Genomic DNA, 65,736 nt, shown 5'->3' with positions numbered 1-65,736 from the left:
ATTGAATCAGAAGATTTTTTAGATTAGTTAATTATCACAATACAGCTGTATCCATCACTTGATCCCTGATGATTCGGCGCTGAAAAAACTAAATTGAACTGTTCACGAAAAGCAAAGGCGTTTCGCCGAATCATAAAATAGAATTGGCAGTAATAAAGCTCTTGTCACATATGGGAGTTTATCATCGATAAATAAATCATCATTTCATGTAAATCCACCTAGTTTTGCCAGATTAAACGACAAACTGAATGGCATAAATTGGTATACATGAAAATCCCTGACTAAAAGCTCTGTGTAAAAAAATCCCAACTGTTAAAGCGCTTGCATTATGCAGCAATTATTATACATGTTCAAATTACCGAGAACAAAATTTTCCATCATTAGCTTGCTCATTACAGTGATGTTGCATATTTAATAAACCTCTATCATGAAATGGAGATATTATTGCATGAACAGTTTAAAGCTCAGGTGAATTTTTCGCTTTTCCGTTGAATTGTGTTATGCCGATAGCCTATTTAGATGGGGAAACAGATTTTTTCTTATTTGCTACTGATTCACTAATAAAGACTGTTCCAGAAATCATGAACGCACTTTGATTTCGCTGTAAATAATTTACAAGTGTTAGATATTTAAATTTTATTTGATATACTGATAATATTAGATCACAACAACAGAATATTATTCTCAACATTTGCTACTTAGCCATTGTAGACTATCTGGCGCCAGGCCCGTACCCAGGATTTCATTTCGGGAGGGGCCCAAGGTAAAAAAAATCATGTTACTGAAGACTGCTTTTTACCTAATTCTCGGTGTGCCTCTTACGGGTGTTTTTAACAGACACTTTAAACTTTTCCATTGGATCTGTTATTGTATTACACATCTTTACGTTTACTGTCTTGTTATTTCTGCAACACATGCCTTAGACCTTCTAAATAATTATATATCTGTTTTTGATTTCGGGAGGGGCCCGGGCCCCTCGGGCCCCCCCTCTGGGTACGTGACTGTCTGGCGCACCTTCTTGCGAACGTTCCTCATTAAATTCCGTACAGGCTTCTTGGCGACAAGTTTTGACACTTTTTTCCAATCTTTTTCGAACTGTTGAATGGTTACGGCTGCCGAGACATGTTTTCTAAGATGTGCCTTCGTTAATGCCCAAAATTCCTAAATTGGTCGAAGTTGTGGGCAATTTGGTGGATTCATGGCTTTTGGGACTAAAGTGACATTTTTGGTAGTATACCATTCTACCGTTGACAACAGGATCCTTGTGGCTTCGAATCATGGGTAGAAGTCGTTTTTGTAAACATTAATTGATGAATATTTCGCTGTTCATTGAAGCAGTGGTGATCAAGGTTTTCGAAATCTTACCGCAGGTACAAATTGTTTGCAGACCATAGCTTTCTTACCAAATTTTCCGACTTCAATCGATGTCACGGACTGGTTTAACACGTGCTCTTCTCGCACTGTATAATATTGTGGTTCCGGCAAGGATTTGTAATCGAGTTTCACGTAGGTTTCGTCGTCCATGATTATGCAGCTCAAATTTCCAGCAAGAAATGTATTGTACAGCTTTCGAACCCTCGGCCTGATCGATGCTTCTTGTTTCAGACTACGTTTTGGTTGTTTCTGCTTCTTATAGGTTCAAAGATTCAAACGTTCTTTAGCACGAAGAACATTTGACTTCGAAGCGCCCACTTTTTTGGCCACATCCCGAACTGAAACCTGCTTATTTTGCTCGAACGCCTTCAGTATACGTTTATCCAACTGAGGGTTAGCAGGACCTTTTTTTCAACCCGTTTTCGGTTTATCCTCAAAGGTGTTAACTTCACCGAACTTCCTGATTGCATTTCGCACGGCTTTTCACTTAATCCTTCCATTTTTGCTATCATTCTCAGTGACAGTCCGCGTTCTGTGCACCATTTGTACACAATTTTTCGACGTTGTTCTGCTGAAAGTTCACGCATTTCGAAACAAGCTAATGAAAACGAATAAACAACTGCACAAGTGGTTAGAGAAGAGTGTAAACAATAGGACGCAGCCATAAAAATTGACAGATTCTGAACCATTGCGAAATGACAGCGGTTTTTGGTTGCGTCCATACTTTCTGGGACAGTCTTTAAGATTTATATAGGGTACGATGTTTTCAAATTCGTACCGTCAAATTGAACATTTTGACAACATGGAAACCATCATTACCGAACGTTCTCAGCTCCATCGTTCACAGAAAAAGCAAAATATTAAGCAAAGATAAAAACAGAGGAAAATAATGAAATTTAAACGTCATGTGAATAAAGTAAATGAATAGTACTATGAAATACAAATTAGTTGCATCGGAAAATTGATTTGAAACCATGATTAAATTGTAATACATTAAATTTTGAACTATATATTTAAAAAAAACCCCTAGTTTTGCTTTCAAAGTATATTTGAAAATGAAGAACTGTAAAATAACATTTCATTCAATTACCTGCTCCAGATATGTGCTTGAAAATTGATGTAAACATACAAAACATTTTAAATTGTGTATAGACAAAAAGTTAAAGTAAGTTTAAGTCTATATGTATTTTTCGTCAAAACAAACGAAATTAAATGAATCGATGCACATAGCCGAATTCAAACGTCTTATGCATAGGGGAAGATGTTCGGTTACCGGCAGTGTTCGGTTGCCGGTACCCCACCGTAACTTTCGACAGAAAGCAGATAGTGTCATTCCGACAAATGTTATGGGTGTGTGTAATAGCAGCACTTTCTTTTTGTGCCGAATAATAGAGCAAACAGACGCTTGTACTTTTTGCTACTTTTGCAAATTTGTCTGTAAATTATCAAATTTCTTAGTTAACATGTGAACCTTTTTTCGTCTAAAAACTTTTCACAGACTTTTGAAACTTCGATTGTTTGCAGACATTCGTCAGAAGTTACAGACTTTTGAAAATTGGCGCGATCTTTTCGTTTTTGCTAGCTAAAATTATTGTATTACCTGTCATCTCGGGTATATGCAACACGTGAACAACTTGATGGCTTCAATACATCCGTCATATAAGTAAAAACTTTGGCTCTCTGGTTCTGTTAGCCATGGCGACTTCAAACAAATCGTCCAAGTCAAGGAAAATGAACTTTAATGCGCTGATTAATGCCATTAAACGTTGCTTAGATGATAGGAAGCCAATAAATTCGACTGCAGCAACGTATTCAATTCCGCGAAGCCGATGGAAGACCGGCCAAATCAACACCAAACGCGCCTCCAACCAAATCATTGGCCAAGACAGCCAAGGCGAAGTCATCATCAGACAATGAAGACTTTTGTACAAAACAACTCCGAAAGGAATGAATTTCGTTTTTTCTTTGAATAATTGCAGTTTTTACTTTCATTTTTCCATTTTTAGCGAAATTACTTGGAGTGCCAGTAACCGAACACCTTTTTTGAAATAGCCAAAATTTATCAAAGTTTTTTCAATCGATTGAATCACAAACTAAGTGTTTCTTATTCAGTTGTTAGGTAGAGACTTTAGCTTTCCATTGATGTATATATGTCCGATTAATTTGCACTTAGTCAGAAGTTATAAGCTTAAAAGAAATGTGTGCCGATAACCGAACACTCTCCTCTATATTACTTACTATTTATATCGGTAAAAAAAAATTACACCACGCCAACAAACCCATTTATTTACACTGTTTTCAATAGACATTTTCGATCCTGCAGCAATGCAGCGCCCTACCGCACTTATCCGTAACACACTTGGAAAGAATCCTGTGATTCGACATCTTATAAAATGATCATAAATAGAGCGTCGCAGCTCGCGCAAATTCACTTGAAAACATGTAATATGGCTTGATTGGAAAATTGAATTTTATTGAAATAAAAAAATGCTTATGGCGACCGCCGCGACTTGAACCAAGGAATGTGCTTGGTTGGTAAATGGTGCATGAATTGTATGAATTTATCATATAGTCACAATTGTTAACCAAAGGCAAATTACAGTCGAAACCAGTGAAAATCATGTTAATCCAATAACATGTTAAGCCATTCCAAATGAAATTTTCCATCAATTGACAAATTAGATGTTTATTAATTGCCTCGCATGAGCGATTAGGTCACTTGTAAATTTTAAATCTGGTGCGTGTGTGTGTGTGTATGTGTGTATGTATGTGTGTGTGTGTGTTGACTTCTACTTCTGCGCCTTTAGGTACATCTACAGGGTCCGGCACTCGAAGTGTAACCAACTTCAGACCGCTCGCGCAGCTGACGCACGGGCATCAGCTCTCTAGAAATTTGCTAAATGACTGTTCGGAGTTGTATTGTTTACAAGCGCAAGAAAGCATTTTGCCAAAAGTGAACGCGAAAAAAAAATCTTGACTTGAGAGAGCGAAGGAGTTGCTTCGTTTGGCCGAAAGCGGTCAATTTCCGAACATTGTATTTTCTGACGAGAAAATTTTTCCAATTGAGCAATTCGTAAACTCTCAAAACGAGTGAACCAAGAATGGCTGAAAAACAACGTTCCGAACTTCATCACGTCCACACAATGGCTCTCGAATTCACCAGATGCGAATCCAATCGATTATTCTCTCTGGGCCATTTTGGAGAGCAAAGTCCGAACTAAAAGATACACCAGTCTCGAAGCGCTGAAAAAAGTTATTGTCCGCGAGTGGGCCTAAATACCTGCAAGTCACATTCGGCAACTTGCGATTCGTTTTTTGACCGTCTCAAGGCCATAGTCAAGGCAAAATGTGGTCATATCGAGCAAAAGTGAATTGATTCTGAATTTTGTATTATTTTTACACATTTTGTACTTTGAATTAAGTAAAAGTAATTTTACAAACTGAATTTATGGCCTTTTTAATTGGTTACACTTCGAGTGCCGGACCCTGTAATGTTCGATCAAATTAATATAACTCGAAAAAATAATCTACAATATTATTACGTTTTTGCAAAAGACAATAGTTGTGGTGAACTTGATTCATGCGCATTCTTTCATCCCTTATTTTTGAGTTTCTCACATAGAAAAGATATGCGATCTCTATGACAAATTACAAATTACTTCCCCACGTTTTCTCAGAGGTGGCATGACCAATTTTAACAAACTTAGGTGCAAATGAAAGGTCTTATAGTCCCAAATAAAACTTCCAAACTTAATTCGGATCTGACTTCCAGTTCCGGAATTATAGGGTAAAATGTGTTTAAAATATGTATACCGTCACTCATTTTTTTTTTTCTCGCCTCAAAACTATTGCAATCGGTAGTCATTGTCAGTAAACAACCTGACAAATTAATTTCGGCCTTCCTGGTTCCCGGTTTTCGATTAACGACCGAAGATTGTGACCATAAAAATGGATCCCAATCACTTACCTCGAACCGACTTCGATGATACTGGTTCCGGTTTTGGAAGTACCTGCAATAGTGGGACTCTCTTTGTTTTCTTAGATATGGCCCAACTGACTGATTCATAAACTTAGGCTCATTTAAAAACTGCAATGTTGTCTCTGATCTAGTTAGGAAAACTATGTCAAACATTCCCGGATCGGGAGATGTAATCTTATACATGACCTAATCGACGAAACGTAGTGTTTTCAGTGCACCGAAATTTCTCGACGAATGCCTAAATCAAACTCGACAGTCTTAGACAAACCTGAAAGCTACTATTAGGTTATTTAGTAAACTCACAAGACGGCCGTTCCATATGTTATGGGATTTCCTATATATGGAACAATAATGGAATGGTAGAACACTATTGGCTGATGGTATATACTCATAAATGTTACATGGCAAGAGAAAGGTATTATCACACCACTAGGAGGATAATTTTTTACTGTATAATGTCAAATTTAACACTATTACCAAAAGATTTACGTCAATCAACAGATAACTCTTTAGCTATAATGTGTAAACGGAAGAAACAAATAAGAATTTTATTTAACAAAGTCAACTCTAAGCAATGAATGTGGCATCCATTCCTGAATGATTTGACTTGGTGTTAGGAAACCAATACTTTTAGAGATATTCCAAGTTTCCTTCGATATTAGAATATACACAGGTTTGTAATTTATAAGAAAATTATGCTAATTTCTGACCTACGTAGTCTGGAAATCCAGTTTGGAGTCCAGACAGGCATAACGCTATGCCCATCCCCGACGGACAAAGTTAATGTGTTTATTGAGGGGAACATGTCACTTGAGCCAATTAGCACTGTTGGTTTGGAATATAAATTTATTCACGTTTTCAACAGATGGGTATAATTTCAAATGCTTAGAACTCTCCAGAATAACATAAAACGAATCATGATTCTTTTCCGGCAACTCCATTTCAGATATCCCGGGACTGCTTTTTAATCGATTCTAGGAACAGTTCGGCTCAATTATCATTCGGTAAACCCCAATCGAAATGTCCTGTCACCTAATGAATTCGAATGACATTAACGAAACTGGTGTGTCGCAGCATTCAACACCAAAATTTTCCAGGTAAACCGGCGCCAGTCTGCCAGTAAACATGCCGAGACCTGCACATTTTCAGTCGACTTTTATTAAACAAACACCTCGACCGCTGCCGAAAATGCAAATCCTGAAACAATCTAAACGCCACTGGTCGTAAATTGCTTCGAATAGCGAGAGTCAATTTTAATCATCATCCTCAGAATGATTCGCTGTTTATTGGGGTGTAAGAACAGCATAATAGGACAATTTGAAAAAAAATCTATCACGTGCGAGTACCCAGTTCGAAATTGAGTTTGATTTTTTTTATGTTAAAATGCCGAAAATGACTTGTGAGTTGTATTTTTATATACCAACAAACTGTTCATGTGATGAACATAACAGATTGAAAATTAAAATTTTCAACGATTTTTCAATATGAAACAAACTATATGATTGTATTATCCCAATTACATAACGAATAGCATCAGAAATTGGTAATATTTGCCAATCTTTCTAGGTCACTTAATATAGTGATAAATAACACAATTAACTACTACTGTCAATGAAATATAAACTAAATGTTAGCTTGGCGCCAGCCATTAAAAATAGTTTGTCAAAAAAGCCTTCGACTAAAAGGCACATAAAAATGTCATAATCAATACGTGGATATGGATGAAATATTAGCATGGTCCAAATTACTCATAGTTAATGCGAGCATTTCATTATACGGCTTTGCTTGTTATCCTCCATCAAAATAATGTTTACGCTAAATGCAAACAAATTTGCCAATTCGAAATCCATTCCGTGCGCTCTGCCGTTGAACTTGAAATTCCTCAACCGTTGAAGTTAGAACAATCCAAAGTTCATTGCTCACCGTTGCCAAGATAATCGGCCAGCCACCCAGCCATCGTCTAGCAAAAACAGATTTTCAGGCGACCTTGGTATGCAGTCGAATTCGTTTGTTCGACGGCTGATGTGTACTTTATGCTAACGATACGATCGGATATAGTAGACAAACAACGGACAGCCTGACGCCCGCATCTTTTCCGTCGGTCTATCTCATTTCCCCAATGCCGGAACAAAGTCAGGTTTCAACGGTGCTGCCCAAAATGATTTCGATGCGGCGAAATTATGCCTATGCAAATTGTTGTCGTCAGCTTCAGCATACTTTTTACCAGGCGCCAGTTTGTTTGAGGTTCACGATCTATTCAGTTTAATATCTTAGATACACTGTGAATGCTGCAAGGGTGCTCTACTAAAAAAGTGACTTTTTGTTGCTTAAATCGATTACAAAATTTGCAAGTTGTTATTCGAAAACCAAGATACAGGTCACACGATTGAAAAGAAGCTAGTGAACCAATCGGCATAACTTTTGTTATTTTGTTAGATGTGCATGTAGCACAATATCAGTAAACTTTGTTTGGCTTGTGTATAGTTTTTTATATTTAAACGTTAATTTTTAAAATTTAACATTCATTTTGTACTCGTGGTAATTGAAATCTAAAATAGAATCAGAACTCGAGCAAAGAAGTTTCACGTTATAATAAAATAACATGATCATAAACTATTTCACAAAATGTTTGGACTAAACACATGGATTTTTTGGTTCAAAATTAACATTTTTCATCAACGCAATCTCTATCAAGAGCAACGCAATCATTCCAGCACCGCTTTTAATGCCACTTTTGTGAAACGATTTATCTTTTGCCTCAAAATAGGCCTCAGTTTTATCGATAACCTCTTCATTCGTGCGAAATTTCATCCCGGCGAGCATTTTTTTCAGGTCTGCGATCAGCCAGTAGTCGTTGGGAGCCAAACCTGGCGAAAATCGTGGATGTGGGAACAATTCGAAGTTCAATTCATGTAGTTTTGCTATTATTTCGATTGACTTGTGACACGGTTGTCTTGTTGAAACAAAAAAAATTTCTATGTCATATGCGGTCTTTTTATCTTTCTTAATTTTTTTATAATTATAAAAACTAGTTATAGAATTCGCTTAAACTTTAGAAAAATTTTCCGAGGCCCGGAGGGCCGAATGTTATATACCATTCGTTTCAGCTCGACGAACTGAGCAAATGTCCGTGTGTGTGTGTGTGTCTGTGTGTGTGTTGTCAACAAAGAGGTCAAGATCTCAGAGATGGCTGGATCGATTTTGATCAAACATGATTTTGAGATCGGATGTTTACTTTTTGAGTTATACAAAGTGTTATGTCAGAAAGTTCAGTTTTTGACAATATCTGTCACAATTGACCTTGAAAACGGAATATGTTCTTAGACTTAGATTCCGCAAGGTAATAGCTATCCAACAAGCCATAGATTGTGAGAATCCATCCATTTTTAACGGTAATATAGATATTTTTGTGTAAGTGACTTCTCACCTTATTCCAGTAGTATGAATTTTGAGCGCTGTATGATAAAGCAATGCTTGGGAGCAATGTGAAACACGGTTTTTTATAGAGATTGGCAATTCGTTCGCGAACGGTTCAAAAGAACTAGTTCTTTTGAAAGAATGAACGAGCTATAGTTCTTTTTTCGAGAACGTTAGTTCCTCAGTTCAAAGTCGAGGGATCTTTTTTTGTTTTTTAAGCTGGCTCAACCTTTTTTCAAGAACGGTACTAATAAGAAAGTTTCGTCACGAAACCTCAGTTCTATTTCGAGGGACCTTTTTATCCACGCTTGAGCTTACAAAAGTGAGTTCTCGTTCAGTCTTTGAACAAACAAACCAACTATGAAAAGAACGAACGAACGGCTCTGGAGAACTAGTTCTTTCAACAGAACTCTGCATCACTGAACGGTTCATTAAAATGAACTATTTTGCCCATCTCTAGTTTTTTATACTGTTACATACAATTGTTTCTAAGTACCACTAAGACAGTGTACAGTATCCTTTTTCATGATATTTTGCATCAGACCGATTTTAGCACGGTTCGTTTTTGGCAACATAATTGTCCGAATATGACACATGTAAACCAGATGATGGCAGCATTTTTGAATTGAGAGCAATTCGATAATTAAATTGATTTAAACTAGTTACAGCAATAAATGCTGGAAGAACATTACACCCATATACCGTTCGAATCAGTTCGTCGAGATCAGCAAATGCGTGTGCGATAAATAATTTCACTCAATTTTCTTGGAGATAACTCAACCGTGTTTTACAAACTTAGATTCATATGAAAAGTCGTATGCTTCCAAACAAGGTTTCTGAATTACGTTTGGTTCCGACTTCTGGTTCCGGAACTACAGGATGATATGTGAAACGAAATCAAAATAGTGTTACTCATTTTTCTCGTAGATGGCTAAACCGATCTAAGTTTCAAATGAAATCTAGGAACCATAAAATATTAAAATGAAAGTTCTCAAGATCCTATAAAACATCCCTCTTTTTAGTCAGATCCAACTTCCGGTTTAGGGGATACAGCGTAATTAGTATAAAAATGTCCATTTCACATAAATTTATCAGGTTTATCGGGTTTGTAGATTTGGATATTCGATAACCACATAAACTAATTTCAGTTTTAGCGGTATTCAGTTCGTGATTCGGAAGGTACCTAAAAATTTAATTCACACTACGATTTCTTAAAGATGTCTACACTGATTTTTAAACAGTTTGAACCAAATGTAAACAATACAGCTCCTAAGGTGGATTTAACTGAATTCGGCTACACCGATTTTAAAATTCCGGTTCCAGTATTGATTCGTTTCTCAAAGCTCAATCGTTTTCTCAAAAAGGCCAAATCTAATTTTAAAAACAAAAATTCAAATTAAAGGATTTATGGTCCCATACAAAATTAATTAATTTTATCCGATTCTGGATGATTTTTTAAAATTCACACCGATATAGAAGATGACAATCCAAAAAAAGCTTCATAGTTGGACTCAAAACTATTGCAATTTATTCGTCCATACGAATCGGTTTGAACTGTGCTGGTTCCTGAATACCGGATCTGGAAATATCGTAAATAACCGTAAACTCTAAAGTGGAACTTACTTCGACATCTCATAGAATATTCAATCGATTGTCATATTTTTAGATTCAAATTCGATCCGATTTGCAGTTTCAACATTACAGAGTAAAGTGATTAAAATCTCAAATTGCCGCTTAAAACGACGGTCGTTAAAATAATGTCATGAAAACTAAAACACCGAAGAATATTCATGCAAATAATACATGCGGATGATAAAAAACCTGTTTTAATCCACCCAGTGGTGTAATGATGCCTTTCTCATGTACATATAATATTGTGGTATTCTATTCAAAAAAATTCTCTTCGAGTTTTGAAAGAAACCAAGAGATTGTTTATGCATAACATACAAAATAAAACAGTTCTTGGATTGCATAAGCCATCCTTAAGAAAACGAAATGGGTTCACTATTATATGCACTTTCCAGAATCCGGAACCGGATACCGGAAACCAGGATAGCCGGAATCGGTTTGTTTAGTTGCCTACTGATAATGACTATCGATTTGTGTAGTTTTGAGACCAGTTTAGAAAATTTTTTACGTATTTTGGTTCGCCCGTTTAAGTGACGGTGTACAATATTGAACACACTTTACCCTATAATACCGGAACCGGAAGTCGGATCCGGATGAAACTCAGGAATTCCGTATGGAACCGGAAGACCTTTCATTTGAATCTAAGTTTGTGGAAATCGGTCAAACCATCGTTGAGAAAAGTGAGTGAGATCCATTTTGGTATATATGACCACTATTTCCGGTACTTCCGGAACCGGATACCGGGAACCAGTATAGCCGGAATCGGTTTGTTTGGTTGCCTACTGATAATGACTATCGATTTGTATAGTTTTGAGACCAGTTTCGAAAATTACAATATTTTACACACTTTACCCTATAATTCCGGAACCGGAAGTCGGATCCGGATGAAATTCAGGAATTTCGTATGGGACCGGAAGACCTTTCATTTGAATCTAAGTTTGTGGAAATCGGTCAAACCATTGCTGAGAAAAGTGAGTGAGATCCATTTTGGTATATATGACCACTATTTCCGGTACTTCCGGAATAGGATACCGGGAACCAGGATAGCCGGAATCGGTTTGTTTAGTTGGCTACTGATAATGACTATCGATTTGTGTAGTTTTGAGACCAGTTTAGAAATTTTTTACGTTTTTTGTTTCGCCGGTTTAAGTGACGGTGTACAATATTGAACACACTTTACCCTATAATACCGGAACCGGAAGTCGGATCCGGATGAAACTGAGGAATTCTGTATGGAACCGGAAGACCTTTCATTTGAATCTAAGTTTGTGAAAATCGGTCAAACCATCGCTGAGAAAAGTGTGTGAGATCCAGTTTGGTATATATGACCACTATTTCCGGTACTTCCGGAACAGGATACCGGGAACCAGGATAGCCGGAATCGGTTTGTTTAGTTGCCTACTGATAATGACTATCGATTTGTGTAGTTTTGAGACCAGTTTAGAAAATTTTTTACGTATTTTGGTTCGCCCGTTTAAGTGACGGTGTACAATATTGAACACACTTTACCCTATAATTCCGGAACCGGAAGACGGATCCGGATGAAATTCAGGAATTCCGTATGGGACCAGAAGACCTTCCATTTGAATCTAAGTTTGTGGAAATCGGTCAAACCATTGCTGAGAAAAGTGAGTGAGATCCATTTTGGTATATATGACCACTATTTCCGGTACTTCCGGAACCGGATACCGGGAACCAGGATAGCCGGAATCGGTTTGTTTAGTTGGCTACTGATAATGACTGTCGATTTGTGTAGTTTTGAGACCAGTTTAGAAATTTTTTTACGTTTTTTGGTTCGCCCGTTTAAGTGACGGTGTACAATATTGAACACACTTTACCCTATAACTCCGGAACCGGAAGTCGGATCCGGATGAAATTCAGGAATTTCGTATGGGACTGGAAGACCTTTAATTTGAATCTAAGTTTGTGGAAATCGGTCAAACCATCATTGAGAAAAGTGAGTGAGATCCATTTTGGTATATATGACCACTATTTCCGGTACTTCCGGAACCGGATACCGGGAACCAGGATAGCCGGAATCGGTTTGTTTAGTTGCCTACTGATAATGACTATCGATTTGTGTAGTTTTGAGACCAGTTTAGAAATTTTTTTACGTGTTTTGTTTCGCCGGTTTAAGTGACGGTGTACAATATTGAACACACTTTACCCTATAACTCCGGAACCGGAAGTCGGATCCGGATGAAATTCAGGAATTTCGTATGGGACTGGAAGACCTTTAATTTGAATCTAAGTTTGTGGAAATCGGTCAAACCATCACTGAGAAAAGTGAGTGAGATCCATTTTGGTATATATGACCACTATTTCCGGTACTTCCGGAACCGGATACCGGGAACCAGGATAGCCGGAATCGGTTTGTTTAGTTGCCTACTGATAATGACTATCGATTTGTGTAGTTTTGAGACCAGTTTAGAAATTTTTTACGTTTTTTGTTTCGCCGGTTTAAGCGACGGTGTACAATATTGAACACACTTTACCCTATAACTCCGGAACCGGAAGTCGGATCCGGATGAAATTCAGGAATTTCGTATGGGACTGGAAGCCCTTTAATTTGAATCTAAGTTTATGGAAATCGGTCAAACCATCACTGAGAAAAGTGAGTGAGATCCATTTTGGTATATTTGGTATATACGACCACTATTTCCGGTACTTCCGGAACCGGATGCCGGGAACCAGGATAGCCGGAATCGGTTTGTTTAGTTGCCTACTGATAATGACTATCGATTTGTGTAGTTTTGAGACCAGTTTAGAAATTTTTTACGTTTTTTGTTTCGCCGGTTTAAGCGACGGTGTACAATATTGAACACACTTTACCCTATAACTCCGGAACCGGAAGTCGGATCCGGATGAAATTCAGGAATTTCGTATGGGACTGGAAGACCTTTAATTTGAATCTAAGTTTGTGGAAATCGGTCAAACCATCACTGAGAAAAGTGAGTGAGATCCATTTTGGTATATATGACCACTATTTCCGGTACTTCCGGAACCGGATACCGGGAACCAGGATAGCCGGAATCGGTTTGTTTAGTTGCCTACTGATAATGACTATCGATTTGTGTAGTTTTGAGACCAGTTTAGAAATTTTTTACGTTTTTTGTTTCGCCGGTTTAAGCGACGGTGTACAATATTGAACACACTTTACCCTATAACTTCGGAACCGGAAGTCGGATCCGGATGAAATTCAGGAATTTCGTATGGGACTGGAAGACCTTTAATTTGAATCTAAGTTTGTGGAAATCGGTCAAACCATCACTGAGAAAAGTGAGTGAGATCCATTTTGGTATATATGACCACTATTTCCGGTACTTCCGGAACCGGATACCGGGAACCAGGATAGCCGGAATCGGTTTGTTTAGTTGCCTACTGATAATGACTATCGATTTGTGTAGTTTTGAGACCAGTTTAGAAATTTTTTACGTTTTTTGTTTCGCCGGTTTAAGCGACGGTGTACAATATTGAACACACTTTACCCTATAACTCCGGAACCGGAAGTCGGATCCGGATGAAATTCAGGAATTCCGTATGGAACCGGAAGACCTTTCATTTGAATCTAAGTTTGTGGAAATCGGTCAAACCATCGCTGAGAAAAGTGAGTGAGATCCATTTTGGTATATTTGGTATATACGACCACTATTTCCGGTACTTCCGGAACCGGATGCCGGGAACCAGGATAGCCGGAATCGGTTTGTTTAGTTGCCTACTGATAATGACTATCGATTTGTGTAGTTTTGAGACCAGTTTAGAAATTTTTTTACGTGTTTTGTTTCGCCGGTTTAAGTGACGGTGTACAATATTGAACACACTTTACCCTATAACTCCGGAACCGGAAGTCGGATCAGGATGAAATTCAGGAATTTCGTATGGGACTGGAAGACCTTTAATTTGAATCTAAGTTTATGGAAATCGGTCAAACCATCACTGAGAAAAGTGAGTGAGATCCATTTTGGTATATATGACCACTATTTCCGGTACTTCCGGAACCGGATACCGGGAACCAGGATAGCCGGAATCGGTTTGTTTAGTTGCCTACTGATAATGACTATCGATTTGTGTAGTTTTGAGACCAGTTTAGAAAATTTTTTACGTGTTTTGTTTCGCCGGTTTAAGTGACGGTGTACAATATTGAACACACTTTACCCTATAATTCCGGAACCGGAAGTCGGATCCGGATAAAATTCAGGAATTCCGTATGGGACCGGGAGACCTTTCATTTGAATCTCAGTTTGTCAAAATCGGTTCAGCCATCTCCGAGAAAACCTAGTGAGATTATTTGACACACACACACACACACACACACACACACACACACACACACACACACACACACACACACACACACACACACACACACACACACACACACACACACACACACACACACACACACACACACACACACACACACACACACACACACACACACACACACACACACACACACACACACACACACACACACACACACACACACACAGACATTGCTCAGCTCGATTAACTGAGTCGAATGGTATATGACACTTGGCCCTCCGGGCCAATTTTCACTGGTCGGTTTTTCAAGTGATTGCATAACCTTTCTATATGAGAAAGGCAAAAAGGTATCATCTCACTACTAGGTGGATCAAGCACGTTTTTTTTGCAATTTCAGCCTTCAAACAGTGTCTCTACGACCACGTTTGAAGTCAGCAAACCAACGTTTTATTGTTGTTTCTTATGGAGCGCAGTCTCCATAACACTTTTCAAGCCATTACTTTGCTTGAAAGGTATTGTTCCCATCAAGAAGTAGTGTTTGTAGTTTTTGATCCATTGTTCTGAAATTAACAAAAGTAGTGTCACTCTTAGCACAAACTCACAAACTAATGAATAGAATATCATGAAATTTTCACAGCTGTCTTTTAAAGGATAGTATTAACTGAAAAAAGGTGACTGCAATCAAACTAGCGCCATCTATGTGTTAGACCTGGGACTTTTCAGCCCATGTGTTATTTTGCCATCTTGGAGTTTGAAACGACCCCAAACATTGTTTTCCGGTACCTATTCATCAAATCCGTTCCAAAAATACCTATATTGTAAGGGTTTTCAAGGAATATCAATGAACCGGGAGTCGCCATCCTGGATTTCGGATCGAACCCAAACATTGTTTTCCGACTTGTACTCATAAAATCCATTCCGAAAATATCCATATGATATAGGTTTTACAACATTCACTGCACAAGCTTTTTTTAAGAAGTAAATTCCAAATAACGTGAATTTATGAAGTGAATTTCAAATAACGTAAACTGTTTTTACGAGCTACCTCGATTTATGAACCCCCGTTTAGTTCGTAAATGGATTTAAAATATGAAAGAAATCCAATACTCATACTGCGGTATGATGAACGTATTTTACTAGTACGATTTCAACATACTTTGTATCTTTCGTAAAGATTTCTTCGAACATTAAAATATTGCCTTTTTGAAGAACGATGCTTGACACTGTGTTATCTAAACAGTTTTTCGTTTATTTATTATTATTTCACTGAAAGTCGTTTAACCGAATGCCGCTTCGGAAAAAGTCGTTTCGGCAAATGGGTCATTTCACGAAAATTTTCGCCGAAAGGGTAATTTTGCCGAAAAGGGTTGTTTCTTCGAAAAGGTCGTTCCACCGAAAATTTCATTTTACCATTTTACAACTGAAAATATTGCTCAATTTTTAAATATGATAAAACGACCGTAAATGCAATGTAGTATTACATACGAGTCTAGTGGTCTCTTAAATAAGAACATTTGCACTCAGTTAATGGGATAGCACAGCAAAATTTTGCTGATCGATACACCAGAGCAAATGCTTTGATACTTAGTAGTTGATAAAGTCAATCAATTTTCCTGGAAATTCCATTCTGAGAATCATGAATCAATCCAAAAACTTCATTCAAGAGAGTATTCTTTTTGAATTAAACATGGGGTAAGAATTCGTAGAATCGCCGAAAAAAATTAATGTTTTTATTATTTGTTCAAGTGTTGCTAATTTGATTCTTTTCGTTCATTAAAATGACTTTCTGAAAAATAACACGTTGAACAAGTTTTTTCGGAAAATTATTGTAAAATGAAATTTTTCGTTCAATTTTCAACAAAGCCTTGCCATAAACATATTTCCCCAAGACCTCCTGCACGCCCAAGTGCATTAGATCTATCTCTTTGCTCAACATCAATTCGACTAGATTGCACCTGGAAAATATTGCCTGATTTACACGGTAGCGATCATTTACCAATCATCATCTCAATTAGCTGTAACAAATGTATTGCTAATTCAGCTAGTATTCCATATGATTTGACAAAAAATATCGACTGGATTAAATACCAAAGTAGAATCTCTAGTATTTTGAATTCAATGGAAGAGCTCCCTCCACTTGAAGAATATGACTTCCTCATTTGTTCGATTCTGGAGGCAGCAGAACAATCCCAAACTAAACGCTTTCCTGGGCCAACGACTAACAGAAGGCCTCCCAACCCCTGGTGGGACAAAGAGTGCTCAGAGGCTAAACTCGCAAAACAAAATGCTTGCAAGACGTTTCTAAAACGGGGAGGAGGAACTCCTCAGAATTTTGAAAAACTTATGTTTTTAGAAACCAAGTACAAGAGCATACTTCGAGCCAAAAAATGTAGCTATTTGAGACATTTTGTCGAAGGTTTGTCAAGAGAAACCTCAATGAGCACTCTTTGGAATACGGCCAGACGAATGAGGAATCGTAACGTGGGCAATGAGAGTGATGAATACTCGAACCGATGGATATTTGACTTTGCTAGGAAAGTTTGCCCAGATTCTGTTCCTACGCAAAGCATTATACGGGAATCTCCTCCAAATAATGGTTTTATTAATAACCCATTTTCAATGATGGAATTTTCTATAGCACTCTTGTCTTGTAACAATAACGCCCCTGGGTTGGACAGAATTAAATTCAACTTGGTGAAGAATCTGCCCGACCTCGCAAAAAGACGTTTGTTGGAATTGTTCAACAAGTTTCTTGAGCAAAATATTGTTCCGCCTGACTGGAGACAAGTGAAAGTTATCGCCATTCAAAAGCCGGGGAAACCAGCTTCCAATCACAACTCATATAGACCCATTGCGATGTTGTCCTGCATCAGAAAATTGTTCGAAAAAATTATTCTACGACGTCTCGACACTTGGGTCGAGACGAACGGTTTGTTGTCAGATACTCAGTTTGGCTTCCGTAGAAATAAAGGGACGAATGATTGCCTTGCATTACTTTCGTCTGACATCCAAATTGCCTTCGCTCAAAAGCAACAAATGGCATCTGTATTTTTAGACATTAAAGGAGCATTTGATTCAGTTTCCATTGATGTTCTTTCAGACAAGCTCCACAAACATGGACTTCCAGCGGTTATAAATAATTATTTGCACAACCTTTTGTCAGAGAAGTGCATGTATTTTTCACATGGCGATTTGGCAACATTCAGAATTAGCTACATGGGTCTCCCGCAAGGCTCATGCCTCAGTCCCCTCCTCTATAATGTACACTAAGGCAATTGGCAGATGATGGCGTGGTTTCAGTTACTGGGCCCAAAGCTATTGATCTGCATAAACCATTGCAAGATACCTTAGATAACTTGTCCGTTTGGGCTGTTCATCTTGGTATCGAATTCTCTGCGGAGAAAACAGAGTTAGTCGTCTTTTCAAGAAAGCATGATCCCGCGCAGCTTCAGCTCCATATGATGGGAAGAATGATCCAACAGGTCTTAACTTTTAAATACCTCGGGGTGTGGTTCGATTCCAAATGCACGTGGGGAGGACACATTAGGTATCTGATAACGAAATGCCAACAAAGAGTAAATTTTCTTCGAACAATAACAGGATCTTGGTGGGGTTCTCATCCGCAAGATCTAATAAAATTGTATCAAACAACGATACTTTCAGTGATGGAATATGGATGCGTTTGTTTTCGTTCCGCTGCAAACTCTCATTTTATCAAACTTGAGCGAATTCAGTACCGTTGTTTGCGAATTGCCTTAGGCTGCATGCACTCGACACATACAATGAGTCTTGAAGTTCTGGCGGGAGTTCTTCCATTAAAAGATCGATTTTGGGAGCTTTCATCACGCCTGCTAATAAGATGTGAGGTGCTGAATCCCATGGTAATTAATAATTTCGAACGACTAGTCGAGCTTCGATCTCAAACAAAATTTATGACAGTATATTTTAACCATATGTCACAGGAAATCAACCCTTCAAGATATATTCCTATCCGTGTCAGCATCCTAAGTGCCCCTGACTCAACTTTATTTTTCGATACATCCATGCAGCGCGAAGTGCGTGGAATCCCGGAACACCTACGCTCGATGGAAATCCCAAAAATATTTTCAAGTAAGTTCAGGCATATTGACTCTGAGAAAATGTTTTACACGGACGGATCGCGAATTGAAGAAGCGACAGGGTTTGGTATGTTCAACAATAATGTTTCGGCCTCATTTAGGCTTCAAGAACCTGCATCTGTTTTTATAGCAGAGCTAGCAGCAGTTCATTATAGTTTGAGTGTAATCGTCACATTATCTCCAAACCATTATTTCCTCTTCACAGATAGTCTGAGTGCAATTGAAGCCATTCGCTCAATCGCTGCTGGCAAAAATGAACCGTTTTTCTTGGGTAAAATAAAACAGTGTCTGAACGACATATTGAATAATAATTATCTAATCACTATAGTCTGGGTCCCGGCTCATTGCTCCATTCCTGGCAATGAAAGAGCCGATAATTTAGCCAAACGTGGTGCTATTGAGGGTGAAATTTATGAGCGACCGATTGCTTTCAACGAATTCTATAGTTCGTCTCGCCAAAGAACACTTGCCAGCTGGCAAGCATCTTGGGATAGAGATGATCTGGGTCGGTGGATGCACTCAATTATTCCGAAAATATCGACAAAGGCATGGTTCAGGGGACTGGATGTGAGTAGGGATTTCATTCGTGTGATGTCCAGACTCATGTCCAATCACTACACGTTAGATGCACATCTCCTTCGAATTGGGCTCTCCGAGACTAATCATTATGCTTGCGGAGAAGGTTATCGGGATATTGATCATGTCGTTTGGACATGCGTGGAGTATCGTGATGTCAGATCTCAACTAATAAATTCTTTGCGTACCCAAGGTAAACTATCCAATATCCCAGTTCGAGACATTCTTGCTTGTCGTGACCTTTCATACATGGAACTTATTTATCATTTCATAAAGAAAATTGGAGTTTCAATTTAATAAAGGCCCCTTTTAAGACTTAGTTCTGATCCCAGCTGCGTCTATGAGTTCAACCAATAGCTAAATTAGAATAAAAATTATGTAATGATACAAACAAACTCGAAACAGTTTATGAAATTATCAACAAAATGTCTGAAAATAACAGCTTATTTTATAATTTATAGAAGTTAATCGTTTGGTTCAAATAATATTTCCGAGTAGATTTCATAATTAATGACGAGTTACCTAAGATGATATTTAAGCTATAAGAGAATATGTTTTAATAAATTCAAAACGTTGTGACTATGTTAAAATTAAATTAGGATAAGAATATTATGTAAAAGTGATGCTACGGCGAAGAAAAACTTATGTAAACTGCCTTAAGAAATAAACGTATTTATGGAAAAAAAATAAACATATTTGAATGAAACTTTCACGGCTCGTAGGCAATACAATGAACATAAAATATTGTACAGTAAGGTGTTCAGTTGCCGGCACCCCACCGTAACTTTTAACAGAAAGTAGATAAGGGGCTGTCCATAAAAGACGTCACGCTTTTTTTGACGATTTTTGACTCCCCGTCCCCCCTTTGTCACAAATTGTCACAGAAGCAAAAATATCCCTAAAACTACAAAATCATCGGAATTATTTTATTAATATCAATTAAATAAATTAACAAACGTATTTGGTTGGAATTGATGAAACATTTAAATCATCTGTTTTATTCCTCCTAGGAGTACACAGATATATTATTGTTTTAGGTAAAGAATAATATTTCCTTATTGTAGCATATAGGACTGAGAAAATAAAGACCAAAACCTCATCAAAACGAGATCACTGCCGAAGAATCTTTTCAAGATCAGTTGATCAGTGAATTTTAAATTACATCGATCAATATCGGTACTGATCTTCCGTCACACAATGGGTAGTGATTTTGAGCTAAACTTATTCTTGATTTATGTAAGTTCAATCATTGGATGATTCGATAAGCTTTGATGTTGGTGGAGAAAAATCACATATGATCAAGATAAGACATGACATGATCTACGTCTGAAATCGTTGATCTCCCGCCCTTTTTCAAATGGAGTACAATTAAATAAACTGCATCAGAATCAGATAAGCGAAATTCTTATGATATACTATTATCAATGCTAGAAAATCAAATTACTGAAAAATTGTCAGTGCCTAACTTAAGTTAAACCGATTGAAGGCATCTTTTTCTTTTTTACTCACATAAGGCAAAATTTATTAATTTCGCTAATTTACTCGCACCTCCGTGCATTTTTGTTGATCACAACAGAAATGATTTCCTGCATCATTCATTTCCGAATTTACAAGAAGAAGTTTTTACATCAACAAATACACGTTTTCCTATAGAATGTAAACGTTTATTGTGGAGATTTTTTCAGGAAATAGGGGAAAGCAGTATTTCAAAAATGCGCTCATTGAAAATATTGGACGTCACATTCCAAAAACCTCCCCCCCTTCCCCCTGTCACAAAAGGTCACGTTTGATGAAACACCCCCATGGCGACTCCAAACAAATCGTCAAAGTCAAGGAAAATAAACTTTAATGTACTGATTAATGCCATTAAACGTTGCTTAGATGATAGGAAGCCAATAAATTCGACTGAAGTAACGTATTCAATGCCGCGAAGCCGGTAGAACACCGGCCAAATCAACACCAAAAGAGTCACCATTGGTGGACCAGCGATTTATTTAAAACCTATGACGAGAAGTATAACTCCCGACATGGTGTTTTAATTATACTAATAATAACAACAGCCAAATTTGCATTCGGTAAACCAATGAACACAATTAATTTGTAATTATGAAATGAATATCCTTCAAGTGAACAATTTAAGTAGTCGCGTATTCCCATGTCCACTTTCCATTAATCTATCACAATATATACAGAATCTCAGTGATATACGGGTAGAAAATGGGAACTAAGAGTTTCGAATGAAGTACATTCCAAGAGTTTAAAATCATGAAAATGGTGACGAATTTCTCGTGTGTACAGTAAGTCTTTATTTTATTTGGCTAAAATTTACTGCTCCCAATACTCTAGAATAAGAATTAATAATTAACTACGAAAAAATTAATTGATCATTAGATTCGAATATAGACTGTGTTTGTTATTTGTTTACCTTGCTTAAAAGAAACTGATAAATGGTTCACACATCGTATGTACATTTGTTAAACAAACATGAGTCCACAATCTGTTAGTATGTGACAATATTTATGAATGCGATCGAACAGGAAGTACGATGTGTTGAACATGCTGTGACTAATTAGGAAACGTGACCAAATCAACACGCTAGCGTAATAATCATAACTATGCAAAGCAGTTCGATTGATGAACGAACCGAAACCACCGGAAACGTCTATATCAATGCAAAGACTTGCCATGTCTTTCCTTTTATTTGGAAGAAGAAATATGTTTTGGATCCCAATTATTGTAGCATGCAATAATTTATTATTAATTAGTTTATTCGAATTCTTTTTCGAATTGAACTTGAACATTCTCGAAACAAATCAAAACGATGCATTAGCATAAAAACAAAGAAAACAATAATGTACTTAGAATAGCTATGAAATAGAGTACGTTTGAATTATCTTCAAATTTGGGGGTTTAGTTTTAACGCACGAAGGATACTCCGATTAAACTTGAACGATTTCTTTTAGCTTTGAGACCTCTCGAAAAGAATATTTGATCAGCTTGGATGCTGTTTGAAATCAGTAGCACAGATCGGTTCTGTTAAAACTAGACCGGAATACCGCTTACAAATTGAGCAAATTGAGAGCGAAGGATGAACATTAATGTATACTAAATGTTGGTATGCTAATCGAGTTGGTTTTTTATTGGAAAAATATTCATCACGTTATTATTTTTTTCCTCGAATTCCACAATTTATCAGACAAAGATGCTGATGGTTTTTACCAAACACGAGTTTCAAATTGTTGAGCTTCACTGATACTGAACATGGACGAACAAAATGATCGATAATGTGAGATTTTTATAATATAAACTGATGATAATTAGCAGGGAATTTTTCTCTATTTTTTATAAAAAACATACTATTTTGGCGCCTCCTTGGAGTATGACAGCTGGCTCTGACTAAAATAATAATTTTATTTTTTCGTGTAATCATTCAAAGTATATCCAAATCTTGCATGGCTACTACTCTCCAGTCCGGAGAAAAGAAGGATGATTTTTTTACCATTTGTTACATTAAAAATGTTTATTCTGCGCTCATTCCGTTTGTTACGAACTCGAGATTCGGCTCTGGGTTAACGTTTTCACTATTTTACGTTTCCGCCGATTAATTTATCAATTAGGTAATGATAACTTTTATCTGTTTTCATCGTAAATAGACCTGAAATTCAACTGATATAGAAAGTCTTAGAATCGCTATAACTATAGTTTGGAATGAGCAAAACGCAAGCAAAACGAATAAACCTAGACAGAATTGATTTCCGCAGTTTTCGGCACATCCGTAATCGGTTTATTAGTGATACTCGAGGCCAATCCTAGTTTCGTGTTTTATCTATTCCCTCACGTCCATTTGATTAGTGTACTAATTTTTCTTTTCTTGGACATCAATTTAATATCAAAACTACTTCCTTATACACCTACATTTCTGAAACCTAGTGCATCAGTAATAATATATTTGAACGTGATCATAGATCACTCTCTGGAATCGTTATGTGAATAGAAAAAAATTGAATTGACGATTACCTCACTTATTACGATTCTTTATCACCAAAACCGGAAGTGTCTGCCATCATCCGATCCAATACCCATTTTTTAGTCTCGAACAAACCTTAAATTATTGAAATCAGAGAAAATTGAGCGGTAATGAGATTGGTCGCTTACGTCACCTTTGCCATTATACCAACGAAACCGTAAGTGACAGCCATTTGAACTTCAAACCAAACCAACCAAGTTTAATGAACCAATACAAGTTTCTTAAAAACACTAACTGTGCTGAAATAGGCTCAGCTAATTTTTGCAACTTTCCCACCTTTTGTACCCCCTCCCTCCCTTGAATCCCCATCCCCATTGAACCCGTCCCTTGAATCCCCATCCTCCTTGAACCCCTCCCTTGTAGTCTCCCTTGAACTCTCCCTTGAACCCTCCCTTGAACCGAGCCTAAGCCCCAAGGCGGAGGCTTGTTTTCCTACTACTGTTACATATTTCTCGTCTCAGAAGAATCAGTTACGGTAAGAATTTCCTTAGGCGGGGAAATCCTTGACGGAGTAAACTAGATTAACCGCCGGGGACGCCGGGGTCTCGAGATGGCGAAAGCATTGGATTTTCTAGCAAATCTGCATGTAAATATTAGCCATTTCAACGAAAGCAATTTCACCGAAATCCATTTCAGGGATGGGTATTGCATGATGGGAAAGTCGATGCCTTTCACGCAGCTTGCTTTGGTTCGATTCCCAACCCCGTACATAGGGTCAGAAAGTTTTTCTGGCCCGAAGAGGCGAATGACCTCAAGGTTAAAACCTCTATAATTTAAATAAAAAAGCCATTTCTCCGGAAGGAGTGTAGCAAGTGTATTTAACAGGGGGAAGTCAAGAAAAAATTCATATAACTTGACGAGAATCGATACGTTTTGAAGACCATAAATACTTTTTGTCCAAATTAGATATGATTATAAGGTGCCTCTAAAATAGGGGGGTGTAATGTTTGTAACGGCATAGCTCCGAAATTACTGAACTGAAACTATTCAAACTTGGCACATCTACTTCTTGTTCTTTAGATGGTCATTAGATTATTTTTATAGAAGAGGGAGCGTAGTAAGTATCCTTAACAGGGGGAAGGTGATGACGAAATTTAACTAATTTGAAGAGAATCTATACTTTTTGAAAATTATGCATACTTTTTCTAAAAACTCAAATATGATCATAAGGGTGTTTTTAGGGGTGAATATAGTGATTGCCTCTAAAACAGGAAGTTTGATGTGAGGATGATAGATTTTTCCAAAAAGCGATACTTCTTGCTAAGTACAGATATTATTTGCACTTGAGATGATCCTAAGAGCAAGGGGTGGGAATTTTGCGAAAATCAACATTTTTTGACAGACATAGATAAGATATTTATAACCATTTAAAAATTGTCGTAAGGATATTTATACGCGTGAAAGGACAGCAAGTGTCGCTTATAAAGATGCTGTTAGTCAAATAGTGTGTATATATCGGCAAAGTAAATTAATCCCAAACTTGGCACAGGCACTTTTTTGCAATTCTCTACATTCAGCGTATTACAGGTAGGCAGAACAATTTCTAGATTTTTCTTTGCGGCCTCGCCTTCACGAAACATTTCCGAGCTACGCCGGATAATTCAGCTAGTAAACTTATAACAATACAGCTTAGTGAACAATGGGGTGATTTCGAGATGGGCAAACCTAACAAACAAAAGCGACCGACAACGTCGCTGCCTCGATCAACGGCAATCGTAATTGACTTCAAACGGAAAAAACATTGTGATACTAAAGAAGGTGCGTGGTTTTCAATTGAACAAAAGTAATAGTACACTTTATATTCAATCCTTCTCTGAGTACGAGGTAGTGAATCTTTTTTTCTGGCATTAACATCATATGCAGGGTCGTATCAGTACAATGTAGTAAAGTGTGATGTTTGTAGTACCTTCTCAAAAACAAAATCCATCCAGTATTGGTATGAATAAAACCAAATTCGACAATGTATTAAAAGGGGGGCGTAAGGGATCAACAGTTTCGGAAAATCGTTTTTTTTACATTTTCTTGTAGTTTGACATTTCAAAAATATTGTGTCAAAATTTCAAATCAATCGGAACAAAACTGCCAAAATACTGCGCCCCAGAGTGGCGTCTCTTTTATCTCCGCAACGATGATAGTGGCGAAGTCTGTGAACACGATGCTGCAAAATCTTCACACTTGGAACATACTCTTTTGTTATAAAATGCCTCCCCCTACAATTTTGAAATTTTTCTATTTTCATATTACGGTAGTTTTTTACCTCAAAATTGGCGGAAAATTTAGCCTAAGATCGCGTTTTTTGCTTAAATATGCCACGAACTGATAAAAATCAAAATAATAACTTGAGAACGACGAAGGGGGGAGAAATATCTCGTACTTTAAGTAAATTTAGGAACATTTTTGATTTTAGGTAATTCTACGCCAAATTATAGTGTTCACCGCACAACGTGATTCGCAAAAGAGGTTTTGAGGAATGCTCTGTTACGGAATTATTTTGCAATATTACTATACGGAAATTTTTTAAATAATACTTTATAATGTAAACTAAGTTTGAATAAATTTGCCTAAGCCATAAAAAATTACAAAAAAGAGTTTTTTGATTCAAATTATCCCTTACTTCCCTCAAAATGCTACTTTCCAATTTTTTCATTACTACATGCCGATCTTTACAAAGTCGGAAAAGCTGGTGTAAGCAAGCGAGAATCCTACTTACTGCTGCAAAACTGTCCTCTTTAATATTTTTTTTATACTTCACCATATCAGCAGACCTTTAGAGCTACCTATCGAAAAAAATGGTAGTAAATACTACAGTTTGTAGCATCTTCGAAAGCTGTTGTGTAGTAAAGTCTTTTCTCAGGAGCGTGATGTACATGTAGTATTTACAATTAAAATTCAAACTTACTACGTTTTATTAATACGGCCCCCTATGTTGAACATGAAATCGTGAAATACTAAACATCAGTGTACTTTGATTAAGTTTCATCGAAAAGGAAATGTGTAAGATTTTTTATCCGACACTCAGAACAGCGCTCGCATGTCGCTGGTCATCTGCGACTGTCAGATGGCCACGTGTCAATATTACCAGGAACTCGTGCACTGCCTTGTGAGAAACTGCACAAGAACGTAACTTCATTTTTGACAGTTCTGTAGGACTGTTTATAAGAATTTTTCTTTATGTTTGTTGAACCAGGTTCCCTTACGAGGGCGTAAACAAATTTGCGATCACGATAAAAAATATGAGAAAGGTAAAAAGTCTAGTTACACGCATTAGATCGATGACAAATGAATATGACAACGAAAGTTAATTGAATAAGTAGAGATCTGTTCAGATTGAACAGCTTGAAGTTTCGATTAAATCACATAGTTTCATTCAAAATTGATACTTTGGTAGCATTTAGATTTTTCATAACACTCGAATTAATACAAAACGATTAAATGATTTTCAAATGGCATTTCGATTTTTTTCTAACTTTTAAAATTACAAACAACGGATAACAAAAGTAAGGAAAATATTTACCATACCTTTCAAATTTATAACAATTAAAAATCTTCAAACCATTGGGTCAAATAATAAATCACCCAACAAACAGCGATGAAATGGATCTGAATTTCAGAGCTTAACAGACGATTCCGAAATCTCCGCTCTCTGAGTTATTTTTAGTGATCGGTAAATATTTATGAGCTCATTTTGATTATATACTTAAGATATGCTAAATATAGTATCCAACAGCTTTCCTGTTTTGCGAGTTCCCCTTCATTTATGTTTATTTATGCGCTAAATAACAAAACGACAGCCGCGTCTTTGAAAAAAAAAACAAAAAAATGGCAACTGAAGAGAACTTTCGCCATACCTACTTGTAAATAAAATCTTCACGTTAAATAATTCAAAGTCAAAAGCAGAGATTATCATTTGTGAAGTTGTTTTCCCGTATCCTTTTACTCACGACGGGGAGGTGTTGAAATTAACGCAACGTATTTATAACACCGTCCTCCTCAAATATCAATTGCAAAAAAGTTTGAAAAAGAGGGAAATGACCTTCAAGTCGGACTACGGTAGACCTTGGACGCTTTCGGCTGCTCGCTTCGCTACGGTCCCGCCTTTATCACTCACTCGGTATAGCACTATTGCAACGAACCGCGGTATGTTCGCGTGAAGAAGATGATAAAATAACACATGTTGAAAGTACATATATATGTTTTATAATAACCGGTTTTCCCGAATATAGATTTCAATCATGAATCTTGCCAAGTCGGAAAATCGTATTGATTTCAACACGTAAGATCATGTTTCAGTTTCTTAAAATAACACTCATTTTAAAACTTTCCATCTTTGATTATTTATTCATCTAACAAATAGAATTAAATAGAATATTAGCAAAAAAGTGTTGATAAATGAATCAAATTGAACAATAAACTACACAAGCATTACACTATCGCAGTCTTCAAATTCTTCAATGATTACGAAGAACAACTGTGTGATTTGTTCATTATTTTGAAAATAGATATAATTGGCTCAAACTTTGGAAAAAAATTCCGAGCCCCAGAGAGCCTAGTGCCATATACAAATCGATTCAAGTCGACGAATCGATCAAACGTCTGTGTTAGAGTGACTGTGTGTCTATATGTGTGTGTGTGTCTGTATGTATGTAAAGAATAAATAGGGGTAGATCTCAGAGGTGACTGAGCCGATTTTGATCAACCTAGATGAAAATGAAAGATCATTTTGTCAGCCAGAGCGCTATTGTTTACGCTCTTAGATCCGATGTTTACTTTTTGGGTTATAAGGAGTGTATCGATAAGTAGTTAGCAACATTCAAACAGTTATTACTCTGAAATGGCTTAATTTTTTGCAGCGTGTTTTGCGGTGACATGTTTGTTTACATGTCAATAACATCTGCGCAATCGATTGGTTTCGGTACGGTTTATCGTTTCAATGATGAGTCGAATTGATCCGGAAACGCGAAAGAAAATTCTGCACACTTGGTGCTCAGAAAATGGTGTCACGTACAACAAAATGGCAAAACGGGTGAAAGTGCACCACACCAGTGTCAAAAATATTATCGAGAAGTTCGGTAAGACCCTTTCCATGAAGGATTTGCCCCGATCCGGTAGGAAAACGGGTCCCAGCCAGCCAGGCCGGGACTTAAAAGTGGTTAAGTACATCAGGAAAAACCCATCGGCGTCGACGCAAGATTTGGCCAAGCAGTTCAACACCAGTATCGGGATGATTCAACGGATCAAAGTTCGGAACTCCCTGAAAACGTACAAGAAATAGAAGGTGCCGAAAAAGTCCCTGGTACAGCAAGTTTAGGCCAAAACAAGAGCGCGAAAACTGTATAACCGGATTCTACAGAATAAAGACGGATGCATCCTGATCGACGACGAAACCTACGCCAAGGAAGACTCTCGAGCGCTGCCCGGACCGCAATATTATACGAAATCGGTGTACCAGGACCTGGACGACGCTGACACCACGGTGGCGATGGAAAAGTTTGGGCAGAAGGTGTTGGTCTGGCAAACAATTTGTACCTGTGGTTTGCGGTCGTCGAATCGTCTTCACGAAGGGCACAATTAACGCCAAGGTGTACGAGGAAGAATGTTTGAAGAAGAGAATGCTGCCACTGTACAGAAAGCATGAGGCTCCTCCTCTCTTCTGGCTGGATTTGGATTCAGCCCACTACGCCAACTCCGTTCTACAGTGGTTGTCAAAAAATAATGTACAATTCGTGGAAAAGGAAATCAACCTACCGAACTGCCCGGATCTTCGGTCAATTGAAAGGTATTGGGGAATTATCAAGCGGCGCTTTCGGAAGGAAGATACACTGTCCCAAAACATGCAGGAGTTAAAAAAAACTGGACAGCTGCCACCAGGAAAGTCACAAAAGTAACTGTGCAGAATTTAATGAAGAATGTCAAGTCCAAAGTGCGAGCGTTTCACAGAAACTAGGATTTTCTTCCATATGATCAGTGAAATGCATAAAAATGTAATTTTTCTGCAATATATCGAAAACTGATGCCAAAATATGTTTTTTTTTTGCTTTTTTATTCAATAATCAATGTTGCTAACTACTTTTCGATACACTCCTTACAAAGTATAATCGATTAGTACTCTTCCCAACAACAATTTCTGAGGGACATTTTCTAAAAACTCTCATATAATCAGGATTTTTGCCTTTCTCATATAGAAAGGTTATGCAATCACTTGAAAAACCGACTAGTGAAAATGTCATATACCATTCGACTCAGTTCATCGAGCTGAGCAATGTCTCTGTGTATATATATATATATATATATATATATATATATATATATATATATATATATATATATATATATATATATATATATATATATATATATATATATATATATATATATATATATATATATATATATATATATATATATATATATATATATATATATATATATATATATATATATATATATATATATATATATATATATATATATATATATATATATATATATATGTGTGTGTGTATGTATGTGTCAAATAATCTCACTAGGTTTTCTCGGAGATGGCTGAACCGATTTTAACAAACTTATATTCAAATGAAAGGTCTCGTGGTCCCATACGGAATTCCTGAATTTCATCCTGATCCGACTTCCGGTTCCGGAGTTATAGGGTAAAGTGTGTTCAATATTGTACACCGTCACTTAAACCGGCGAAACAAAAAATTTCTTAAACTGGTATCAAAACTACACAAATCGATAGTCATTATCAGTAGGCAACTAAACAAACCGATTCCGGCTATCCTGGTTCCCGGTATCCGGTTCCGGAAGTACCGGAAATAGTGGTCATATGTACCAAAATTGATCTCACTCACTTTTCTCAGCGATGGTTTGACCGATTTCCACAAACTTAGATTCAAATGAAAGGTCTTCCGGTCCCATACGGGATTGCTGAATTTCGTATGGATCCGACTTCCGGTTCCGGAATTATGGGGTAAAGTGTTTTCAATATTGTACACCGTCCCTTAATGTCAATCTCTTGGTTTCTTTCAAAAATCAAAGAGAAAAATTTTGAATAGAATACCACAATATTATATGTACTTGAGAAAGGCATCATTACACCACTAGGTGGATTAAAACAGGTTTTCAAGCTAAAACTAAACGCGTTTAGGAATCATTGAAAGTAATTGGAAAATTAACAACACCGACGAATATGAATGCAAAAAATACATCTGAATTGACACAAAAATTGTCTCACTGCTAGGTGGATTACGTTTTTATAGAGCACTCGAGCGATCGATTTCCTAGAACATACGAACAATTATTCGTCCGTTTTAAAAGTTTGTCTTTGTTTGGCCATATTATTAGACCCACACTGGAAAATTAATAGTTCTCTTAAATATTTTTGTTACTTTCAACAATAAAAAAATGGCTTCAAAATCGCAGTGCGCTATGCCACCCTTATCAAAATATTTAGAGAAAAAAAGTCACCATTCTTGATTGATCGGAATATTTTCCGATCCTATAGAGAATGTTCGGAACTTTATGAAATGTGAAGTTTCTAAGCATGTTTATACAACTAAGCAGTATCTTATGCGTGTACACAATGAAACCTGGAAAAATGAAATGGAGATAAGGAACAAGATTGGACTTTGCATTGACAATATTCTTCGTCGTATAGCAGCCGTGTTTTTTTTTTTAATTTCGTCCTTCAAACGCTCTAATAACGCTATATAATAGTCACCTTACCACGCTTAGGGTTCGGTTCATCGCGTGCAGTCCACTCAGCTGACTGTCGATTGGACTCCGGAGTGAAGTGATGGAGCCATGTTTGGTCCATTGTTATATATCGACGAAAAAAAATCGGTTTTATTTCGATATAACAGCTCCAAACACTGCTCAGAATCATCAATTCGTTGTTGTTTTTGATCGATTGTGAGCTCACGCGGCACCCATTTTGCACAAAGCTTTCTCATATCCAAATATTCGTGAATAATATGTCCAACACGTTCCTTTGATATCTTTAGGGTGTCAGCTATCTCGATCAACTTCACTTTACGGTCATTGAAAATCATTTTGTGGATTTTTTTTCACGTTTTCATCGGTAACAGCCTCTTTTGGACGTCCACTGCGTTCATCGTCTTCGGTGTTCATATGACCAGTACGAAATTTTGCAAACCACTTACGAATTGTTGCTTCGCCCGGTGCAGAGTCTGGATAACACTCATCAAGCCATTTTTTGGTATCGGCGGCACTTTTTTTCATCAAAAAATCACGAAATTCCTTTTTTTCCATTTTTTTTCACAATAACAAGCTTCACTCAAAATGCAATATCTCACAAACTAATAATCAGACAGCTGTCAAATTTATACACGTATCTTTTGAAGGTTGGTACTAACTGAAAATGGTATGGATTTAATTCTAGTGGCGCCCTCTCATAGAAACGATACGAACTTTTCAGCCGATCTGTTAGATCTTTATCCGACTTTCGGTTCTGGAATTACAATACAATATGTGCAAATCTATGAAAAAATGCGCATTCAGTTTTCTCGAAAGTTTCTCAATCGATTCTCGAACCGATTCTTCAAAAAGTCTTTGAAAGTTGATTCAGATTTGACTTCCGGTTCCGGTATTATAGTGAGGTTAGTAAAAATTTTCAATTTCAATCTATGAAAAAATGCGCATTCAGTTTTCTCGAAAGTTTCTCAATCGATTCTCGAAAGTTTCTCAACCGATTCTTCAAAAAGTCTTTGAAAGTTGATTCAGATTTGACTTCCGGTTCCGGTATTATAGTGAGGTTAGTAAAAATTTTCAGTTTCATGAGGATTTTTTCACAAGCGATGGCGAAACGAGGTGCACATTATTATAAAATTTACAGGTGAATTCATCTAGTTGAACGACCTTGCTAGTTGGTGGATATATAAATCTACTTTGGGACTACTTTGGTGGCTGGTTTTCGCTTTCAAACGCACCGGTAATAGTGAAGCAAAGCTCCAAGAACGGAACTTACTTCGATTTCTCAGCAACGATTAAACTGATTTTCACAAAACATGATTAAAACTAAAGCTCTCAGTGTCTTAAAAAATACTGTGTAATTTCATCCAGATCCGACTTCCGGTTCCAAAATTGTAGGGGAAAGAGTATCAAAACATTCAAACTGTGCATGATGCAAAACCGGTACGCATCTGTACGTGCTGCTATGGAAGAAGAAAACACCACCGCCTAGCACACAGCGTGCTTCGTTCAATTTTGTATGACTGATTAGAAATTGAATACGTGATAATAGTTTATAACCAAAGAAAGTTTTTGATTTTATTCGAGTTTGAAAAAAAATCCTGACCGAATCTTCTAGTCATGTTTTTATAAATATAAGTAATATGACAGAGGCATCACCACACCACTAGGTGGATTTATTTTTGTTTCAATTCAATAGAGGTTTTAACATTAATGTCATTCGCCTCATCGGGTCAGAAAAGGTGTCTTTCCGTATGTGCGGGGTTGGGGATCCAACCCAGGTGGGCTGCATCGACTAACCCATCACACTATACCCGCCCCCCCTTACCTTACCTAACAGCTATAGGTCTGGGGTGTCCTTTGCTGTATCAAGCATACGTCTCCACATAACTCGGTCCATGGCTGCTCGTCGCCAGCCACGCAAGGCACGGATGCTTTTGAGATCACCCTCCACCTGTACCAATCGGATTAGATTCAAGAACCTTTTTCACTGGGCTGTCGTCCGACATCCTTATGACATGCCCAGCCCATCGTAGACGTCCGATTTTAGCAGTCCGTACGATGGGTGGTTCTCCTAGCAGCTGTTGCAATTCGTGATTCATACGCCGTCTCCACGTTCCGTCTTCCATCTGCACTCCGCCATAGATGGTCCTCAATACCTTTCTTTCGAAAACACTGAGGGCGCGTTGGTCCTCTGCCAACATACTCCAGGTCTCGTGGCCATAGAGAACAACCGGTCTAATTAGCGTTTTGTAGATGGTCAATTTCGTGCGGTGGCGTACTTTTCTCGATCGGAGGGTTTTTCTGAGTCCAAAGTACGCACGATTCCCTGCCAAAATACGTCTATGTATTTCTCTGCTGGTGTCATTATCGGCGGTCACCAGTGAGCCCAAATACACTAACTCATCAACCACCTCGATATCGTCACCGTCTATCAATATTCGTGGTGGGAGGCGTAGTGTTTCTTCTCTGGAGCCTTTTCCTCTCATGTATTTTGTTTTCGACGCATTTATGGCCAGTCCGATACGCCTATCTTCAGCTTGCAGTCCGATGAAACCAAATCTATGACATCATTTCAGAAAACTGCTATTCTAGATCCCACGCCAAAGTCCGGCTTTCTTGCATCCGTTCGCAAAACGAAAACAAAAGCAGTGTACCATAAAAAATCAGCAACAACTCCAAAATTCAAAACAAAACTATGTTAAATGTATTTTTCCTTCTGCACCAATTAGCATATTTGTTGAGAATTTTCGATTCTGATGATCAGACTGGCTCAAATAAACTTCAATCATGTGCGGCGCCGGAGAACCGTGTTGTTTGTTCCCAGCCTCAACAAATTTTGAGCTCTCGACTGTTATCTTATTCTAGATTTGATAATGCAAACTAATAAACCAGTCAGCTTTGCAGCCAGTAGCTCTCACGGCGTCGATGACGGAACAACATATTTTCTCGATAACGTGTTCTCATACTTTTTATAAAAAAAAATGCACGAACTGAAATATCACCTAATCGAAATCACGCCTGTCAACCGTTTGTCAACTGGGTATGATAAATGGTTGAACAATCAATTCCGTGATGATCCTTTGTCATTACATTGCCGGTACCATGTTTATCATTCACACCCTCAGTCACGTTTGCTTCCCAGTTCCATCCAAAATACTGGTTTTGAATCATACGAGAAATAAATTGATTTTCCATAGTTTTCATCTTCTGGTCTGATCGTGCTTTTATTTTTGATGAAAACATTACATGACATAAACAGGAGAGCTGTAAATTGCGTAATCACGTTTAAGGTTTTATATTTTAACATTCATGTTCGCATTTTGATTTATTAATTTTCAGCTCACATGACACAGATGCTTGTCAGCTTAGTTGAAAGCTCATTAATTTCAAAAGCCAAATTAATGACAACTGGTGCTATGCTGAAAAAGAAACAAAGTATAGAATGAATAAGATTTGAACCGAATTAAGCTGTATCCGGCATCGTTTCCAATCCTAGCTCAATGTACATGCTATCACAAAAAAAAACAAAAGGAAGTTTCCTAATACCACAGAAACAGATTTGTTAATTCAACAACAAATACTCTAGTAATGTAAATCAATGCTTTAAATCAGTGGCTTACGATCTACGACGATACTACTGACACTAAGAATCCTTCCCGGTCGGGGCTCGAACATACGAGAACTGGCTTGTAAGACCAGCGCCCTATGCATCGAACCGTCAACCCGGGTACGTAAACAAAGGTTTGGGTGTATATCAAGCACTACTACTGTTATTGATCGTGGTGGTGGTGGCGAGCTCACTTCGTTCGCGTCCCTTATCACTTTTTTTCAAATAACGATTCATCAGTTCATATATCACTGCCTATTTAAATTGTGTTGTAATTTGATCATAGTTGCATATTTTACGTCGTATCACTGTCTATTTAAATTGTGTAGTAATTTGATCATAGTTGCATATTTTACGTCGTATGTACGTGAAAAAGATAGCATTATAAGGAAGCACGTATCCCCCGCCAACCGAGCACACACAATTTCATAATAAACCTACTTCCAACACTAAATCGATTGGAACGAGAGCACCAGGACATCAGGGCATCTGATGAACTTTTGAAATGGTTCATATGGCTGTAATGAATGATGTTGCCGTGTAATATATTGTATAATATTATATTATAATATATTATATTATATTATATTGTATTATATTAAACTATATTATATTATATTATATTATATTATATGGTATCGTATTGTAAATAACCAGCCCAAGTCACTGGAAAGGCACTTGTTTCCTTCTGAAAGTTTGAAATGAGTCTGACGCGCTCTTCTTAAACAAATCATCAAGCGGATTGAAGCATGTATAGAGATATGCTTGATCCATGCACTGAATATTATGGTTGGAAGCATCTTTTACTCCCGCGGAATACGAGTAAGTGACTCTGCTTACATATCTACCCAACCCTTTTTGTTCGCTTTTCGATAACAGTTATAGTAAGAAGGTGAATGGACGAGTCATATAGGGACTACTGTAAATCTATCCGCATACACTGGCAAGTTCTTGAACTGATGGTGACTTTACTTCACATCACACTACTGCTGCTAGTGGTCGTTGTTTCTTAATGTTTCTTGATTTTCATCTTTAAGAGCCTAAAGTGGCCTCCAAAGTTTCTTAGAAGGTTCCTAGGAAGATCCAGAATATGATTTAATTTCCTTTTTGCTTTTCGTAAAAACTTAATTTCTTGAAAGAATGAATCAATGATTTTTTTTCATGTATATTACTATACTATGGATTTTTAAGATGAATCACGAGATGTTATTAAAAATTATTAAAAAAAAATTATATTTGCATTTACGTAAAAATTTCATTCGTGTTGAATCGCTAAGCAGACGTAAAATTTACTCAGATAAGAAACACTTAACTTGTTGCGAAGTACTATATCTTGCTGTTTTGATGTATCAATGTTAGCAGAATTCTAATTTCTTAATCTACAATCTTGTAACTTCATACGTTAAAACCAAATTTATTGTAAAAAAAAATTCAGAAAAAAAATCACATCTATTATGAAGATTTCTAGCATCAGAGTTATTTATCATAATTTTTTTTTTGATCCGAAGATAATGCAGAAAGTCAACGTGGTCCCTTGGCTGATGGAAACCGTAGAAAACTTATGAGCAATTCCAGAAATGCTTAGCAAATCATCAGAATCGACCTTCTCCGATTTGGATGAAACGTTGCACATGGCTTCAGTATAGCAAACCACAAGTTTTGAACCAAAGGGCGTATGTATTTTTGCATTTCACAAAAATTGCCTTTTTCAAATCGTTGTAACTCGGAAACCGTTAATTGTACAAAAGTGGCGTTCAGGAAGAAGTTGTATGGAATCGATTGGGCACACTAAAAAAATATATACTGAAAAAAATTTTTCATTGTTCTCTCAATAATTACAAAACAATTTGCAAAAGTTCCATATATCTGTAAATTGTTTTAGCTGTAACTTCTTCATTTTTCAAAAGGCACGGATGGGATAGCCATCAATCTGTAGGTTTTAATAAGAGCTTTAAAATAAAAATTATCAAAAAATAAATCGAAACCTAATTTTTTCAATTTAATTTTTTGGTTCATTTTGAAATTATTGAGAAAAAAAATCAAATTTTTTTTTCAGTATATATATTTTTTTTAGAGTGCCCAATCGATTCCCTACAACTTCTTCCTGAACGTCATTTTTGTACAATTAACGGTTAACGGAGTTACAACGATTTGAAAAGGGCAATTTTTGTGAAATGCAAAAGTACATACGCCCTTTTCAAAAAATCAGTCGTGAGTCGGATTGACCTCTCAATCGGTTCAAAACTTATGGTTTGCATACTGAAGCCATGTGCAAAGTTTCGTCCAAATCGAAGAAGGTCGATTCTGATTTTGTCACTTTTTCGTCTACTCATTCCTGGAATTGCTCTTATACACTCCTTATTTTCAAATACAAAAATTCATTTTTTTTTAATTTTCATATTTTTCTGGAAAATATAAGCATTTCTACAAAACATATCAAAACATTTTAAAAATGGGCTACGTCGTTCAAAAGTTCTGATTTTGTTCTTAAATGGGCACGGTTGATAAATGCATCACTTAAAACTTATAAAATATTATGAACGAAAACTTTCACTTCGCTAATTTTCAATTATTTTGTTTAGAATGGTTGGAATGGATGGAATTTTCTAAAAATTTATGAAATTTCTAGACAACATATCCAAACATTTAAAAAATCGGCTCAGTGGTTACCAAGTTATGAATGAAAAAAAAGCCAGTTTTCAAAAATATCCAAAAAACCCTAATGACAAAATAAAAATATACGGGTCTGATATTTTTCGATATAGAATGATTGTACCAAATATTACGATTTTCTGAGAGGTCGCTTATCTTTTTCTGATGGAATTACTGTATTTGTCTCATACGCACACAGACATTTTGCGATCTCGACCAACTGAGTCGAATAGTATATGGCGCTTGGTTCTTCGGACCTCGGCTTTCATTTTTGTATGAAATTACTATATATGAAATTCGTAATTATTTTTTTCTGTTAGGAGATTTCACGATACGCAAATAATCATTATCTTTTTAGTAGAAAACAACAAAACGTTCTATGAACACATCAGCACTCGTAGTTTTATATAAATCTAAAAGAAGACATTTTTTTTCAAAGAAGACATCAATGTTCAAGACCACCCTCGAAGATATTTGCAAATTGACGGAACCGCAGGGCAATCGGCCAGTCTGTCCTTTGTTATTCAGAGCAACATTCTTCACCGGTCGGAATTCTTTCAAAAACGTTACGGATCCGCAATATGATCCAAACAGAACACATTCTTTAGTTCCTCATATCTATATTATTGGCACACAAAAAAAACCGACACTCTACAAGCAGCCGGACCGTGTCAGCTCAGGAACGAAAAAGACTCGCAGACTGCATCGAATCAGCGATTAGCATACTAATCCAATAAAATTAAATATTACAATATCTTTCAAAGATTCTGAAGACGTTTCCTCTCACGCAAATATAAGATCGATGAAACAGCGAGCGCGAACGATGATGTTGTTGCATCCTCTTCGACGATTTTTTTTAAATAAAAAAAAGTAGAAGCTACCTTTAGTGCGAGAATCTTCAAATATCATTTTACATAAGAGATCCGTGATGAACTGACCAATCAAATAGACGGCATAGCAATCAATCAGTAGTGAAGTAGTACTTTTTTCCACGATGGCACTAAATTTAGTAACGCAATCTGATCGGTTGTCAACGCAGGTAGTTTTTTTCGTTCCTCTACGCTTCTACCCAGCACTGGAACTTTAGTCATAGCAACATCCATCACCGGCAGATAAGGGTTATGAAGACCGTTCTGAGCAACGCGTGCCGTCGCTTTATTTTGTTGTTGTTGTTGATAGGAACGTCGATCGTACAAAGGCTTCGGAATTAGTTCACTATAGTCGAAATTTTTTCCAAGATCAAGCGACACCTTATTTGACCGACTACTGCTATTGGGTCTTCGTTGATACTGGTGAAACCGGATTGCACTCGTGGCACCCACGTTGACTTCATACACTCCTGGTTCCAGTAGATTAATTCGCTCTTTGGGATCTCCCTGGCCGAGAACACGGAATGTCGACGAATCTGTCTTGATGATGATCTGTCTAGCATCGACGGGAACGTGCAACATAATCTCATAGCAGTAAGAGAATGGTTCCGTAACTGTGGTCGAGTTGGTTATGCTGGGCTGCGTAACAGATGGAGGTGTGAAAGTTTTAGATGTCGAAACAGTTTGATTATCTATTTCGTCTTCAATCTCATCATAGACATCACCAACAGACCCCATTAGAGTACCTGAAGATTTGGAATGTGTAGGTTGAAAGTGATAGACAGGTGTGAACGGGCGGTAGTTTTTCGTAGGCCTCGGAGATGTAACATGACTAAAAAATGCGTACGGTAGCGTTAAACCACCAGGTATATCATCAAACGTAGTCCTTGGTGTGGCCGGTAGTTTTGGGTCGACATAGCGATGTAATTCCTTCCACTTTCCGCCGATTGCTTCATCGGAGTCAATATCGTCTAGTGGATTTTGAAATTCTGGCAAGGGACCAATCCGGGATTGTGATAATCCTGCAATTGTACCCTCACGGTAATCTCCTGGCGTCAATTTTTTCTTTCTCAGCTCAACAAATGTATTGTGAACTTGATATGGCTTATGATCCACACCAGAAAGTGAATCTTGCGGATTTAAATTAGCTGAAGACTTATCCAACTCATTTTGATTGTCAATAGGCTGTATGTAAGAAGAACCGAAATTGTTAACTGTAGTAATTTTCGAATTAGTTTCCGGATTACGGTCAAACCTAACTTGCGAATTGAAAGCGTATTCCAATGCAGGTTGTTCGATGAACGAAGAAATTGTGCTGTCTTCGGAGATGTTCACTACGGATGCGTTGGGTGCAACTTCGGTACTCAGTGGATGTTCGTAACGTTGCGATGAATCGATGCCAATTACACTGTCTTCCGTTGAATAGTTCATGATGTTTTCATAATTTGGATCGGCTGAAAAATCTTCCTTTACAGCATGCGTAACAGGTGACTGTTTTAAACTAAATATTTTGTATAAACCTCTGTTCCTATAAAAAGTTCTACTCTTCCCGCTTTTCTCCGTTGTAGTTGACGTAGAGTCAGCGAATTTGATGTTACCTCGAAATACCCTAGATGATGTTGCGTTGATCGCAGATTTAGGCAAATCTGATCTTGGTATTTGTATGCTAACTACGGATCCATTTTTATTTAATTCAACTGATTCTTCGCTATAAGCATCCGGTACTGTTTGATTATGATCCACCATCGATTCGATGAATTCCTTCTCACTCAAACTGTCAGCTTTCGGCAAAATTTGTTTAGAAAATATAGAATTATCGAGCTCTTCATTATTTTTGCTGATGAAATATGAAGGTAATTCACTGTAGCTGTTGATGGCTTCAATTTGATCAATTGCAGAATTGTTAACCGGCGATGCATTAAGTGACCCTTCTTGATTGATTCTCCAGGAGTCTTCTTCAACCGTACTATCGCCTAGCCCGGGACTGGTTGTAATCTCGTTTTTGTTTCCTGACAATGGCACATGCGTCATTAAATCAGCTGGAGGAAGTTTAGTTGCCAGGACTAAATTTTCAATATCGGCATGATTCAATTGAATACACTTATCATCCAGTATCCCAGAACGAACTTGTTCAAGGTGAGAAGATTCTGTAGACAAAGGCTTCAATTTGGTATTGCCGCTCTCGCTCGTTATTTCTTCCGAAGAATAATCCGAGGAAACATCTTCTTCGAAAGTATATTCCGTTCCAGCAATTAAATCTATCCTATATGCGTTTGTTTCGGTATTCCCGTGCTCAACTGTATCTATCGGTTGGGGCTGGTTTTGATTGGTATACACAAAAACTGGGCTGGGTTCAGTCAGAGTAATCAAATCAGACTCCGATTTGCCATAAACCAATTCAGTATTTCCGATTTCAACCGATCCACTCGTTCTACTATCTTGCACTGCAACATCCATAGACATTCGAGTTGTTTGCTCCAATAGTTCATAATTGATCTGTTGGAGCCGTTCTTCATTATTCTTCGACACAGATTCCATATTCCCTACGTATTCCTTTCCCGTAATCGTCTCGTATCCTTCAGACACCAGATCAACTTCATTAGTTTTTCTACTCTGATCAATTTCATCCTGCTGTTCCACAATTAAATCATCGGATCGTATGAAATGGCGGCTTTGCTCGAAATCAATTTTAGATTCTTCTGTCAATTCATTAAGCGACGAGTTTCGCTCACGTGAAGAATCCAACAACTGCGCTTCATCATCACTACTGTTCATAGCTTGCGATTGATTTTCCAACTTTGATCGCGTTATAGTCTCCGGTGCTTCAGACAAAACTACTTTTTCTTCTATTGAATTATTTTCCTCATTGACTAATTTTAGTGTACTGCGCATGTTCTGTTTGCTCGGACTTCGGGGCGATGAGTCGGAGAATTGATAATCGGCCGGCGACGATACCTTCATTTGCTTAGCTGAATCCTGAAGCATTCTGATATCACCATCTGTAGAGCATTCCTTCGGAAACAGATTTTGTAGTTCTATTGGGTCATCCGCTGTTCTGAAACGAAAACAATAAAAATGGTAAATACCCGGTGAACGACCGAACTAGGTTAAAACCGGGTATAAATACTCGATAAAAAATAATTAATTAAAATGGAAAGTTATTCTGTTCTAAAATGAACACAAAAATCCATTCGTTCCACACATCCTGTCTACAATGTAGCTTTAAGCCTCCCCTACACTAGATTTTTACAAAAAATGATCAAGACTGGCCTTTGGAAAGGCCAAACTTATTTTACCAACTTTCTTCAAATGATTACAGTCGCAGAAAGACAAAGCCTTCAAAATGATTGTGTCAGTGGTTATCACAAAATCAGTCTAACCTTGAATAAAAATACTGGAAAAAGTCAATAAAAGTTTTGAAAATCTTAAAGTCGATTTACATTGGATTTTGGTACCGCATGAGTACCGGTTTTGTGCTAAGTGCACATAACTAATTTCACTTTTTACGGTTTTATGACAATTCGTGCTGAATGACTTGAAAACAAGATTTTTTCGAGAAAATCTAAACTTTGTATCTTCAATTTTTCTCAAGACATTATAATTATAACTTTTGCAAATACTTTAAAATAAGTTTATTGTTTTTAATCGAAATGAAGGTTATTGTTTTTAAATCGAAATAAATATTTGCTAATCCTTACACGCGTAGTAATTTATGTAAAGTATACGATCCAATGATAAAAGAGATTCCACAATTCGAGAGCCATGTGTCTTCACTGATAAGCAGATTACTCATCGACTGATAAATTGTTGTTAAGAAATATATTTGTCCAATTTGTCAAAACAGTGCCCATCTCCTACGCATTCTTTAGTTTCCGGTACTCTGGCAACACAATTATTGTTTGATTTCATATGCCGAAAAGACGCTAAATCAGACTCTTTTCGTTTTTTCTCAATTGCGATCGGGCGAGGGTTGAATTCATTCACTCAGTACTCATAGCCAGTGGTGGTAATGTTCGAGCAGAACGCCGATGGTTTTGCATATTTGCTCGGAAATGTTCTCCGAGCGTAAACATGCGAAAGGTTCGAAAACTGTCACCTCGGTTCATGCGAAGCTAATGTGTACTCGGCGTTCGGTGAAACAATTTGTTCCAAACGATTCCATCGGCGGACCATCAGCAAAGGTCGAGTGAACTCTGCTCGAAACGATGCTTTGTTAAACTCAGTAATCGCATCCTGATTTTGAAATTATCAATGTACGTAGGGTGATGAATATGAAAAATAACTTTTTTAATATGAACACATGTTTGTTTTCTATCTAGGAGTGAAAATTAGAAATTCAAGGAATAATACTTGTAGAAATATGGTCAAGTTTCGAACACTTACTACTTAGTCAATTTTGTATCATTTACTAATATGATTTCACTTTTTGATTGATAATTTTTCTACGCATCGTTTTAAATATATCAAGCAACGTATTTCAAATTATATATGATTGAAATTTTGGTCAATAGCGAGCAGTGTCATATTTTGTCTGCTAAACATCTAAGACACTCTGCTGGTTTACTGGATTTCCCTAACAGAGACGATGATTTTGAAGGAGTAAGCGATTTATCAGCTAAGAAGCATCGCTCTGATTGGTCGTTTAATGCAAAAACAATACTGTGGAAGCATGCGAATCTATAAATATAACTGAAATATTTCTAAAACTTCAGTCTCACGTGAAACATACTAGAGGAAGGTTGCATCTAGACAGCGAACGCTTTGATCAAAAGTTCTTCGCTTGTTGACTAAAAAGTTTGGTAATTGAATGAATTAGAAAATAGTTCTTGAATGCTCACGATTAATTTTTAGTTTTGAGCTTTCAACAAAATCGTAGACGTAAGACTATAACACAGAGAGCTAGCTTGTACAAACTTTTTCAAAAAAGGCGGGTGGGTAATGTCAGAGACATAACTGGATGTCGTGAATACGAAAACAAATGACATGTTCCTTAACACTTCCGAATATCAAATAGTTGATCAATTGTATGAATTATGCAAGCATTCCCCTTTTCCACATTTTTCGCAAAAACAAAGAAGGCTTCACTTGATCTCGATTACTGTGAATTTCACACAGCGAAAAGTGCAAGAATCTAACCAAACTGTTCTACATTTGCACTAAACTGAGGATATTTTCTTTCGATTTGCGAACAACACATCCTAATAGTTCTTCAGAAAACTTTTAGAGCCATTAGAACGGCTGATTTTTTATAATGCTTTCCAACGATGCTTATTCATCCATCGAAATGACTGGCAGCTGTGACGTAATCACTCTTATCGGAAGCGAAACTAGCTTTGCAAACGGCACAAAATACATCTGCTCGCATTGGCGATAGAATCCAAACTGATTAGATTTTTGTTAGGAGCTTTCTTTTACGTGATTTCGTTTGTAGCATTTTCACTAATGGGCGGTCCTAACGGCTATAAAAATAGTCGCATACAGAATATTAATGTCGATTATTTTATTTCGCATTTGCAAATTTATTGAAAAAAAACTATCAATATGCTGTAGCGATTCATTTCCAGCATTCAGAAGGGACAAATTGCGTAATTCTCTACGATATTAAACTCGGAACATTTTTCGCAAAAAAAAGCTTCACTTGATCTCGATTACTGTGAATTTCACACAGCGAAAAGTGCACAAATCTAACCAAATTGTTCTTGATTTGCACTAAACTGAGGATAATTACCTGCGGTTTGCGAAAAACAAATCCTAATAGTTCTTTAGAAAAATTTTAGAGCCATTAGAACGGCTGATTTTTTATAATGCTCTCCAACGTTGCTTTTTCATCCATCGAAATGACTGGCAGCTGTGACGTAATCGCTCTTGTCGAAAGCGAAACTAGCTGTGCAGACGACACAAAACACATCTGCTCGCAGTGGCGATAGAATCCAAACTGATTCAATTTTTGTTAAGAGTTTCCTTTATGTGATTTCGTTTGTAGCTTTTTCACTAATGGGCGGTCCTAACGGCTATAAAAATAGCCGCATACAGAATTTTTATGTCGATTATTTCATTTCGGATTTGCATAATTTATTGAAAAAAAACTATCAATATGCTGTAGGGATTCATTTCCAGCATTCAGAAGGGTCAAATTGCGTAATTCTCTACGATATTAAACTCGGAACATTTTTCGCAAAAAAAGGCTTCACTTGATCTCGATTACTGTGAATTTCACACAGCGAAAAGTGCACAAATCTAACCAAATTGTTCTTGATTTGCACTAAACTGAGGATAATTACCTGCGATTTGCGAAAAACAAATCCTAATAGTTCTTTAGAAAAATTTTAGAGCCATTAGAACGGCTGATTTTTTATAATGCTCTCCAACGTTGCTTTTTCATCCATCGAAATGACTGGCAGCTGTGACGTAATCGCTCTTGTCGAAAGCGAAACTAGCTGTGCAGACGACACAAAACACATCTGCTCGCAGTGGCGATAGAATCCAAACTGATTCAATTTTTGTTAAGAGATTTCCTTTTATTTGATTTCGTTTGTAGCTTTTCCACTAATGGGCGGTCCTAACGGCTATAAAAATAGCCGCATACAGAATTTTTATGTCGATTATTTCATTTCGGATTTGCAAAATTTTTTGAAAAAAACTATCAATATGCTGTAGGGATTAATTTCCAGCATTCAGAAGGGTCAAATTGCGGAATTCTCTACGATATTAAACTCGGAACATTTTTCTCAAAAAAAGGCTTCACTTGATCTCGATTACTGTGAATTTCACACAGCGAAAAGTGCACAAATCTAACCAAATTGTTCTTGATTTGCACTAAACTGAGGATAATTACCTGCGATTTGCGAAAAACAAATCCTAATAGTTCTTTAGAAAAATTTTAGAGCCTTTAGAACGGCTGATTTTTTATAATGCTCTCCAACGTTGCTTTTTCATCCATCGAAATGACTGGCAGCTGTGACGTAATCGCTCTTGTCGAAAGCGAAACTAGCTGTGCAGACGACACAAAACACATCTGCTCGCAGTGGCGATAGAATCCAAACTGATTCAATTTTTGTTAAGAGATTTCCTTTTGTGTGATTTCGTTTGTAGCTTTTTCACTAATGGGCGGTCCTAACGGCTATAAAAATAGCCGCATATAGAATTTCAATGTCGATTATTTCATTTCGGATTTGCATAATTTATTGAAAGAGACTATCAATATGCTGTAGGGATTCGTTTCTAGCATTCAGAAGGACCAAATTGAGGAACTCACTACGATATTCACCACTTTTGGAAACATTTTTCTTGAACGATTTGTTGTACAGCAGCAGCTATTTTCTTCTCTTCCTCAGAACGCGTTCTGATTGGCTGGTGTTGACATGGGTCAAATGAGATAGGTTTTTCAATAGTGTACTATTGAAATACTTCAATGCTCTTGCTATACACGTTTAAGTTGAAAAATTTCGATTCTATTGGTAGTTAGATTATATAAATCCTTCCACAGATCACTGAGCTATGAGCTTTCAAAATACGAGAAAGGCAAACGCGCCATATGAATTATCCTCTTTGATACTCGTTTATACCAAACATTTCAGAAAAGTTTAATTTTGAACTATTTGAGATTATGTCACACAACTGAAAATTTTATCATAAAATTGTGATCATATTTCCGATGGCATGTAGCAAAAATTATGTTGATTCGTTAGATACAACAAGAGATATTCACGATCAAAAACTTATCACTCTCTCAGAGGGTAAATTTTGAAAAGGCACCCCATAGTAAAGTAAGTCGTATTCACGACAAAAGCTGTGTAAAGCTTTGAAGTAAAAATCTGTTAAAAATTACCGTTGCGCACGACTTTGCACACGTGAATTACCATTGTATGAAAGCTCGAACGCAATATAAGGGATTGGCGTTGTGGCTCTTGTACAATAGTATAACAATGATTAAGTATTATGACGTTTATTTTGAAAAATTGTTTGTTTTCTGTTCTTTTGAAATTATTATTCAAATGTTGGTTGCCTTTTTCCACATCTATTGTTCGAACAACCCAAAGGGGTTGATCGTTCTAGTTTTCCGAATTGACAAATTGATAAATATCTAAAAAATCCGCCTTAAAAGTAGCTGTAAAATCTCCCCAAAGTGACAAACAACGAAAAGGAAAACGTTGGGGTTTGGTACTTTACATGTGTAAAGCTTGTGCAAAATTTGAAAAAAAAATTGGGACAGTAGTTTTTGAATGACTCGTACCCGCCAATGTTACCCGAAAAATTTCTCCGCAATATTTCGTCAGAAATATTTCGGCCTTGCTTAACATAATATTGATTACTGAGCAATCAGCCAAACTGTTTGTTACCGATCTGTCTCGGAATATTACTTTACCGAGCGCAAGAATTGGTTTTAATTGTGTTTATTACAGAAATTTTCCCACTGCAGCGCTTTTTATTTCGATGTCGCTTAAATCGGAATGAAACAAAAATAAACATGTGATTTCAACTAACAGTAACACAAATATTTGCTTGATGTGGAAGCACCACCCAAGCAAACAAAATATTACTCACAGTGCAGTAAGCGAGCCTGTATGTCTGTGTTCTGTGGTTTTAAAATATGAGACGATGAGTGCAATATAGATAAGTAGGAGTACGGTTACCCTAGATTTTTCAGTCGCTCAATCAACGTTCTGTCTGGATTCACTAAATTCACTAGTCGGTACCCAGCCATGTCAGCCAGATAGTGGGTTATGGAAAGCTTTCCCCGAGGGTCCACATAACCGTAGCAACCATACATAGCTCCATCTCGGGAGCGCTGGTGATGGAACTGCGTTTCACCCTGTTTTACCGCGTAACCGTACTTGTACTGGCCTGCAAAATGTTGAAAGTTGATTAATTATTCATTTTAGTAACAACTTCATATAATTATTTAACCTACCTTGTTTGTGGTTCCTCTCGTTGTACAACACGTCCGATCGTAGTCGGCGACGAGCGCCATCAAATGAATCCACCGATAAGACGAGTCCGAAAAGGGCCTGACAGGAGGAGGAAAAATACAACACAAACAGTTTATTGTAAAACCGCATACAAAATAATCTAGGCTACAAATGCAGCATTTGTTTGGATTATATGCAACAGTTTGATATTACTAAATGGTAATTCAAACACATCGACAGAATTGATGGCTTTGACAATACTGGTGAATGAAACAAACCGGGGCACAAATTAAAATTACTTATATAAATCATACAAACTGGAGTTTCAATTCTACGACTGCCATTTTTTATAGAATAAAGCCTATAATTCATTTCCATGAGATCAGATAATAGTTAGCAAACTACTTTTCAATTTGTCGCTACACAAATCAGGAATCAGAACTAATTGGCTCAAGTGGCACGTTCCCCTAGTTATTTGAAGATTTGTGCGTTGTCGTAGCTTCTCATCAATTTCCTGATGGGAAGGGAAGGATAAAAGAAACATGGAACGAAAATGGGTGAGGTGGGAAAACAGCACAAAACATAAAGAAACAAATCGTTCTCCATCCCAGAAAGGATGCTGAACGATCTGCAGGTGCTAAAATGCACAGTTCATAAAACCTGCAACCCCCGAGAGGATTTACAAATTTTACAAAAGCCACACCATTCTGAGTTCCCGGAAGATTGCAGAACGATTAACAGTATGTACGAGCAGAAGTAAATTCGCACCCCATAAAAGATGCCAAACAATCTGCTAAAACCTATTTAAGGTGAATACAGAAAGGATTCATTCACTGCAGGAAGAACGGTAAATCCTTCTGACTATACCTCCTTACTGCATTGGGTGAGAAACGATAGAATATCCTTTAATTTTAGCTCCGCATACACAGACTCAACCATGTATGGAGAACCATAAACCCGGATACGTAGTTACGTCAATGCGGGACAGTTACTTATCAGATGATATGAAGTACCGTAATCGCATTCACACAAATCACACGAATAATACTCAGCACGTTTAATAGTAGCCATGCGATAATTGAGTTTGCAATGTTCAGTCAGAGCTCTGGCCAGAATACTACAATGATGCTTGGAAAAATGCAGTATACACTTTGACATTTTCAAATTCAAATCTGGTAAAAATGCTATCGTCTGAGCTCAAGTTTGCAAGCTGCGCCAGTTGCTAGCATGTTTGGATGCAGCCCAAGAACAAATCTTGTGCTTTATCCAGCTAGTAGAAAGTGGTAAAGCTGGTTCAGGACCAACGAAATCATTCGTTGTACCAGCTCTAGCCAACTCATCAACCCATTCATTTCCAGTAATACCAGAATGACTGGGTACCCATAAGAAGTAAATAGCATTTGAAATGCTATGGTCTTCAATTTGAGTTCAACATACGATCACCAGATTCGACCGTGAATCATTCGAGCTGAGTGCTTTTAAAGCTGCCTGACGGTCGGAACAAAAATAAATTCGTTTGCCACAGATTCTCTGCTGAAGTGCCGATTGTATTCCACACAAAATCGCGTAGATTTCTGTCTGGAACACAGTACAGTATCTACCAAGTGAATGAGACTGCTCTAGCCTCAACTCACGAGCGCTGGCGATCAATTGGGCTGTCGAAAAATATCGTTCATATTTAAATGGAAACAAATTTACTTTGATAACGGACCATAAATCGTTGACCATCAAAAACATCCGTTACTGTTCAAGTAAAACAGAATCCAGAATTTTCCTATATTTTTTTGTTTTGAGTAGATTGACTATTTTAATACTAATAACCTTTTCCTAATCCACCTAATGACGCTTATAATGTAATTTTTTTTCATTTAGCCAATTTTGACACAAATTTAGATAGATTCAATCGGGTCAATTCAGAATGAATCAATGCAAGCTTCAACTCTTTCATCGCTTATTTGATAACATTCGCGGAATTGAAATTGAATTTGATCATACCTTCTCATACGACTCATGTTTTCATTGATATTAAGGGGTATCTTCAAAACACTTTTCTTTCAATATTGAATAAAATAAAAAAGTTTGTCCGGGCATACATTAGCGTAACCTTTTCAATTTGTAACAGTATTGATCCAAGTTAATACAAGTTCTTCGATTTTTGCGCTTTCGCCGTCTAAATTTTGAACCGTCTAAATGACGGTTCAAAATTTTGAACACACCTCATCTGTTGTTCCGGAACCGGAAGTCCGATCCGAACAAATGTTAAAAGCAGTTTATTTCTATATACGTTGACCCTTTTATTTGCGTCTGAGAAAATCAAATGCACTTTTTTGTTCATAATGCACATTTTACCTCATGACTCCAGCGCCGGAAGATCCAAGTGAAATTTCAATAAGACTATAAGGTCTTAAATTTGAATCGAAGTTTAGTGCACTTTTTTTAAATTTTTTGACACATTTTACTCCGTTACTAAAAGTTCGATCCGAGTAAAATTCAATAGCAACCTATGAGACCAAGAGATCTTTCATTTGAATCTTAGTTTGTAGAAATCTTTCCAGCCATCTCCAATAAAATCGATTGCACATTTTTGTTACAACACACACATACACACTAAGTCGAATATCTCGTGACATTTGTTGCTAAATAGTTAATTTTTTTTAATATAGTGGAATTAAATGGAATATTTGTTCTATTTAAATCCATTTAGTTCTTTCTACTAGCTGCTCAAAAACGTATTTTTTTAACATTTGGGTATATATTACCATAACTAAAATTTGAATTCTGGACCAGGACTCGGGAAAAGGAACTGAATCAAAAATCTAGATTCGGAAACTGAAACAGGCTCAGAATCAAGAATTCTGTTCACTTTGAACTTTTCAGACTTTTCAGATTTTAGGTTCGGAATTTAGTTCCATAATTGAATTCTGATCTTCGATTCCGATCCTCAAGTATGAAACTGCATTCTGTTCCAGAATCCGAATCCAAGTTTAGTTCTAGTATGCAGACACTGAATTCTGGAAATGAATTCTACAACTAAGTTTATGAATAAAGTTCTAAAGCTGAATTCCGGAATTCAATTCACAAACGGAATTCCGGATTCTGATTCAGTAGTCAATTCCAAAACTCAAATTTAAAATGTAGCACCAGAATCCACATCTAAAATTCATATCATGAATTTTGATCCAGTTTCTGAAGTTAAATTTCCAAATCAGAATACTGAATCCCAGTTTTGAACATAAATTGAGAAACTAAATCTAGTCAAAAAAAAATCTTGTTACAAAAATCTTCTTCTGGAATTCAGAAATAGAATACAGTTGCAGGGTCTTAGTTCTTAAATTCTGTATTACGGAACTAAACTGAATTATGAAACTAAGTTTGAAACCTGAAATTAAGACCTGAGGACAGTACGTTTAGGAAGTAAATTTTTTTAAATATTCTCGATTAAAATTTACATTTTTTTAACGGCTAATGAATATTGAAGAATCCACTGGATATTTCTTAATTTTAATTGATAATATTCCGTGAAATTGTGTTTTAGAATTCAATTCCGTTATTCAGAAACTGAATGTGATTACTGATCTAGCGTCACGTCTGACGCACAAAAAGAAATGATCGATTTCGATCATGGTTTCTCATATCTATCATACTGTCATATATAATACGTGGTATTCTTCAAAATAATTTACTTCGATTCTTGAAAGAATAATCGAAATCAGTTTGTTTGACCGCCTACTGATAAAAACTATCTATTGGAGAAGTTTCGAGGTCGATTTAGAAAACTTTTTACGCGTTTTCGCCCCTCACTTTACCCTATATTTCCGGATCCGGATGAAATTCAGGAATTACGTATGGGACCACAGGACCTTTCATTTGAACCTAAGTTTGTGAAAATCGGTCGCGCCATTTATGAGAAAAGCTAGAAAACATAATTTCATTATTTTGTACATTTTACCCCATAACTCCGGAACCAGAAGTCGGATCCAAATAATATTCAGGAATGTTTCATGGGACCACAAGGCCTTTCATTTGAATCTAAGTTTGTGGAAATCGGTTCAGCCATCTCCGAGAAAAGTTAGTGTAAAAAATGTTACATACACACATAGGCACACATACACACCCACACACCCACACACACACACACACACTCACACACACACACACACACACACGCACACACACACACAGCAGGGCAGCAGGGACTAGTCCAAGGGCTTAACGACCCCTCCCCATGGCCACTGCGAGTTAGGGGGCCTGCCTAGGATGTGGTGGGGTTCGGCAGTGGGCTCTGTTGAACTTCTATAAAAAGCTGCATGTATCCGCAAGTAGGCCCTAGCAAAGCGACTGTGTACCGCTCAAAGCACACAAGCCCAGCAGGAGTGCCAACCGGCACATCAGGTTCGATACCAGTAAGACCCTGATTATTATATACTGGCCACGGCGAACAACAACGGACATGATGCGGATAACGGATCGGATGACGATGATGGGCTGACATTCGTGCTGTTCTGTTCCCTGAGTAAGGAAGGGTGATACCGACTTGAAACGGCGAGCGGGCCAACAGTACGTCTGCCTCCGTCCCGTTAAAACCTTGGCAGGCCTCCGGGTACGTTCAATACTCGCACCAATTAAGGTGGGTAGTAGGCCCAGTTGAGAGCACTCCTGGCTTACGCTGATCCGGCTCTGGACACGTGTTCAACCCTCGCTAGGCCTCCCTGCTCGCAAAGATAACCTAGGGATCATAAGCGACTACTACAACGAGTGGAGATAGCGGCCCGGAGTGGGGACCCTAAAGAATGGAAGTAATCGAAATCGAAGTTGAGAAAGAAGTGACAAATCCGTTTGTTAAGAGTGGCTTGGTGAGGACACCGCCGCCGCAAACCCAGCAGGTGCAAAAGCAGCACACGAACGAGCAGCAGGCTCAGCAGCAGGGTCAGCAGCAGTATAGCGCGTGGACGAAACCACCACAACCACCGAGGGTAGAGGCAGCGAAAAAGTTGGTGGACGAGCTGCACGAATATGTGGATAAGAGAAGTAACGTGCACAAAGACATCAAGGCGTTGGTGATTAAGCTCCAAGGCGCTCTTGGTTCTGCTGTAAAGGAGTGGAAAAACGTAGTGCAGAGAGCAGAAGCTGGGGAGAAGGAGTTGTTAGCGGCGAAAACTGCTTTAGAGGCACGTCGCGCAGCGCAAATGCAAAGGGCAGAAGCCGACACAGTTACGAGGGAGGTCAACACGGCGAGTAGTGTTCCCCCTGGGGTGCAGTCCACGCCCTTCTTCACACCAAAGAGGCCAAGGGCATCGCCTGGAGACCAGGTGGTCCCAAGAGACACAAGGATGCCCGTGTCACTGGAGCTAAACTACCACCAGAAGCAACCGACGCGGTAAACAGCCGCACTGAATGGCAGGTCGTCGGCAAAAAAAAGGAGAAAGCGAGCAAAAAAAACCCGCCCAAAAAACGTAAGGTCGTCAGGACGAGGAATAAGAGCGAGGCTCTCATCGTCAAAGCGAGCGACGACTCGTACGCCGAAGTCCTACGCGCTATGCGGATGAACCCGGATCTTAAGGAGCTAGGGAAGGACGTGCAAAAGGTCAGGCGCACTCGTAATGGTGAGATGCTTCTCGAGCTGAAAAGAAACCCCAAAGCAGGCAGCATCTCGTACAAGGAGCTTACCGAGAAAGCCCTCGGAAACAAGGTGGAAGTAAGAGCCTTGTGCCCGGAAGCGACTCTCCGGTGTAAAGATCTGGACGAGATTACTACGGAGAAGGAGGTAAAATTAGCCCTGAAGGAGCAATGCGAGCTAGGAGAGGTCCAGATGACCATCCGTATCAGGAATGGACCTGACGGCACCAAGGTAGCCTTAATTAAGCTGCCAGTAGATGCAGCTAATAAAGCGTTGAAAGTGGAGAAAATATGTGTGGGTTGGTCTGTGTGTCCACTGAGCGTTTCCCAGCTACCGGACGTGTGCTTCAAGTGTCTGGATTTTGGTCACTTCGCACGGAACTGTCAAGGGCCGGATAGGAGCAAACTATGCAGAAGGTGTGGCGAGAAAGGTCACAAGGCAAAGGATTGCACGAAGCCTCCGAAATGCCTAATTTGCGCTGCCACGGGGGATAACAAACATCCTACAGGCGGTAGCAGATGCCCGGCCTTCAAACGAGCGAGTGCAACGAAGTCCCAGTGGAGGTAGTGCAAATTAACCTCAACCACTGTGATACGGCACAACATCTTCTGCGGCAATCTGTTGCGGAACATAGATGCGATGTTGCGATAATTTCGGAGCCATACCAAATTCCACCCGGAGATGGAAACTGGACATCAGACGGAGCCAAAACAGCAGCGATATGGGCAGTGGGAAAATACCCCATTCAAGAAGTGGTGCACTGCGCAGATGAAGGGTTTGTTATAGCCAAAATCAACGGAGTCTTCATATGTAGTTGTTATGCACCTCCACGATGGACGATCGAACAGTTCAACCGGATGTTGGACAAACTAACGGAAGAGCTAACCGACCGAAGACCAGTAGTAGTAGCTGGTGACTTCAATGCCTGGGCGGTCGAATGGGGCAGCCGCCTCACGAACTCAAGGGGAAGCAGTCTTCTGGAGGCCCTAGCTAAGCTGAACGTAGATCTTGCCAACGACGGTACCACTACCACCTACCGTAAGGATGGTAGAGAGTCCATCATAGATGTCACTTTCTGCAGCCCGGGTATGATAAGGAGCATGCACTGGAGAGTGTGCGAAGAATACACCCACAGCGATCACCAAGCGATCCGGTATTGTGTTGGACGCGACTCGCAGGTGGAATCAAGCAGAACGCAGTTTGGTGAGCGAAAGTGGAAAACAGCGAACTTTAACAAGGACGTATTTGTGGAAGCACTGAGGCTCGAGCGCAACACAATAAACCTCAGCGCGGAAGAGCTGACTGCAACACTATCACGTGCGTGTGATGCAACCATGCCTAGAATGGGAAAACCCAGAAATGGGCGACGTCCGGCGTACTGGTGGAATTCGACGATCGCTGACCTGCGGACACGTTGTCTACATGCCAGGAGAAGGATGCAGAGAGCTAGAAACAGCGGCGAAAGGGAGGAAAGAAGGTTGCCCTATAGAATAGCAAGAGCCGCACTCAACAAGGCAATCAGGCTCAGCAAGAAAGAGTGTTTAGAAGAGCTGAACAACAACGCCAACGAGAATCCGTGGGGTAATGCCTATAAGATGGCCATGGCAAAGATGAAAGGTCCAGCAGTTCCACCGGATAGGTGCCCGGAAAGGATGAAAACTATTATCGAGACCCTGTTCCCGAAGCATGAGCCTACGATATGGCCGCCAGTACTGTACGACGTACAGGATGTCCGCGGCGACGAAATCCGAGTATCAAACGAGGAGCTGATTGCTGTAGCGAAAGCCTTACCGGTGAAGAAGGCTCCAGGCCCGGACGGGGTTCCAAATGTGGCCCTTAAAGCTGCGATTCTGGAGAATCCAGACATGTTCAGGACTACATTCCAAAAATGCATGGAGGATGGTAGTTTCCCTGACATCTGGAAGCGGCAGAAGCTGGTGCTGCTACCAAAGCCAGGCAAACCACCCGGCGATCCGTCAGCATATAGGCCTATATGCTTGTTGGACACAGTCGGAAAACTGCTGGAGAGAGTGATCCTTAACAGGCTCACGAAGTACACTAAGAGCGAGAACGGTCTGTCGAACATGCAGTTCGGATTCCGGAAAGGCAGGTCCACTGTAGAAGCCATACGAGTGGTCATGGAAACCATGGAAAAGGCCCAGAAGCAGCAGAAAAGGGGAAACCGCTACTGTGCGGTGGTCACATTGGACGTGAAAAACGCTTTCAACAGTGCCAGCTGGGTAGAAATAGCCGACTCTCTGCACAGGTTGAGGATACCAGAGTACCTATGTCAGATTCTGAAAAGTTATTTTCAGAACCGGACGCTGATATACGAGACAGACGCCGGATACGTAAATATGTCTGTCACGGCTGGCGTTCCACAGGGATCCATACTGGGTCCCACGTTGTGGAACATTATGTACGACGAAGTGCTGAAGCTAAATCTGCCCAGGGGAGTTAGGATTGTCGGCTTTGCGGATGATGTGGCGCTCCTAGTAATCGGCGAGTCTCGAGAAGAGGTGGAGGTTCTCGCCATGGAGGCAGTAGACGTCGTTGAGAATTGGATGCGGGAAAAGAAGCTTGTGCTGGCACATGAAAAGACTGAAATGGTCATCATCAGCAACCGAAAGGCGGTGCAACATGCGAGCATCTCGGTCGGTGAATGCATCATCAATTCGAAGCGTGAGGTCAAGCATCTGGGCGCTATACTGGACGATCGACTGAACTTTAATAGTCACGTTGACTACATATGCAAGAAGGCAATGAAGGTGATATTGGCGTTATCTCGGATTATGCCCAATAATTCCGCGATTGTCAGTAGCAAGAGGAGGTTACTGGCGAGCGTGTCATCATCGATCGTACGATACGCAGCTCCAGCGTGGTCGATGGCATTGACAACAGCAAGGAACCGAGCCCAGTTGAACCGCACTTTCAGACGGATGGCAATGCGCGTGACAAGTTCGTACCGAACAATATCGTCAGACGCTGTGCACGTGATAGCCGGAATGATCCCCATCTGTCTGCTACTGGAAGAGGATAGCCTATGCTACAGGGATCAAGGCACAGGAAGAGCCCGGAGCAGAGAGAGAGCCAATACGCTCACTAAATGGCAACAGCAGTGGGACAACGCGGAGAAGGGAAGGTGGACGCATCGATTAATTCCTAACCTGTCGGTTTGGACAACCCGAGTGCACGGCGAGGTAAACTTTCAACTGACGCAATTCCTGTCTGGACATGGCTGTTTTAAGCAATATTTGCACAGATTTAGCCACGCGAGGTCGCCGTTGTGTGTTGAGTGCCAGGAAACAGAAGAAACGCCGGAGCACGTAATATTCAGCTGTCCACGGTTTATCCAACCGCGTAGCGAAATGACTGCCATCGTTGGCGCCGATGTCAGTGTGGAGAACATCGTTCAAAGGATGTGCAGTGACGAAGGAAAATGGAACGCGGTGAACCGGACAGTTGTTCAGATTATGTCCACACTGCAGAGGAGTTGGCGAGAAGAGCAGCGTCAAATGACCTAGGTCCAAAGACGAAAAATGCCGGACTGTTTTCGGCACCCTAAGAAGACGGACGAAGCGTGTGGAATGTGGCTCGGTTTTCTGGACAGGTTTCTTCGCCGGGAAACTCTCCGTCGGGTAGGCTAGACCTACCACCGTGGGCTAGTTGAGTAGGCTCGTCGTAAACCGGTTTCGGAACGTCGGTTTCGAGAGAACTTCCAGCGTCGGGAAACTCTCTGTCGCGGTAGGCTAGATCCTTCGGCGGGGACTAGTCGAGTAGCCACCACAACACCGACTTGTGTCGTCGGGGCGCCAGCCAACCAGAAGCTATGCTCCAACTGGAATCGCTGGACCGACCTCGGCACTCTCTCGTGTGTCCCGAGTGGTGCAACAGGGTACTCGGTGTCGGGAGAGCCTCTTTCGCCGGGGAACTCTCCGTCGGTGTAGTCTAGATCTTTCATCGGGGACTAGACGAGTAGATCGTGGCGTAGCACCGTTAAGATAGTCGGGGCACCAGTGAACCGGAAGCCATCCTCCAACCGGCATCACTGGATCGACCCAGGCATCCTTACGGTCGGGCCGTAGACGGGTATCGAAAACGTCGGTTTCGGGAGAACTTCCATCGTCGGGGAACTCTCTGTCGGTGTAGGCAGAACAGTTCGATAGTTGTTTGACATCTTACCAAAATTAAAAGTGTAAACGTACTTAGAAAACTTCGCAGATTTCGGCAATTTTTTACCGAATTTTGAACAGCAGAAATCATTAAATCTATGGTTGAAAACAATCTTAGACACCTGAAACTTCCGAATAAAATTTGAAATTATGTGTACACGACAAATTTGATTCGGTCGTACATAAAAAAACAGAAAGTGAATAATCTCGCTCATGATTTATTAACTAGACTTCTAAAACTTACATCATAAGCTAAGAATTTCACAGGTTCGTAAATAGCATTAAACCTCCATTTTTTCGAATTTATTCTTTCATTGAAGATTTTCATTATTAATATTCATCAAATATGTTCCTAAAAGTCACTGAAATATGTACCGTCGATTTTTGTAATCCAATTTTAACATCTTTCTATATGTAGATCCAAATAAAAATATGACAACTGGAAAATTTTGTCAAATTTTCAAGCTAGCTCAAAAAATTATCACTATTGCTAAATTCAATGCTCGCCACTTGAGCAGCGTAGCAAGCACAGCAAGGTTGGCAGGTTTCTTCAATACACAAAATGGGCAGCATACTGGAAATACACTTCTCCATTGCGTTGTAATTTGAGCTGACTTCTGCTGAAACCCTCAACAAGTGAGCACAATTTTTTTCTTGATAAAATCAAATGCTAAACTTATCGATCATCATGGAAAGATGAATAAAATTTTGATATATTCTTTGTTGGTACATTAACTTTTTTTTGTTTCCGCATCCCAAATCAGCCCATAGTGTCAACTACTTTGTCTGATGCGCCTGTGGTTCTATAGAAGAAACTCTGTCATGGTGATGAATACATTTAGGCGTTATAAATATCACGTTGACGTGTCACTGACATCTGAGACTCAAGCATTTTTTAATGTCCTGTAATTGTTGTAAGTGTTTATCGCACATGTACCAATAGGGTAACAGAGGTATTCTGGCCCACTTTAAGATTGATTTTATTTTGGCCCACTTTGTAAAAATATCCCCCAAATGTTATAATATCTTTGAAAACCCCTTCCACAATAGGTAATTTAATGTGATTAGCTTCAAATTGATGCACCATGGGTTACTTAACATCGATAAAATCCGATGAAATTGATAAAGTTTGTTAGGTGGGCCAAAATATATGAAGTGGCCAAAATACCTCTGTTACCCTAGTCATCGCTTTAGTAGAGTCAACACGTTATTTTGCAGATTACGTTACTTTTAATCAACGAATTGTGATAAAATCGGATACAATATCACATAACAGCATACTTAGCTCGATAAATGTGCAATACATCCATGCGAATGCACCGAACATCATCTTACTCCTAGAGCCAATGCATCAGATAGCGAAAACTATTTTATAATCCTTTCCATTCAAAAATAATGTATGTAATTTGCGTTTAATATTCTTACCTTTGTACAGGTCAAGACATGTTCAACAAAAATTTAAAAAAAAATGAAGATTTAAATCTTTATTAAATATTCACCGATTAATATCGGTAATTACAATTAGCCGATTCTTAGCGTAGAGAACAAATATTTGAACATTCGACAACAGACTTGTATGAGCAACGACATACACATTGAACCCGGGGATATGTTTGTACAGTTATTATAATTAAACAATAAGTTACCGTTATGAACAATATTGAAGTGACGTTTTTCACCTTTCTCTATAGGAAGGATATAGATTGCTGAAACACCGACTTTTGATCGGAGACCCCTAGTGCAATATACCTTTCGACTCAGCTTCGCGATAAACCAATTTCAACTAGCATAGATTCATTTGAAAGATTGATCCATTAGGAAATTTTGTGATAGCAACCAACCATTTTAGCTGAATGTTTTTGAGAGTGCCCAATTGGTTTCGTATAAAGAAAGAACGTGCAAAATATATTCGCTCTTTTTGAAAATCGGTCTGAAATATAATTAATCATAACAAATGGTTCACCACACCTAAAATATGGACAAAGTTTCATCCAAAACTTTCTACCCATTTGAACAATTTCTCATATGTGCATTTCATAACTGCACACGTTAACCACGGAACCGAAGTTCTCATTGAATAAAAGTCTATGAAGGCATTGTACATTTCATGCGGCCAATTCGCAGAAATCATTTCATAGAAATTTGTCGTTTTGACAAATGTCTATACGCCGATTTTATATTTTCGATGTGGAACACATCTTTGTTTTCTATATAGGGGTGCACATTAAAAAATCATAGGTAAATACAAATAGAAATGTGGTCAGCTTTTGAACACTTACAGCTCATTCAGTCTCATTTCAATCAGTAATATTATTACACCAATTGATTGGAAATATTTCTACGTATCGATTTGAATGATCATAGCCATGTATTTTCAATTATTTATCATTGAAATATTGATTAATAGCTAACAGTGTCCTATTTTGTCTGCTAAAAATCTCCGGCATACCTGATTTCGCCAGAATCGACGGTTTTGAAGGAATAAGCGATATATCAATGGGAAAGCATCGCTCTGATTGGTCAATCGATGCTAAAGCGATGTTGTTGGAAGCACGCGAATCTAGAAATATAAGCGAAATTATAGCTAACGTTTCAGTCCTACCTGTAGCGTGCCAAGATTAATCTACACACTAAATTTCATTCGATATTTTTTCATCATTTGACGAGTTTAGATCAGCCGAACTACCGAACGTTCTCATTCTACTGATATATCAGCAAAAATAAACATTTGTTGACAGCAGTATATTGAGGTACCGCTGTGATGAAATATTAATTTTACTGAAAAAATCTGCTAACGAGGATGGAACAGGTGATATCGGTAAACCAATTCAAATGTGTAAGCAGACTCTCGTGCGATTGCGGATTCAAAAGTGTGACGATTGATTGAACTTATTTGATTGAAAATGTCGATCATTACAAATTTTGGTTGCCTTGTTCCACATCAATGGCTCGAACAGCCCCATTGGGTTGATCCTTGTAGTTTTTCTGTAAGTTATTTTTCAAACTAAAAACTGTTTTCCCAGGGATCGAGTCGAGTACGGGTGTAGATTTCAATTTTTAATCAGATACGGGTCGAGTTCGAGTTTAAGAATCTTCCATTTCTACTGTTTAGGTCAGGGGTTGGGGTCCACTAGGAGATTGATAGTACCTATTAGCTCTCTCCGGACAGTACCAGCCTAGATGCCGTGTGGAATCCGGCGGAAAAATAAATGAACCAAGAATAGATCCACTGGGTTCCTGCTTCCATGTCGTAAAAGGCGACAATTGCAGGAGTTACTTTTTCCTTTTCAACGTTTTACTTCTATTATTTCCGCCCAGCTTAGAAGAAAAGTTTTATTTAGAATGTTTTCTTCTTCCATGTTATTGATTGTCTTTCAGGATTATAAATTGAATGATAAAAAACAACTATTGCGCAAATCCGTTGATATTACATAGCTAATAACAGAGATAACATATATCGGTATATTGAATGCATAGAAAAGAAATACACTGAAGTCTTTTTTCTTTTTTTCTTCTTTTTTCGAGTTTACGTACCGCATTAAAAAACGCATAAAAAATCGCATAACTCTTAAAATTCGCATAAGAAAAACCGCATAACTCTGAAACATCGCATAAAAACCGCCTAACTCTGAAACTTTGCATAAAAAAAACGCAGAAAGGAAACCGCATAACTCTGAAAATTCGCATAAAAAACCGCATAATTCTGAAAATTCGGCTAAAAAAGTCGCATAAAAAAACGCATAAAAAAAGAACTTAGTGTACTTGATATTAATATTTCAAACAATAAATTTATATTTTTCTCGGTAGCCGGCTGCCCAGATCAACCAATATAATCAATTAATAATTTTAATAAAAAATTAAAATAATAAATCGGAAATAATAAAGAATCAAGACGTGTGTGAAATCTGTTGACCTCTATTTGGCGATTTAAAATGATTTTATAACAACTGTTTAGAATATGTCAAAGCAATGAATCAACGCGCGCGAATAATACCAATACTGAATTTTTTACTAACAAATATCCTTCTCCCGTGACACTTGTGGAGTGCGCAGTAGTATATACGGCCTCTAGTAACAACAAGTGTTGGACTAACATCCCTCTCCATTCCTTAGACGATCTACGTTCGGGCCTGGCCGGCGCCGGTACTGATCAATGAATTCTGGGATTACCAGAAGATGTACATTGAAGGATGATTTACCAATCCCAGGTCGGATCATCTAGAAATTCCCTGTACAATTTCAGCTAATCCCGATCAGTAACGGAGTAGCAACCAGGGGTGGTCGCTCAAGCTCAAGCTCCATTTCTACTGTTTACACACTTAAATTGGATTACCGACCTCAGCTGTTCAAATCTCGGTAAGTGATTTTATCGGTAAAATTCACGTTTTATCACTGCGGTACCTTGAGGTACTGCTGTCAACAAATGTTCATTTGTGGTGACATATCAGTAGAATGGAAATATTCGGTAGTTCGGCTGTTCAAAACTCGTCAAAAGAGGCAAGAATTACCGAACGAAATTAAGTGTGTAGGTCTACTTAATTTGCTCGATATATTTAAAGTTATATTCTAGAGCTTAGCTAATCAAAATTAGTAGTAGCGAGGTCGGATAGCAAATATTTCAGGATTGAAGTATGATTGCTAAAAATGGTCATAATCCAGTAAATATTGTAAAATTGTACTGTTCATGATTTCTTCACAGTTAGGTTTGAAAAAGTCCTAAATGAAAGCATCGAAACTTTTTCCGATTATATTATTGATTCACTTTGGATATATCTTTGGGGCAATTTAATCATTGTATAAGCCGATAGAACGTATTATTTAACTGAGTATGTAGCGATCTAAAACAAACTGATTGCCATAAATTTGGAATCGTTTGGGCTATAAAAAACAATTTCACAGAAAATTTAATATGAAAATTGACCATATTTCTGTTATGACAACGCAAAAATTCATAGCGAATGCAGCAATTTTCATTTCATTTCTTCCTTTTAGCCAATGCATTGAGCAGGGAACTCATCAGATCTTACTTTAACTAACTGGTTTTATATATGAAATGAGTGATGTAGTTGAGATGATTAGAGGAGCCCCCACCCTTGAGCTTACGTTATGATCGATGGCGATATTAGCAGTCTCACAAACCGAATCATTGAAGCTATTTAAACGTTTGGATTCGATGGTTTTCATCTTAGGTCACAAATACCTACTTAAATTCATGGTTAAAGGTTTGAGTGTTAATATTACATCAACAAAGACGCAACAACGGTAAACTTAAACAATCAACAACATAATAAAACCACATTTTAACGAATATAATAATCACGAATATAAATATGTACGAGTTCCATAAAATGTGCCATTTGGTTTAACAGAACCGTGGTGTCAAATAACAGATAACAAAATATAGCTATTTGAATCAATCTGATAAAGTTTTTTTCACTATCAACATGATGATCGTTTATGTGAAATAACATATTTTTAGTAAAAGCTTTCTTCCACCGAATTGTTATCCATCTATTTTGCGTTTGTCAATATATTCTCAATATAGCCACACAAAAAGTTGAAAACAATAATTACAAACAGATAGCAGATACTTACCATCAAAATTAGATACCTCATCGTTGATAGTTTCGGTGCCATTCTATCATGAGTTGCAACTCCAACACATTTACGTTTACAACATCGATAAACTTAACAATGGAACGGAGGATTAAAAACTTAGCTCCACTCTTACCGGTGCTTGTCGAAACACTGAAAAGTTTGCCGAAATGTTGACCAACGGATAGCGACTTACTTATACAACCTGGTCATCAACGTTTTGCAACGAGAACTCGACAAGCGATAATAATTTTCTTTTCTCAGCTTGATCGAGAATCCAGCCGAAGATGAGAAAAATTATAAATTCCGTTGAAAAAGCACACACTGACCGTATGACAGAGAACAACAAAATGCGATCGCACAGCGAAGAAAGCTTTTGAATCGATAATGTGTGGTAAGACTCGAGAGGAAAGAACGTTGCCCAAGAAAGTCATTAGCACGACAACAAAACGTATCAAAAGAGAACAGGAAAGAGAAAGATAAGAGCTCCAAAAGCTGCTTTTTATGCAAACCTACTCAAGCGACTGAAACAGCATCGTTTACCCGGCAGAGAAACTAACACATTTTGGACACGCCTCAGTCGATCTACCAGAGAAGATGGGAGGAACGTGAGCAACCCGAGAAAAGTGTCGTTTAACCATTTTTTTTTCATAAATACGTTTATTTCTTAAGGCAGTTTACATAAGTTTTTCTTCGCCGTAGCATCACTTTTACATAATATTCTTATCCTAATTTAATTCTAACATAGTCACAACGTTTTGAATTTATTAAAACATATTCTCTTATAGCTTAAATATCATCTTAGGTAACTCGTCATTAATTATGAAATCTACTCGGAAATATTATTTGAACCAAACGATTACCTTCTATAAATTATAAAATAAGCTGTTTTTTTTGACATTTTGTTGATAATTTCATAAACTGTTTCGAGTTTGTTTGTATCATTACATAATTTTTATTCTAATTTAGCTATTGGTTGAACTCATGGACGCAGCTGGGATCAGAGCTAAGTCTTAAAAGGGGCCTTTCTTAAATTGAAACTCCAATTTTCTTTATGAAATGATAAATAAGTTTCATGTATGAAAGGTCACGACAAGCAAGAATGTCTCGAACTGGGATATTGAATAGTCTACCTTGGGTACGCAAAGAATTTATTAGTTGAGATCTGACATCACGATACTCCACGCATGTCCAAACGACATGATCAATATCCCGATAACCTTCTCCGCAAGCACAATGATTAGTCTCGGAGAGCCCAATTCGAAGGAGATGTGCATCTAACGTGTAGTGATTGGACATGAGTCTGGACATCACACGAATGAAATCCCTACTCACATCCAGTCCCCTGAACCATGCCTTTATCGATATATTCGGAATAATTGAGTGCATCCACCGACCCAGATCATCTCTATCCCAAGAAGCTTGCCAGCTGGCAAGTGTTCTTTGGCGAGACGAGCTATAGAATTCGTTGAAAGCAATCGGTCGCTCATAAATTTCACCCTCAATAGCACCACGTTTGGCTAAAATATCGGCTCTTTCATTGCCAGGAAGTCGTTTAACCATTGATGATACAAAATTAGTATGCAGTGGTTCAAAACGATGTGATTTTTTCCCTAGAATCGGTGGGCTAACAGAAACTAGGTCAATAATGAAGTTTACTATATGTATTCCATCACAATTATGATGAGTCCCTCGTTTTTTGCAAGTACTGTACTTTTAAGTATGGCATAAAATTTAAGCATAAATATTCGTTTTCACTTCTTACTTCTTACTTCTTACTTCTTACTTCTTACTTCTTACTTCTTACTTCTTACTTCTTACTTCTTACTTCTTACTTCTTACTTCTTACTTCTTACTTCTTACTTCTTACTTCTTACTTCTTACTTCTTACTTCTTACTTCTTACTTCTTACTTCTTACTTCTTACTTCTTACTTCTTACTTCTTACTTCTTACTTCTTACTTCTTACTTCTTACTTCTTACTTCTTACTTCTTACTTCTTACTTCTTACTTCTTACTTCTTACTTCTTACTTCTTACTTCTTACTTCTTACTTCTTACTTCTTACTTCTTACTTCTTACTTCTTACTTCTTACTTCTTACTTCTTACTTCTTACTTCTTACTTCTTACTTCTTACTTCTTACTTCTTACTTCTTACTTCTTACTTCTTACTTCTTACTTCTTACTTCTTACTTCTTACTTCTTACTTCTTACTTCTTACTTCTTACTTCTTACTTCTTACTTCTTACTTCTTACTTCTTACTTCTTACTTCTTACTTCTTACTTCTTACTTCTTACTTCTTACTTCTTACTTCTTACTTCTTACTTCTTACTTCTTACTTCTTACTTCTTACTTCTACCGTCTTTCAAACACAGAACTACTGTTACCATCGAAAACCAAAACGTGTGAGCAAGGCTATCTATCGATTGTCAAAATACTAAATTGGACGAATAAAATGCTCCACAATAATGTGCCATCTGTGCAGAATTGAATACTTTCTCATCGCAACAGCAACACTTAAACTACAATCCTACAAACCTGAACTGTCGGGAAACTCAAACGTGGTCATCAAAATTGAAATCGCCCATCAGCTCTGCGAAAAACCGAAACCGGTTTCTATCGTTGCACCGGCAACTGCATCCAGTAACGATGATAACCTTGACAGTTTGTATGATGTTGGAAACGTGCTCGCACAATTGACCGTTTCGCTGCACGAAGGATGGAAAACGGATTTCAATTTCGCTTTTCGCAGAATTCTTGTTCAGTTTCAATGTTTTGTTTTGATCTAGGGAGGTTCCAATGAATTTCGTGATTGCAAGCATCTTTTTCTCAAGATGATAGTAATGAATTAAAATTCTCAAGATGATAGTAATGAATTAAAATATTCCACTTCATATAATTCAAACAAACGGTAGTAGGATTGAATGGAAAAAGTTTTTCATGTAGACGATTTTATTGTTGTTGGTTATAGCAGACATGCTTTATACATTGATTACAGATGATTTTCAATACTAATAACATGAAAACTAACTATTAATATCGATTGTTCCAATAGTACTTAGCACGCTTCAAGCAATGAGTCTTTGGCGAATCTAGCTGCTACTGTTTCGTGCAATACGAAGAACTGAATGTTACGATCTAGTTATTTTTCACTACAAAAACTTCTTACTTTATTTTGAATGAATTTTGTGAGCAATAAACATCAATACGATTTGAGGT

General features: G+C 38.0%; 1 protein-coding gene across 1 annotated transcript; it reads right to left on the bottom strand.

Annotated features, from left to right (window-relative positions):
• Window positions 1–37,972: 37,972 nt before the first annotated feature.
• On the bottom strand, window positions 37,973–62,939 carry LOC131436454 (uncharacterized). Its single transcript, XM_058605180.1, has 4 exons — window positions 62,518–62,939; window positions 47,136–47,232; window positions 46,858–47,068; window positions 37,973–41,279 (listed from the first exon to the last, which is right to left on the bottom strand). The coding sequence occupies exons 1-4, from the start codon at window positions 62,557–62,559 to the stop codon at window positions 38,321–38,323; spliced, it is 3,309 nt and encodes a 1,102-aa protein (XP_058461163.1). The 5' UTR covers window positions 62,560–62,939; the 3' UTR covers window positions 37,973–38,320.
• Between the last annotated feature and the right edge of the window lie 2,797 nt (window positions 62,940–65,736).

The sequence above is a fragment of the Malaya genurostris genome, chromosome 3 (genome assembly GCF_030247185.1).
Source record: "Malaya genurostris strain Urasoe2022 chromosome 3, Malgen_1.1, whole genome shotgun sequence".
Lineage (NCBI taxonomy): Eukaryota > Metazoa > Arthropoda > Insecta > Diptera > Culicidae > Malaya > Malaya genurostris.
Note: the sequence above shows the minus strand (reverse complement) of the source record. Positions and strands in the feature narration are given on the sequence as shown.

Bases quoted from the DNA above. Each gene is read 5' to 3' on its own strand.
- LOC131436454 (XM_058605180.1), bottom strand. From the start codon at position 62,559: ATGGCACCGAAACTATCAACGATGAGGTATCTAATTTTGATG. The intron at 47,233-62,517 runs GTAAGTATCTGC...TCCTCCTGTCAG, and splicing joins TGAGGTATCTAATTTTGATG to GCCCTTTTCGGACTCGTCTT. The intron at 41,280-46,857 runs GTAACCGTACTC...TTTTCGTTTCAG, and splicing joins GAGCGACTGAAAAATCTAGG to AACAGCGGATGACCCAATAG.